The 72089-nt window shown below is 42.7% G+C and overlaps 3 protein-coding genes across 4 annotated transcripts in view; 2 read left to right on the forward strand and 1 right to left on the reverse strand.

The window, feature by feature from the left end:
- The first annotated feature begins 35839 nt into the window (after positions 1-35839).
- Positions 35840-42301, forward strand: LOC129863561 (uncharacterized). Its single transcript, XM_055935624.1, has 3 exons — positions 35840-35927; positions 36100-36204; positions 38415-42301. Exons 2-3 carry the CDS (start codon positions 36111-36113, stop codon positions 42188-42190), a joined length of 3870 nt encoding a protein of 1289 aa, XP_055791599.1. The 5' UTR covers positions 35840-35927; positions 36100-36110; the 3' UTR covers positions 42191-42301.
- A 5454-nt stretch (positions 42302-47755) lies between these two features.
- Positions 47756-51637, reverse strand: LOC129863562 (nuclear speckle splicing regulatory protein 1-like). 2 transcript variants are annotated; one of them, XM_055935626.1, is made up of 8 exons: positions 51562-51637; positions 51053-51140; positions 50537-50624; positions 50156-50212; positions 49913-50041; positions 49444-49651; positions 49223-49325; positions 47756-49126 (listed from the first exon to the last, which is right to left on the reverse strand). In XM_055935626.1, exons 2-8 carry the CDS (start codon positions 51070-51072, stop codon positions 48136-48138), a joined length of 1596 nt encoding a protein of 531 aa, XP_055791601.1. In that variant the 5' UTR covers positions 51073-51140; positions 51562-51637; the 3' UTR covers positions 47756-48135. The 2 variants fall into 2 exon arrangements, with proteins under 2 accessions (XP_055791601.1, XP_055791600.1); XM_055935625.1 differs by lacking the exon at positions 51562-51637 and having other exon boundaries at positions 51053-51425.
- A 10619-nt stretch (positions 51638-62256) lies between these two features.
- ssh2b (slingshot protein phosphatase 2b) overlaps positions 62257-72089 on the forward strand; it is a 37961-nt gene continuing 28128 nt past the window's right edge. Inside the window, exon 1 of the mRNA XM_055935628.1 lies at positions 62257-62467. Within this exon, the coding sequence (XP_055791603.1) occupies positions 62405-62467 (63 nt within the window). The 5' untranslated portion in view covers positions 62257-62404. The remainder of the gene's footprint in view (positions 62468-72089) is intronic.

Raw genomic sequence — 72089 nt, forward strand, 5'->3', positions numbered from 1 at the left:
CTTTGCAGCTGTATGACTCATGCTTTGTCTTTCAAGTTAACCTTGGGATATATGCCTAAAAATATGTTTTGTTCATGTCAGTATTGCCTTGATATTAAGCTTCATGCCTTATTTGCGAATCCATTCATTTGACAAAGTTATTAAATAACACTTGCTTTGATATTCGCTTCTCATGACCCTTTCTTGATCTTAGTCAGCTAAACACATAATATTTGATTGCACATCGTTTTACTATAATGTTAAATAGAGTCAGATATACTTTGTAAAATACTTAGTTAACATATTCATTACATTGTCTTATTATAGGTAGCATGAGGTGTATATATAATATACACAGATACAATCCCACTACACAGTTCTACAGCCCTGTCAAATCCCTGGAGGAATTGTGGGAGGTAATACAGGGAGACAGCAAGGTTTACTTTACCAAAGTATAATGCAATCAATGGCTTTCTTTCAGCAGAGATGCTGATTTCATTTCCTCCTCATTTCTGTCTTTTGAGTCATGGCTATGGGTGAGAATAGGAGAAGTAAACTCTAGAGTCTCTGAGGGTGGAAGTATAGTATATATACGGTCAGTTAATACATACAGAACATGCTTAAAACTTCTTATGGCTGCAATCCCGTTAACGGGATGATATGACAACAGCCAGTGAAAGTGCAGGGTGCCAAATTCAAACAACAGAAATCTCATAATTAATATTCCTCAAACATACATGTAACTTACCATTTGAATGGTAATCTTGTTGTTAACCCCACCAAAGTGTCCGATTTCAAATAAGCTTTACAGCGAAAGCACCACAAACGATTATGTTAGGTCACCGCAAAATCACAGAAATACACAGTCATATTTCCAGCCAAAGATAGGAGTCACAAAAAGCAGAAATACAGATAAGATGAATCACTAACCTTTGATGATTTTCATCAGATGACACTCATAGGACTTCATGTTACACAATACATATATGTTTTGTTTGATAAAGCTCATATTTATATCCAAAAACCTCAGTTTACATTGGCGCCATGTTCAGAAATTCCTCCAAAATATCCAGAGAAATTGCAGAGCCACGTCAAATAACAGAAATACTCATCATAAACTTTGATGAAAGATACATGTTTTACATAGAATTAAAGATACACTTGTTCTTAATGCAACCGCTGTGTCAGATTTCAAAAAGCTTTACGGCAAAAGCAAAATATTAAATAATCTGAGAACAGCGTTCAGCCACAAAAGGAAGCCATACAGTTACCCGCCAAATTGTGCAGTCAACAAAACTCATAAAAAGCATTATAAATCTTCACTTACCTTTGCTGATCTTCGTCGGAATGCACTCCCAGGACTCACACTTCCACAAGAAATGTTTGTTTTGTTCGGTAATGCCCATCATTTTTGTCCAAATGCTACTTTTGTTAGCGCGTTTGGTAAACAAATCCAAAGTCAGAAAGCGTGTTCACTAAAAGCTGACGAAATGTCAAAAAGTTCCGTAACAGTCAGTAGAAACATGTCAAACGATGTATTGAATCAATCTTCAGAATGTTTTTAACATAAATCTTCAGTAACGTTCCAACCGGAGAATTACATTGACTTCAGATATGCGATGGAACAGAGCTCCCTCTCATGTGAACTCGCATGGTCAGAGCATGGTCAGATCATGGTAGACCTGACTATTTCCTGTCTCCTTCGGCCCCACTTCACAGTAGAGGCATCAGACAAGGTTCCACAGACTGTTGACATCTAGTGGAAGCCGTAGGAAGTGCAAACTCATCCATATCCCACTGTTTGTTCAATAGGGGCTGTGTTGAAAATCTACCAACCTCAGAATTCCCACTTCCTGTTTGGATTTTTTCTCAGGTTTTTGCCTGCCATATGAGTTTTGTTATACTCACAGACATCATTCAAACAGTTTTAGAAACTTTAGAGTGTTTTCTATCCAATACGAATAATACTATGCATATATTAGAAACTGGGACTGAGGAGCAGGCAGTTTACTATGGGCACCTCTGTGCACCTTTCATCCAAGCTACTCAATACTGCCCCTGCAGCCATAAGAAGTTAACTGAAAATAAACTTTAAAATACTTTATATACACAACTTGTTGCTGCTTATGACTCAGTCAGGGACATGGACTGCAGATCTCATCCATTTGGACTGCTCTCTCATCCATTTACTCCTGAACCTGAATTAACTTTCGCTCTGTCAAAGTACAACTTTGCAGGGTTAAAGAAGTGCCACCTGTACATTTTCTGCAGTTATCTTGCCTCCTGCTTAGACAGCGGATGATGAAACACAGGGTAGTGGCAAGTGTCAGAGAGTTTTAGTGAGTTCTGAAAGAGGCTGGGTGTAAGTGAGTGAGTCTGTTCTTCCCCTTCTCTTTCCCTGTTGTACTTCAGACTCATTGTTGTAAAACATGTCAAACATTCTTTATAACAGGTTCACATTGTCAGTATATTTCTCATCAGGAGAACTTACAAGTGTTGAACCGAAATTCAGACAATTGACACTTCAGTATTTTTCTTTTTGTGCCCTTTAAGGTCATTCTTTCTAACCGTGAAAAACCTACTAAACCCAAATAAAATAACAATTATAAATCAGGCATGGTATTAACACCACTAACAAATATTCCTAAGTATTGATGGGTGGGGTGTGTGTGTATGCAGGTGTCTGTGTTGTAAAACGTAGAACAAAAACAACAAATGGCCAGGCCTTTACATCATTTGGATGCTCCCTTAACAGCCGGATCCGGGTACCTTATTACTTTATAGTACTGCAGAGTCTCACTAACTGCTCTCCCAAGGCACCTGCCTCAGGAAGCTTTTCAAAGGGAGAGATACAGAATCATTGTTAAACTCATCAGAACTTGGTAGTGGACATTCCATCAGTCCTGGAAGAGAAAATAAACATGTTGTCACGCCCTGACCTTAGAGAGCCTTTTTATGTCTCTATTTAGTTTGGTCAGGGTGTGATTTGGGGTGGGCGTTCTATGTTTTGTTTTCTATGTTTCTTTATTTCTATGTTTTGGCCGGGTATGGTTCTCAATCAGGGACAGCTGTCTATCATTGTCTCTAATTGGGAACCATACTAAGGTAGCCCTTTTTCCCTCCTTTCAGTGTGGGTAGTGAACTCTGTTTGTGGCACTAATGCCCTGTAAGCTTCACGGTTGTTTCTTTCGTTTGTTGTTTTGTTGGCGACATTTTAAATAAAAAGGAAAATGTACGCTCACCATGCTGCACTTTGGTCTTCATCCAGCAACGGCTGTGACACGGGTACATAGTTTTCACTATGCTAAATCTTTAATCAGTCCTCGCCAGTCTCAATCTTAATCGGTCCTAAAAATGCAACATTCAGTATTACTATGCCTATATGTACCATCCTCCCCTATTGAAACAAGCTTACAAATTTGACATCAACTGATAAAACATGAGTACCATGAATCTCTCCATTTTACTTTCGTTATCGCTGTCTTTATTACTTTCACTAGTCTCCATATCTGTTTCCTTCCACTAGGACCCTTTACTTTCTTCCCAATAAGAAAACCCTCTCAACCACTACTGCTAATACACACGTATCCCTCAAGAAAAGGCTGTTTTTACCCTTATTGTAAGGTTTAAAAACAAACAAAACATACATAATAACATCTGTTCACCAGGATACCATTGTCCACTTTAACTTTCTCCTTATTGGAAGGTTTAAAAACAAACAAAACATACATGATAACATCTGTTCACCAGGATACCATTGTCCACTTTAACTTTCTACTTATTGTAAGGTTTAAAAACAAACAAAACATACATGATAACATCTGTTCACCAGGATACCATTGTCCACTTTAACTTTCTCCTTATTGGAAGGCATTGTTAGCATTTTAGTCTACCTTAACAATGTTACTCCATATTTATGACCAATTCCCATTGGATATTCACTTTCTGCTTCACACTTATTAATTGGATGTTATTTTGAGCTTATAAAGTATATAAAAGAGAGTCGCACACTCCATATATAAACTCCCAGTAATTTATTGGGTATTTACCAACGTCTCAGCATCACTGTGCCTTCTTCAGGGTAATGTCATAAATACTTGAACCAGGTTATGTAGAGAAACAGTGCAATTAGTGCAACCAATGACAATAATGAGGGGTGTGTTAAGTTAATTAGGATGAATTAGTGAAACTGTTAAAAAACAATAGTTTATGGCATATTAAATATATTAGGTTATTGTTATCATATAGAAACATAATTGAATATTGTACATAATATTAGCATCAACATACATTATTGTTTAATTCAATTTCACATATTTAATTGTTTCGTATTGGTTCAACCTTAATGCATAATAAGCATCATCAAGAAGATGGAAAAAGGAAACCGCACACTGCTCTTGATAGTATCACTGTCAGGTTCGACGTATGAATCGGACCAAGGCGCAGCGTGGTATGCGTACATTCTTATTTATTAAAAGAATGAACACTGAACAAACTAACCAAAATGAAACGTGAAGCTATACAAATGAGTGCTGACAGGCAACTACACATAGACAAGAACCCACAAACACCAAAGGGGAAATGGCTACCTAAATATGATCCCCAATCAGAGACAACGATAAACAGCTGCCTCTGATTGGGAACCATATCAGGCCACCATAAACATACAAAAACCTAGCCGTACAAAAAACATTATATACAAAACCCCTAGACAATACAAAAAACTAGAAAAACTAGCGTAATTACCCTAGTCACACCCTGACCTAACCAAAATATAAAGAAAACAGAGATATCTCAGGTCAGGGCGTGACAATCACTGATATTTAATAAGCTTACGTATCGGCCTCACGGCCACAAAAGCTCTGACGAAGGTTGTGAGGCCGATACGTAAAGCTTATTAAATATCAGTGATACTATCAAGAGCAGTGTGCGGTTTCCTTTTTCCTTCATCTTGTTCAATTGTTGCCATGCACCTGCAAAAAAGGTTGCTCAGATGTGCGAGTGTCTTTTGAATAGTAAGCATCATCAACAGGGGGAACATATTAGGTGTACGCTAATAAGCTGTAGAAAGAATATACTTTTATAAGACTTGTTCATAAAAGAAAGAAGAGCTTGAGATCAAAGTCAATATTCAGACCACTGGGGGTCAATGTTTTTAGACAGGATATCCAGTAAAGCCTCCCTTTGTAGTAGTAGGATCTCCATGTTACCTCCTCTCCTTGGTAGAGCAACATGCTCAATGCCTGTGTATTTGAGGGAGGAGATTGGATGGTTAGCCTCAACAAAGTGAGCTGCTACTGGATAGTCAATGTTCTTAAATCTGATTGAGCTGCTACTGGATAGTCAATGTTCTGACACCTGATTGAGCTGCGGTGTTCAGCTGTGTGTTGTTTTAATTGTATTTTTGTTTGTCCTACATAGTCTTTTCCACATGAACAGGTGATGAGATGGATTACTCCCTTGGTCTTGCATGAGATGATACCCCTCACAGGGATTTTTCGACATGTATGTAGGTGTCTGAAGAAGGATGTTTTTATAGATCTATTGCACTGTGCGCATAAGCCACATTTGTAGTTCCCATTTGGAATGGGTGTCAAGAGTATTTGAGTGAGCTCAGGGGGCATGTCAGATCTCACCAAACTATCTCCAATATTGTGACCACGCTTATAGACAACCATTGGGGGTTTCTTGAAGAGGTTTGCGATTTGTTTTGTCTGATTGCAGAATATGCCAGTGCTTTTTCAGGATTGCTTTCATTTTCTCCGAACCCTTGGTGTACTTAGTGCAAAAGACGGTTGCGTTGTTTTTCTTCTTTGAGTTTTTAGTAATTCCTCTCTTGGTTTTTGAGATATTTTCATCATTGCAGCATCAAGAGTTTTGTCCTTGTAGCCTCTTATTTTGAATGTATCTGTCATTTTTTAGCATTGCTGTCAAAATCTGTCTGGTGGCCACAGATTAATTTAACCCTGCATAACGAAGGCCTTTCCCCTCCGATTGCTCAGTTTGGCCGGGTGGCCAGCTCTAGGAAGACTCTTGGTGGTTCCAAACTTCTTTCATTTAAGAATGATAGAGACACTGTGTTCTTGGCGACCTTCAATGCTGCAGAAATGTTTTGGTACCCTTCCCCAGATCTGTGCCTCGACACAATCTTGTCTCGGAGCTCTACGGACAATTCCTTCAACCTCGCGGCTTGGTTTTTGCTCTGACATGCACTGTCAACTGTGGGACCTTATATAGACAGGTGTGTGCCTTTCCAAATCATGCCCAATCAATTGAATTTACCACAGGTGAACTCCAATCAAGTTGTAGAAATATCTCAAGGATGATCAATGGAAACAGGATGCACCTCAGCTCAATATTGAGTCTCATAGAAAAGGGTCTGAATACTTATGTAAATAAGGTATTTTCTGTTTTGAAGGTGTTATACATTTGCAAACATTTCTAAAAACTTGTTTTCACATTGTCATTAGGGGGTATTTTGTGTAGATTGCTGAGGATTTTTTTTATATATAATTATTCGAATAAGACTGTACTTAACACAATTTCCAAAGGCACTGTATCTGCAATATTGAAGCATTGTTAAAAAAAATAATGTTGTTAGTCAATCTTAGTCAATCTTTTTAGCTTTTAGTTCCATAGCTGTCAAGTCTGCTTTAAACTTGTCCAGAGATGAATCACAATGGTTACTTTCTGTCTATAAAAAAGCATAAACGCTGCTTAAGTGTACTAACAAGGCTTTCTTATTTGTGTCTTTAGTAGAGCCCGACCAATATGGGATTTTTGGATCCGATACTGATTCCAATTTTAGAGTGGAAATATTCACTGATAACCGAGACATCGGCCATATTTGTATTATTATAGCTGCAATAAAAAAATTGCCTAGGATCTGAAGACTGAGCTTCCTCATGCAAGCCAGCTGGACAATAACAACATAGGACACATTTTCAATGTATCAGTATTTAGCTATGTTTTCATCGATTGTAGGGCTGTAGCCATTCAATTCTGGTAGTTGTCACTTGCAAGAAAAAGCATCAATCACAAAAGTTTCCGCTGGCACAGCACTGCCTCTTGCCCCAAGCTTGCCTTAGTGAATGTCCTTGCTATCCGGTATCCTTGGGACGGCCCTACCCCATTGAAGTTAACATTTTAAATGGTTACAGTAACGTGCTGACCACACTGCCCGCGTCACGTGCGCGAACTGCAAAATAAATTATGCTGACCACACCACTCGTGTTACGAGATGAACTGAGGTCCACACTCCAGTCCAGTTGGTGGTGGTAATGTACCTTAAAGTGGTTTGCCAACTGCCATATAAAGTCCAAAGAAGAAGAAGAAGAAGAAGAAGAAGAAAAAGAGGCCTGAAGGAGGAGAGATTACTAAATTGCCGCTTTTATCTGTGGATTCATTTTCGGAGTAGAGGACCTTGTGCATTTCAGGTAAAATAACAACCCAATGTTTATATCCCAGGACAAATTAGCTACCAACAGCAAGCTAGCTAGCTAAATTGCCATGAATGTTTAATGCTTTGAGACCTGTCCCCAAATGAATGTACTTGATTCAGAGTTCGTTTTGATATTTCAACCTGCTTGTCCTGATGGCGTCTAGGGTGGATGGACAAAATCAACATGCGGGCGGGCCCGGTCTAGTCAGCATGTAAGGGTTAAGGTTTGAGTTATGGTTAGGGTAAAAGTTAAGGTAAGGGTTGGGTAGGACTTCCCAAGGATCCCAGATAGCAATACACCGTTTAGTCACAATGTGAGCATTTTGTATTATTCTGCATGTAAATCCAAGACACTCCATTTAGTTGGATATGTTACGTTTGTATGGTATATATACATTTGTGGATGTCCATCAGACATTTCATTTGATATGTTAGGAATTACAATTCAAATTATATGTTACGAATTTGCCCATCACCAAAGTTCCCCCCAATTTTTTGGAGTACTGACAAAATTTTAGGTCTTGTGAGTGGAAACTTAACAATGTGAGAATTTTGTGCAACTTCCGGCGCACGTTTACAATGAGCACTGAGGCTGTACCCTTTCAGTTTTAGACAGTAGCCAATAGGTTATTGTGGATATTGGAGCATAATGTAGGCCTACCAACAAAACCAATGGAGCAAATCACATTTCATTTACACATGGAAATAGCTTTTGATTTCTATGATATAGCCTACAGTAGTCCATATGTGGTGTTCAATGCAGGCCTACATTGCGTCAGATAAAATAAAATAAACATTTTATTGGTCACATACACATGTTTAACAGATGTTATTGCGGGTGTAGCAAAATGCAAAGTAATATCTAACAATTTATACAATAATACATACAATACACACAAACCTAAAAGTAAAAGAATGGAATTAAGGAATGTATAAATATTAGGGTGAGCAATGTCAGAGTGGCATAGACTAAAACAGTAGAATAGAATAAAGTATATACGATGAGATGAGTGAAGCAACATTTTTTAAACATTATTAAAGTGACTAGTGTTCCATTATTAGTGGCCAGTGATTTCAAGTCTATGTACTGTATACAGGGCAGCAGCCTCTAAGGTACAGGGTTACGTAACCGGGTGGAAGGCGCCTATTGAGACTTTTAAAAAGTTTTTACAGCCTACAGCAACACCAGAGTTGTGGGTTCAAATCCCACGCGGGACCAGTACGGAAAGAGTTTTTAAAAACATATCCGCTCAATAAGTAACTCTGCGTCTGCTAAATTACTGAAAAGTATAAAAGGTTGGAAAGAATTAACTCCCCGTTGCTGACCTATACTTATCTATAACTATGCTAAAACTAGCAAAGAATATCTGTATAGCGCATTCACTCTTGGGTGATTGAAGGACTGCTCGTGGGCTACCCTGGCCAATAGAATTATACTTTGTTGGCTCTGGCTCTGCCTACAGCAAAATCACAATCAATCTTGCAAAGTTAGATTTGTTTTGGTTTGTTGCATTCAACAAATAATGTTGATTCGATCACAGAAAATACTTTGATCTGTATCGTGCAAACTAATGGCGCAAACTCATTGAAGTCCAATCTCTTGTGTCTCTGCACGTCCTGGCATTTCTTCTGAGAGGCAGTCCTGAAGGAGGTGTGCAGTCACGCCCACAGCTTAGAGGGAACATTTCCCATCACCCATTTCATATGATATGTTAAGAATTACTATTTGTATTGTATGTTACGAATTTGCGAAAACGTACTATATGTTACGAATTCTAGCTAGGTGGCTAATGTTAGCTATGCTAGGGGTTAGGGTTAAGGTTAAGTTCAGGAGTTAAGGTTAGGATTAGGGAAAAGGTTCCCACAGTTGTGCCATCGCCATCTCCAGTCACAGAATTTCTGCCGACCCCTGTTCTGGACCCAAGATGAATCATTACCTCCCTGCCTGTTTGCGAGCAGGAAGACCTACAGCCTTCTCCGGGGACGGAGAAGATACCAGAGTTCACACAGAGGGAGAACCCTACTCCTACTCCAGCTGACACCTCTGAATGTCAGTTGGTCCATAATGTGGGAGCCCTGTCTGTAGCTGCTGAAGGCGCCAAGTCCAGCCCTGCCACTCAGACCTCTCCGGTCCCTGTCTGGTGGTATCTGCTTAGTCCTACCTTTGACCTCCAGCCTGCTGCTGTCCAAAGACATCTCCCTGCTCCTCCCTGGGAGCTCCCGCAAGTCTCTGCTGTAGTGGCTCGATCCGTGTCTGCTGTCCAGGCACTGTCATTCCTTTCCTTTCCTGGTGGAACCAGCTGGTCTCAGCCCTGGGGTTCTTGCTAGCCCCTCCGAACTGTTTCCCGCTAGCGCCAGCCTTGGGAGACCCTCCTAACGTCCCCATGGGGAACCCTCCTGACGTCTCTGTGGGGTACCTTCATGACTGAGAAGTGCAGTGTCCTGTCGTAGGAGACACCTCACCTTCTGCCCTATTAGGTCCTCAGTCTATAGCCCCAGTAGCTCCAGAGTATCTTGCCCTCAGTTCCCTGTCACCTAGTGGCTTCACAGTTTCTTGCTAAGCTGGGTCCCCAGTTTCCAATCCCAGTAGGCCCAGAGCTTTCTGTCCTCATAAATCTAACATCCCCTAGCTCACAGTCTGCAGCCCAGTCAGGCCCCAAGTCAACAGCTCTGGGCACTCAGTTTTTCCTGGACCCAGCTCTCTCCCGCCTTTGGGTCTTTTTCTCCCTCTCTTTCAGATGTGCAGCTGTCTCCTGTCCTGAGATATTCGCCTGTTGCTTTTGTGGGGATCCAGCTGATCTCAGCTCCGGTCCCAGTTCCCTGAAGTCTGAAGTCCAGAAAGCTTCATTGAGCTCTGCTGCTGCAGACCTGTGGTCTATAGTCCTGAGTGCTTTGTCGAGACCTGCGGCCGATCCTCGGTCATCTGCCGTGCTGAGATCATCAACGAACTCTGCTGTGTGTGTGAATGTGGACATCTTCCATTAAACTCCCCTTAACCTGGACATTCGCCTAATTCTTGTTCTGACCAGAGATTCTGTAGTGGTTGCTACCGGCCTTAAGCCAGCTCCTAAGGTGTCTTATTATATTCATGGTCCTATGATTCTCTATGACCCTACCCCTATTTTTCAATTAGCTAAAAGGGGAAAGGTTAGGGGAAGGGGAAAGGTTAGGGGAAGGGGAAAGGTTAGGGGAAGGGGAAAGGTTAGGGGAAGGGGAAAGGTTAGGGGAAGAGGAAAGGTTAGGGGAAGGGGAAAGGTTAGGGGAAGGGGAAAGGTTAGGGGAAGGGGAAAGGTTATTTAACATGCTAAGTAGTTGCAAAGTATATAAAAAGTAGTAAGTAGTTGAAAAGTTGCTAGTTTGCTAAAGTTGTCCTTGATGAGATTCAAACTTGTAACTTTTGGGTTGCTAGACATTCTCATTATACACTCACCCATCCACCCACCCTACTTTTGTTTTTTTGCCTTATTAAGTAACCATCTGTCTTATGTAACCATACCAAATGTAACAAAATCATACTAATTTGAGTCTAGTCTATGAGTCAACATGTTTTTTTCCCCACTTGCTACCATGGACAGCCACATCATATTTACTTTACGTTGATTGTACTAAATATATTTTGGTATCTTTTAGTTGTTACTGTATTAGACTAAGCATAGGTGATTAGATGATGTTGACATTTTTAAATTGAAATGTTGAAGTTGAATAGGTACTGGAATAGTGGAGGCAGCTCCTGTTTTCTAAATTGTGACTTGCGGTAACTCTCTGTGGTTCTAAATCATTAGTTGTTTAGTAGTCCGAAAGTGTCGGAAAAATGAACTTGCTTGACAATGCTGTAGGTCATATAACTAAATGTTTGTTACATGCAATATATATTTTTGTGATAAAACAAAGATGTGATTGAATTTATTCTGCCACTGTGTCTTCCTTATTATTGTCTTAGCCTTAGGCCTATATATCAAGTCGCAAGGCATATGATATAGATCAAACAACGCAATTATCACAACACATAGGTTGTAATATGTTTTCTCTTCCTGGCTTGGCTTCCTTTGTGATTTTACACACTCACCGCTACTGGAGAGCACTATTTATTTATTTAACCTTTATTTAACTAGGCAAGTCAGTTAAGAACAAATTCTTATTTATAATGACGGCCTAACCCGGCCAAACCCTCCCCTAACCCGGACGACGCTGGGCCATTTGTGTGCTTCCCTATGGGACTGTCGGGGTAGGTTCCTTGTTCCTTGTCAATCATTGGCTTATTGGTGAAATCAGCAGTAGGACAATATCTTCTTTAAGTAAATCAATTAAACCTTTATTAATGCAATTGCAGACAGAAGTTGACAATGGAAACACAGCTTGTGTGTTTCAGAGTAAGTTCTGCACCCCACCTAAGGGTGCAGCTGATTTTATACATGTGATCACTCCCTAGTGGTATGATCACCTACGTTAATGTATGTATACAGCAATATGCTGAGGTTACCTTATAAGGTAAATAAACCTAGTACAGTAGCTTCTCTGAATTTATTACCATTATCCACTGTTACACAAGATCAACATGTCAAAACTAGACAGTGGTTACTTCTCTTTATCTAGTTTCAGTCTGACTCAGACCCAGCCTGCAAGCACACTTTCGCAACAGCCAGGGCTTAACCACAAAGACTAATATAGATGACTTATGCAACATATAGTGGCAAAGTTTTTAGACACATGGCAACAATATCTATTATAAGGCCTGCAGCAAAACATATGAATCTTAAAGTCCCCTTAATCAATAATGGGGAGGGTCTTTGGGATCCCAATCCCTTCATTCCCCCCGTCGAGACTAATTAGTCTCACAGTTTCAATCATAATATTCTCCTCTGTAGTCAAACAGATCTGGAAATCCCCGGGATCCATTTGATCCCAGGGAGGGGCTGCTAAGGAGAGAAACAACTCCTGAGTTTCCTGCTGCTGGGGTGAGTCTGTCTATATTCCCATCCCTCCTGAGTCCTGGGAAGAACCTCACGAGTTGGATAGACAATGGGATTAAGAGAAACCAGAAATGCACCAGTCTCACCTTCAGCACAATTTGTATCAGCTTCCACCAACACCATCACTCCAGCAAGTTCAAGAGCAGTTTCAGTCATTTTCTTACAAATACAAACAGTAGCCAAAATCACCAATCCTCCTACGAGTACAGGAGTAAGCAATGAAAACAAAGTCAACATAACTTTCCCCATTACATTTCCAAATTTAGCATTAAACCAGTCACAATTTTGTCAAAGACAGATTTTTCAGATTTTGAGAGAGTTTTACTAAGTTTAGCAATCTTATTAATTATTGCAGTCATATTCTCAGAGGAGTCAGGGAGGAGTATAACACAATTGTCAGGATCAACACCTAGTATGTTACAGTGTCTTCCTTCCTTCGCCAAAAGATAATCTAACTCCAACTCAATGGCGGCCGACGACTGCTTTCAGATTTTGGACTTCTAATGAAAGTTGGATAAATCCTTGGATCGTTAAAATCATATGGGCCTGTAAAGAGTAGGTTAAATTGTTTACCCACTTTCCCAGGACAGCCACACCCCAGGAGGCTACGACTGACATACCAAAAATCTCACCCGGGTGTAGGATATAGCAACAGTATCTATTATAAGGCCTGCAGCAAAACATATGAATCTTAAAGTCCCCTTAATCAATAATGGGTAGGGTCTTACATTTACATTTAAGTCATTTAGCAGACGCTCTTATCCAGAGCGACTTACAAGTACATACATTCATACTTTTTTGTACTGGCCCCCCGTGGGAATCAAACCCACATCCCCTGGCGTTGCAAGCGCCATGCTCTACCAACTGAGCCACACGGGACCAACATCTTTGGGACCCTAACCCCTTCAGGACTCCCGATCAGCTTTTCCAGAGCGTTTTCTCCGGATCTTATATCGGTCCTTTTCGGTGGATTAAACGCCAATACAAATACATCCGTAAAAGCCTAATATTGTCCGATAATATCTGTCAACTGACACATTGTTCAGGCTCTAGTCTTCAGGGTCATGTGGGAGAAGGGTAGAGGTAAAGGCATTGTAACTGAGGTTTGGGTCTGATATTTGGTCAGTTTATAATACATGGAAGTGGAAAGGAAGCTTGTTGCTGCTTATGGCCGGACGTTGGTCGGTCAAGGAAATGGACTGACTGGAAATTGGTGGCTAATGTCACATGTCTCATCCATTAACTTCTGAACCTGAATGAACTTTAGCTCAGTGGTTACAGTTGCTGTCCTCCTCACTACAATTTACAACTAAACATCCAAGGCAGGGTTAGAGGAGTGCAGCGTCTACATTGCCTGCAGGTAACCGCAAGTGTAGAACTGCAGGTGAGTGAGTGGTGTATTACCGATGAAGATAAAGTCCACCGTCTAGTAAATAAAGACTGTTGCTGGTGGTCATGGAAGAAAGTTGAGCAACAACATCGGATCTGAAGTTGGGCCAATTACTACTTGTGTCTATTTTTCTAATGTGTCAAATTAGGTTTTGGGGTAAACTGTCTTTGTTTCTAATGAATAGAAAGGAACTGGATATTAAGTTGAAAGGCTCTCTGACAAATGACTCCATGTTCTCACATGATATGATTGATGTCATGTGAGTCCAATGACTCTTGGCTTTTACACTAATTGGTACTTTTTATTTTACATCTCCATTGACGATAGCCAATTTTGATTGGATGCCCCATGGACAGAAACATTGTGATTGGACCACTCAAGAGGGTGAAACAGTGGTCATGGTTTAGGACTCAAGCGCTGAAGATCCGCTTCACAGTGCGATTTACAAAGGCAATGTTCTCGAGGTCACAAAGCCTGCATTCACGGTAAATTCTGCATATGTCGGCTCAATCAGAAATTACCTTCAAATGTGAACCGTTCCACAATGCAGATATTGAGCAATATGGATTGAATCGAGCTCTTAGTCACTGTGAAAACAAACTCAAGAGGTGACAGATACAGCAGCTAAGAGTCTTACTGTGTTCAGGAAGTTACACTAGTTGTTAATTACAGCCTCAAATTGTTTGTAGCTTTATGAGTGGTCTGAGTCACAAGTGAAGATACAGAAGTATTTAAGAACAATGTTAATTGACTCCTCACTTGAAAGAGAGATGTAAGAGAGAGCACCAATGTTCTGGACGACTGTGTGATCACACTCTCCGTAGCCAATGTGAGTAAGACCTTTAAACAGGTCAACATTAACAAGGTTGCAAGGCCAGACAGATTACCAGGACGTGTACTCCGAGCATGTGCCGACCAACTGGCAAGTGTCTTCACTGACATTTTCAACCTCTCCCTGACCAAGTCTGTAATACCGACATGTTTCAAGCACACCACCATAGTCCATGTGCCCAAGGTAACCTGCCTAAATGACTACCAACGTCTGTAGCCATGAAGTGCTTTGAAACCCAAGACCCACTCCAATTTGCATACCGCCCCAACAGATCCACAGATGACGCAATCTCTATTGCACTCAACACTGCCCTTTCCCAACTGGACAAAAGGAACACCTACGTGAGAATGCTATTCATTGACTACAGCTCAGCGTTCAACACCATAGTGTCCTCAAAGCTCATCACTAAGCTAAGGACCCTGGGACCAAACACTTCCCTCTGCAAATGGATCAGGGACTTCGGATCCACGTGCCGCCCCAAGGTGGTAAGGGTAGGTAACAACACATCTGCCATGCTGATCCTCAACATAGGTACCCCTCAGAGGTGCATGCTCAGTCCCCTACTGTAGGGTCAGTTTGTTATATCTGGAGTATTTCTCCTGTCTTATCCGGTGTCCTGTGTGAATTTAAGTATGCTCCCTCTAATTCTCTCTCTCTTTCTCTTCTCTCGGAGGACCTGAGCCCTAGGACCATGCCTCAGGGCTACCTGGCCTGATGACTCCTTGCTGTCCCCAGTCTAGGTCCAAAAGGCTTCTTAACAGCTTCTACCACCAAGCCATAAGACTGCTGAACAGCTAATCAAATGGCTACCCATACCATTTGCATTGACCCCCCCCCCCCCTTTTAATATTCTGCTGCTACTCTGTTAATTATCTATGCATAGTCACTTTACCCCTACCTACATGTACATATTATCTCAATTACCTAACCTGCACTCCTGCACATTGACTCTGTACTGGTACACCTTGTATATAGCCTAGTTACCGTTATTTTATTGTTGCTCTTTAATTATTTGTTATTTTTCAATTTTCTTATTTTTTTTTACTTCAGTTTATGTTAGTAAATACTTTCTCAACACTTTTATTTCTTAAAACTGCTTTGTTGGTTAACGTTCTTGTAAGTAAGCATTTCAACTGTAAGGTGTTGTATTTGGCGCATGTGACAAATACAATTTCATTTTGTTTTATTTGAAATATCTACTAGAATTCCCTGGTTAAATAAAGGATGAAAATAACTTTGTTGCCTTTCCTTTTTGTTGCTTCTGTGAAACCTGAAGAATAAGCACGAGGCCAACTTTTCAGTGTATTCCATTCAGATAATGTTTGGGTGTGTCACGATCGTGTACTGGAGAGAATGAGGACCAAGGCGCAGCTGGATATGAATACATCTTCTCTTTTTTTATTTAAAAAGACGAAGATGAACACGGCACGAAACACTATAACAAAAACTATACAAAACAAGAAAACGACCGTGAAGCTACTAACGTCGTGCATACACACAGGCTACAAACGTTTAACATAGACAATTACCCACAACCAATGAGAGCCTATGGCTACCCTAAATAAGGCTCCCAATCAGAGACAACCGAAATCAGCTGTCTCTAATTGGGAACTCATTCAGGTAACCATAGACTCTCCTAGACAACTAAACATACATAGACAATACTAGAAACCTGTACTCCACACAAACCCATATACTATACACAACCCCTTTACCATAAACAACACCCAAAACCAACAAAACAAAAACATTCCCCATGTCACACCCTGACCTAACTAAAATAATAAAGAAAACCAATAATACTAAGGCCAGGGCGTGACAGGGTGATGTTATTGTATGTTACTGTTTGTGTGATGTTACTGTATGTAATACTACACTACATAACCAAAGGTATGTGGACACCTGCTTGTCGAACATCTCATTCCAAAATCAGGGCCATTAATATGGAGTTGGTCCCCCCTTTGCTGCTATAACAGCCTCCGCTCTTCTAGGAAGGCTTTCCACTAAAATGTCATAACATTGCTGCAGAGACTTGCTTCCATTCAGCCCCAACAGCATTAGTGAGGTCGGGCACTAATGTTGGACGATTAGGCCTGGCTTGCAGTCGGCATTCCAATTCATCCAAAAGGGTCTGTCTCTGATATGAAGGGCTGTCTCTGGTGTGCAGGGCTGTCTCTAGTGTGCAGGACTGTCTCTGGTGTGCAGGGCTGTCTCTAGTGTGCAGGACTGTCTCTGGTGTGCAGGGCTGTCTCTAGTGTGCAGGACTGTATCTGGTGTGCAGGGCTGTCTCTGGTGTGCAGGGCTGTCTCTAGTGTGCAGGACTGTCTCTGGTGTGCTGGACTGTCTCTGGTGTGCAGGGCTGTCTCTAGTGTGCAGGACTGTCTCTGGTGTGCAGGGCTGTCTCTAGTGTGCAGGACTGTCTCTGGTGTGCAGGGCTGTCTCTAGTGTGCAGGACTGTCTCTGGTGTGCAGGGCTGTCTCTAGTGTGCAGGACTGTCTCTGGTGTGCAGGGCTGTCTCTAGTGTGCAGGACTGTCTCTGGTGTGCAGGACTGTCTCTGGTGTGCAGGGCTGTCTCTAGTGTGCAGGACTGTCTCTGGTGTGCAGGGCTGTCTCTGGTGTGCAGAGCTGTCTCTGGTGTGCAGGACTGTCTCTGATGTGAAGGGCTGTCTCTAGTGTGCTGGACTGTCTCTGGTGTGCAGGGCTGTCTCTGGTGTGCAGGGCTGTCTCTAGTGTGCTGGACTGTCTCTGGTGTGCAGGGCTGTCTCTGGTGTGCAGGGCTGTCTCTGGTGTGCAGGGTTGTCTCTAGTGTGCAGGGTTGTCTCTAGTGTGCAGGGTTGTCTCTAGTGTGCAGGACTGTCTCTGGTGTGCAGGACTGTCTCTGGTGTGCAGGACTGTCTCTGGTGTGCAGGACTGTCTCTGGTGTGCAGGGCTGTCTCTGGTGTGCAGGGCTGTCTCTAGTGTGCAGGGCTGTCTCTGGTGTGAAAGGCTGTCTCTGGTGTGAAAGGCTGTCTCTGGTGTGCAGGACTGTCTCTAGTGTGAAGGGCTGTCTCAGGCCATGATAAATAAGAGAGGCAGAGAGAAAGAGGAACTAGCCTATTTTGTGTGGACAAACACATATAGTGCATTCGGAACGTGTTTAGACCCCTTGACTTTTTCCACATTTTGTTACGTTACAGCCTTATTCTAAAATTTATTTTTTTAATCCTCAGCAGTATACACACAATACCCCATATTGACAAAGTGAAAACAGGTTTTTAGATTTTTAGATTTTAGTATTCTGACCCTTTTCGATGATACTCGAAATTGAGCTCAGTTGCATCCTGTGTCAATTGATCATTCTTGAGATGTTCCTACAACGTGATTGGAGTCCAGCTATGGTACATTCAATTGGTTAAACATGGTTTGGAAAGGCACACATCTGTTTATATATGGTCCCACAGCTGACAGTGCATGTCAGAGCAAAAACCAAAGCCTTGAGGTTGAAGAAATTGAGGCACAGATCTGGGGAAGGGTACTAAAAAATGTCTGCAGCGTTGAAGGTCCCCAAGAACACAGTGGCCTCCATCATTCTTAAACTGAGCAATCGGGGGAGAAGGGCCTTGGTCAGGGAGGTGACCAAGAACCCGATGGTCAGTCAAACAGAGCTCTAGAGCTCCTCTGGGGAGATGGGAGAACCTTCCAGAAAGACAACCATCTCTGCAGCACTCCCCCAATCAGGCCTTTATGGTAGCGTGGCCAGACAGAAGACACTCCTCAGTAAAAGCCACATGACAGCCCGCTTGGAGTTTTCCAAAAGCCACCTAAAGACTCTCAGACCATGAGAAACAAGATTATCTGGTCTGATGAAACCAAGATTGAACTCTTTGGTCTGAATGCCAAGCGTCAGGTCTGGAGGAAACCTGGCACCATCCCTACGGTGAAGCATGGTGGTGGCAGCATCATGCTGTGGGGATGTTTTTCAGTGGCAAGGACAGGCAGTCTAGTCAGGATTGATGGAAAAATGAACGTAGCAAAGTACAGAGAGTTCCTTGATGAAAACCTGCTACAGAGCGCTCAGGACCTCAGACTGGGGCAAAGGTTCACCTTCCAACAGGACAACGACCCTTACACACAGCCAAGACAATGCAGGAGTGGCTTCGGGACAGGTTTCTGAATGTCCTTGAGTGTCCCAGCCAGAGCCCGGACTTGAACCTGATCGAACATCTCTGGAGAGACCTGAAAATAGCTGTGCAGCAACGCTCCTCATCCAACCTAACAGAGCTTGAGAAGATCTGCAAAAAGAATGGGAGAAACTCCCCAAATACAGGTAGGACAATTTTGTAGCGTCATACCCAAGAAGACTCAAGGAGTAATCGCTGCCAAAGGTGCTTCCTCAAAGTACTGAGTAAAGGGTGTAAATACTTACTTTTTTAACCAGTTTTTGCTTTGTCATTCTGGGGTATTGTGTGTTGATTGTTGAGGGGAAAAAACGATTTAATCAATTTTAGAATGAGGCTGTAACGTAACATAATGTGGAAAAATCGAGGGGTCTGAATACTTTCCGAATGCACTGTATATACAGTACCAGTCAAAAGTTTGGGCACACTTACTCATTCAAGGATTTTTCTTTTTTTAAACGTATTTCTATGTTGACTGGTACTGTGTGTACATATATATATATATATATATATATATATATATATATATATATATATATATATATATATATATACAGAACAGAAATATAAAACGCTACATGTAAAGTGTTGGTCCCACGTTTCATGAGCTGCAATACAGATCCCAGAAATGTTCCATACGCACAAAAAGCTTCTTCCTCTCACATTTTGTGCACAAATTTGTTTACATCCCTGTTAGTGAGCATTTCTCCTTTGCAAAGATAATCCATACGTGGCATATTAAGAAGCTGATTAAACAGTATGATCAATACACAGGTGGAACTTGTGCTGGGGACAATAAAAGTCAGCTCTAAAATGTTGTTTTGTCACAAAACACAATGCCACAGATGTCTCACATTTTGAGGGAGCATGCAATTGGCATGCTGACTGCATGAATGTCCACCAGATTTGTTGCCCGAGAATTCAAAATGGATTTCTCTACCATAAGCCGCCTCCAGCGTCATTTTATAGAATTTGTCAGTGTGTCCAAACGGCCTTACAACAGCAGACCATCCCAGCCCAGGACCTCAAAATGCAGCTTCTTCATCTGCGGATCATCTGAGACCAGACACCCGGCCAGCTGATGAAACTGAGGAGTATTTCTGTCTGTAGTAAAGCCCATTAATGGGGAAAAACGTACTCAGATTGTCTCATATAAGGAAATCAATCGCCTGAAATAAATTCATTAGGCCCTGATCTATGGATTTCACATAACTGGGCAGAGGCACAGCCATGGGTGGGCCTGGGAGGGGATTTCCAACGGCACACTCCAACACCATTTATATAGCAGTATGTGTGAGTCTGCCAGGGAGTCTGCCAGAGCAGGAGCAGAAAGGATGACCGCTCGTTCTCTAGTTACTTTGTAACTGAAATTACAGTGTAGCAAGTATTATGTACTTAGAGCAGTAACTCTAACTCTAACAATAACTTTATATGCCTATACTATCACGTTTGTATAAAGGATCGGGAGACAGGCATAGGAATACGTAATAGTTTATTTTTATTTTACCCAAATGACAGCGTGCCGAGTAAAGGCACGGGGACGAAGACCAAACAAACACGTCTACAAAACACAGGGTTGAACCCAAACAAAAGAGCGAGGAGTACCTCGGATACATACACGGGGCGAGACCCGAAAACACAAGCTCACAACACGCAGCACGAGAGCCAAAACAAACACATCACAGGTACTCACATGACCAACAGACAATGGCACAATAATCAACATCCCAATGTGGAAACAAAGGGCACATTTATACAATTACAATCAGTGAGGAAATGGGCACCAGGTGTGCGTAATCAACAGTTCCGGAGGGATCCGTGACATATACAAAAAATTACATAGGTGTTATTGGCCGGGCTCAGTTAAGCAAGAAAATTATCATTGTCTCCTATCTTAACTTCCAGAACATATTCTGGGCGTTCTACCAGTAGACCTTTTGCACAATGTAGCAACACCCACTTCAGCTCAACTTCCTACCCGATACATAGCTTTGTAATGGGGTGCGTGTTGGTGGCAGGGAAGTCAGGTGCAGGAGAATCGAACTTGGTATAAACGGAGTTCTTTAATACGTGCATAACAAAACTCCAAAACCAAAATACAGAATAAAATAAAAGTGGGTATAATAAACCGTCGCGCACCAACACAAAACACACATACATACAATCAAACAATCACCGACAAGGACATGAGAGGAAACAGAGGGTTAAATATACAACATGTAATTGATGGAATTGAAACCAGGTGTGATGTGAGACAAGACAAAACCAATGGAAAATGAAAAATGGATCAGCGATGGCTAGAAGGTCGGTGACGTCAACCGCCGAACACCGCCCGAACAAGGAGAGGGACCAACTTCGGCGGAAGTCGTGACAAGCTTCCTGTCCCGATCGAGTCCTGTCAGCCTGATTGTAGCCATACTAGCCTCGAAGTCGCTCGATTTATCATTAATATACTGAGGTAATCAGTATATTAATATAATCATATTTCTATCACGTTTTTTTATCATTCTTGTTTAAAATTGTGTTTATCCTTTCAGTTAGTGATTTTTGTAATTCAATTATTGTGTTCTGTCTTTTTTTGTCTCTTAGCTAGCTAGCTTTTAACATGCTAAGTAGTAAGGTGGCTAGCAATTAGATAAAGCTCCCTTCCCTTACCAACCAATATTGTCTGTGTCACACGCGCAAGGAGAGACAAGCTGAGGAATGAAGGGGGGACACTTCCATGTACCTACTCAGTAAGTTCTCCGTTTCTTATTAACTGTATATCTTACCAACATTATATCGCCTACTGTAAATGTATGTTAGGGATTTGTGCATTAGTCCTACAGAGACATGCCCTATCCATGCTGGATGACCTGTTCCTCTTCCTCATGTACTTGTCCTTGGGGTCAACTGAGATGGACCTTGCTGACCGATTTGGCATCCATCACTCGACAGTAAGCAGGATCGTTGTCACATGGGCCAACTACCTTTACATTCTGCCGGGGTGTGTCTCTATATGGATGTCTTCGGAAGTGTCAAGGCTGTGTTGCCGAAGGAGTTCAGTAGGTATCCAGACACCCAAGTCGTCATTGACTGTACCGAGATGAGATGCAGCTAGCCAGCCTCCCTCTGCAAAGTGAGATGTACTCTGATTACAAGCCCCACTGCACCTTGAAAGGCCTGCTTGGAGCAATGAGGAGCAATCAGATACTACTGGAACGCATCTCTCCTTTTTTTGCTGTGACCATCCACATTGTCTAACACCCTGTAGTCCATGTATTGATAATAAACACCACTGCTTCTACTCCAGACACAACATGTTGTAAATCCCCATGCTGCAGATCAAGGGCTTGGATACAGGGTCAAAGCTCTTGTATGCCTCTTCCATCTGGAGTCCTGAGACGTCAGGAAGCGGTCCAAGAAGGGCGCTGTAGAGAGTACTTCTGCAAAGCAAAGCAGCCGCTGTGGTTAGCCAATCTAAACAATATGCTTGAAACTACCTGAAATTAAATCATTTTATATAGTCAAAGTGTAATAGGACATGACCAGCTACTAACTACTATACTGGCTATTAGGGATACTCACCTAATCCCTCCATCTGCCATGCGCTTTTTGGTGGGCTTGGTGATGGTCATTTTGCCTAAGGTCCCAGTTTTCAGACCCTGTAAAAAGACAGTACAAGGTCACTATTCTAAATCTAATCATGAGACGATTTAAGTTTTCATTAAATCATTTCTTAGCATTATGACGTGATTATTACCATATGATGTTGATATGTGGTATAGCTATTAAAACATACATAGTCCTTGGCTTATGCCACTGCTGCTTGGCCTCTGTGCAGCTGTGCACAGGTGGGACGACTGGTGTTCCCATCTTTGAATAGTGTGCAGACTAGAATATAATGCAGGGCCAGCAACACATGGACAGTGATGTTGTGTCATTGTTACTGGCTCAGAGGGCTTCAGTACAACCTATGTGGGGATATAAAAATAAAATGATTAGACTATAAAATCACTCAACATGTGTCACGACCAGCAAACAGAAGTGACTGGCGCAACATGCAACAGCCACTAAATGAATTACAGCAATACGGGTTGAAACGTTTCTATTAAGGGTATATGTCCTTGTTTAAATGTAATCTAATACGTCCAACATAACAGAGCTTACAGAAACTGCAAGGAAGACGCCTGAACAATTACTACTCTAAGAACGGTTTCATAGTCATGGGTTAAGCCAAGTCCTAGACTAAGCAATGCCTCTTAATGCAGATCTCCATTGACATACATTTCTTAGTCTTAGACTAGGCTTCATCCCTGACTGTAGTGTGTCAAAAACAGCTGACTTTTCCCCCTACACTCAAACTGTGTGGTTTCTCATTTTTCCTCATGGACCTAGCAACAAGCCCTACAGAATCTGTCGTTCTGTCCCTGAACCATAGTCAGACCACAGTTCTCTGGTAGGCTTTCATTGTAAATAAGAATTTGTTCTTAACTGACTTGCCTAGTTAAATAAAGGTTAAATTTAAAAACTGAAATAGCCCTGATGCGGTCACTGGTGTGGAGAGGAGTAGGCAGGAGGCAGTCACAGGTTTAGAACTACTGAATTTATTTAAGCACCATAGAACAAAGCGTGACAAGATCCAAACGCTGTCGTGCTCAAAATATATCTTCATAAAGAAACACAGGGCAGGCCTCCCGGGTGGCGCAGTGGTCTAAGGCACTGCATCGCAGTGTTAGCTGTGCCACCAGAGACTCTGGGTTCGAGCCCAGGCCCATGGGGCGGCGCTCAATTGGCCTAGCGTGGTTAGGGATGGTTTGGCCGGCAGGGAAATCCTTGTCTCATCACGCACTAGCGATTCCTGTGGCGGGCCTGGCGCAGTGCACGCTGACCAGGTTGCTAGGTGTACAGTGTTTCCTCCGACACATTGGTGCGGCTGGCTTCCGGGTTGGATGCGCGCTGTGTTAAGAAGCAGTGCGGCTTGGTTGGGTTGTGTTTCGGAGGACGCATGGCTCTCATGAGTCCGTGCGGGAGTTGTAGCGATGAGACAAGACAGTAACGACTAACAATTGGATACCATGAAATTGGCGGGAAAAACGGGGTAATCATTTTTATTTTTTTTATAAATAAAAAAATCAAAATATAGATATACAGTGTATATACATATATACACTGATAGAGTAGCGATTGGAACCAGGTGTGTGTAATGATGACAAGACAAGTCCGGGGTTGATGAGTGAAGGGCGTTTGCCAGCAGTAGGTTCGGCAGCAGCTAGAAGGCCGGCTACGCCGAACGCCTGAGCTGGACAGTAGAGGGAGCCAAAGCGAAGCGAAGGCTGGTGTGACAGATGTTGACTTCTCCTGTCCCTTTGTCCCTGATCAAAACTGTTTTGAATAAAAAGAATGAACAATCATTATGTTAGCTTGCTACTGTAAAAGGCTTGTCTTAAACTACGTTACAGCTTTGAGTAAATGTCCTTGTCTGGTCTGATAGGCAACTTGGCTACACTTACCTTCACAGTTGAAAAGATAACTGGAGACAAAGTTTGAATTATTTTTCCAAGTTGGAGGTCGATGCTTTGCTACTTATCTTGGCCAGACAATGTACACCTGTCCCTGTTATCTTGGCAGCTCTTGCAAGCACCTTGTGTAAAACAGTGCCATGGTCGGTAAGGGAGGGAGGCTTTGGCTAATTGCTAGCCACCTTACTAGTTAGTGTGTTTATAGTTAGCTAGCTAAGAGACGAAAAAAGACACAGAACCCAATAATCAAATTTCAAAAATCACTAACTGAACAAATAAACACAATTTTCAACAAGAATGATAAAAAACGTGATAGAAATATGATTATATTAATATACTGATTACCTCAGTATATTAATGATAAAACGAGTGACTTCGAGGCTAGTATGGCTACAATAAGGCTGACAGGACACAATCGGGACAGGAAGCTATGTATCGGGTAGGAAGTTGAGCGGAACTGGGCGTTGCTACATTGTGCAAAAGGACTATTGGTCTGAGGAGGAGTAGGTCATGATACCCGTGTTACCTGCACGAACCATGTGTCACGACTTCCACCGAATGTGGCTCCTCTTCCTGTCCGGGCGGCGCTCGGCAGTCGTCGTCACCGGTCTACTAGCTGCCACCGATTCCCTTTTCTTTTTCTGTTGGTTATGTCTGTATTGGTTTCACCTGCTTCTTGTTTGGGGGTTGTTTAAGGGCTATTTAAGCCATCTATGCCCGCCTGCTTTTGTGCGGGCTTGTTCTCTGTTCTGTTTGTGGATGGTTGTGTTTTTGTTATTTTTCGGACTGTTTGGTGTCCTGTTTGGGTCGGTCATTATTTTGCCTGTTGTTTTTTGGCGTGACCATTACTTACCGGAATAAATACGGGTTTTCCCTAAACCTCTGCTCTCTGCGCCTGACTCCGCACCCACCACTCCTAGCTACGTGACAGAAGCCCGCACCATAGCATGGAGTCAGCAGGAGCAGCTGCACCCCCTCTCCCATCTATGGAGGAGCGTGTCCTCCATCACACGGCCATCCTCCACCGAATCGGGTCAGCGATGGACCAGATGATGGGGAGAATGGACCGATGGGAGAGGAGTGGTCTCCCTACATCGCCTCCAGCTCCTCCTCTGCCTGCTCAACCTGTTCCTCCGGTGGCGTCCGGATCCAGCTCTCTTCGTCTCGCGCCCCCAAGGGAGTATGATGGAACGGCGGCTGGGTGCAAGGGATTTTTGCTCCAGCTAGAGCTGTACCTGGCTACCGTTCGCCCGACTCCCTCTGGTGAGGACAGCGTGAGTGTCCTCGTCTCCTGTCTGACGGGCAGAGCCCTGGAGTGGGCCAACGTGGTGTGGAATAGTCCAGACTCCGCAAGGGACCACTACCCAGAGTTCACCCGCCGGTTCCAGGCCGTGTTCGACCACCCACCAGAGGGCCGAGCGGCGGGTGAAAGGCTGTTCCACCTTCGGCAGGAGAAGAGGAGTGCGCAGGACTTTGCGCTGGAGTTTTGGACCTTGGTCGCTGGAGCGGGGTGGAACAACAGGGCCCTGATGGACCACTACCGGTGTAGCCTCCGGGAGGAGGTCCGCAGGGAGCTAGCTTGTCGGGACGCCACCCTCTCCCTTGATGAGCTCATAGACATGTCGATCCGACTGGACAACCTGCTAGCTGCCCGCGGGCGTCCAGAATGGGTCCTGTTAGTTCCACCTCCTGGCCCTCCCGCTCCAATACCTATTGAGTTAGCGGGGGCCGCATCGAGTGGAACCGAAGGAGGAGGCTACTCCTGCACCAATTGTAGTTGGAGAGGACACACTGCCGATCGGTGCTGGAGGAGCTCGTCTGGGATTCGAGAGGGCAGGCAGAGCACTTCTCGCTCACCCCAGGTGAGTCAGCACCAGACTCACCCAGAGCTCCCTGTTGGTCACATGTTTTTACTAATCTCTTTCCCTGAGTTTTCTCCCTCTCTCCAGCATAAGGCGCTAGTCGATTCAGGCGCAGCTGGGAACTTTATGAATCGCGGACTCGCTCTTAGGTTAGGGATTCCGCTGATGCCGATAGATCAACCCTTCACTGTGCACTCCCTAGATAGCCGACCGTTAGGGTCAGGGCTGGTCAGGGAGGCCACGGTTCCACTGGACATGGTAACGCAGGGAGATCATGGGGAGCGGATTAGGCTCTTCCTTATTGATTCTTTCGAAGAAGCTCAGTCCGGCGGAGCGAAACTATGACGTGGGGGACCGGGAGTTGTTAGCTGTGGTAAAAGCTCTGAAGGTGTGGAGACATTTGCTTGAGGGGGCCAAGCACCCTTCCTCATCTGGACTGACCACCGTAATCTGGAGTATATCCGGGCAGCGAGGAGACTAAATCCTCGTCAGGCAAGGTGGGCCATGTTTTTCACCAGATTTAGGTTCACCATCTCCTATAGACCAGGTTCCCTTAACACTAAGGCCAACGCGCTGTCCCGTTTCTATGACACAGAGGAGCGGTCCATCGATCCTACTCCCATCCTTCCAGCTGCATGTCTGGTGGCACCGGTGGTATAGGAGTTGGACGCGGACATCGAGCGGGCGTTACGGTTGGAACCCCAGATTTGGTTCGATGTTTGGAATTCAATCAGCTCAGTTTGAATTGCGGCCTCATCCAGCGAGAGTATAGTTTCTTAGCAAGGGAGGATAATTCTCCACCTGGGCTGACTGTGTAAGGATCACATACAAATGCAATGATATCCTTGGGCTGTAGTCTTCAAATCTAATGGAGAAGTTGTCTCTCAGCTGCTTGATGAAATCTTCCATCACCTCTGGGACAATGCTACGGCCTTGTACCGCTGCCTGTCCTTTCTTCATTGTGCCGAAGTGCAATAGTCCAAATCGAACAACTCAAGCTTGGCGGGCATGTACAGGGTCAGGACAGGCAACGGACAAAAACCAGGAGGACGAGAAAAGAGAGGCTGGGAAAAGATAGGAGCTGACAGGAAAAACGCTGGTAACGCTGGTAAGCGTAGGACACACCTACTCATTCCAGAGTTTTTCTTTATTTTTTACTATTTTCCACATTGTAGAATAATAGTGAAGGCATCAAAACTATGAAATAACACATACGGAAACATGTAGTAAACAAAAGAAGTGTTAAACAAATCAAAATATATTTTATGTTTGAGATTCTTCAAAGTAGCCACCCTTTGCCTTGATGACAGCTTTGCACACTCTTGGTATTCTCTCAACCATCTTCATGAGGTAGTCACCTGGAATGCATTTCAATTAACAGGTGTGCTGTGTTAGAAGTTAATTTGTGGAATTTCTTTCCTTCTTAATGTGCTTGAGCCAATCAGTTGTGTTGTGACAGGGTAGGCTTGGTATACAGAAGATAGCCCTATTTGGTAAATGACCAAGTCCATATTATGGCAAGAACAGCTCAAATAAGCAAAGAGAAACAACTGTCCATCATTACTTTAAGACATGAAGGTCAGTCAATCCGTAAAATGTCAAGAACTTTGAAGGTTTCTTCAAGTGCAGTGTTGTAGAAATTCTAACCAAGTGAGGGAAACTTTGTTACTTGGTAAGTTGGTGGTTGAAGATATCCCTCTAGTGGTGTGGGGGCTGTGCTTTGGCAAAGTGGGTGGGGTTATATCCTTCCTATTTGGCCCTTTCCGGGGGTATCATCGGATGATCCTGACCCCTCCTGTCTCAGCCTCCAGTATTTATGCTGCAGTAGTTTATGTGTCGGGGGGCTAGGGTCAGTTTGTTATATCTGGAGTACTTCTCCTGTCTTATCCGGTGTCCTGTGTGCATTTAAGTATGCACTCTCTAATTATCTCTTTCTCTCTTTCTTTCTCTCTCTCGGAGGACCTGAGCCCTAGGACCATGCCTCGGGACTACCTGGCATGATGACTCCTTGCTGTCCCCAGTCCACCTGGCCGTGCTGCTGCTCCAGTTTCAACTGTTCTGCCTGCGGCTATGGAACCCTGACCTGTTCACCGGACGTGCTACCTGTCCCAGACCTGCTGTTTTCAACTCTCTAGAGACAGCAGGAGCGGTAGAGATACTCTTAATGATCGGCTATGAAAAGCCAACTGACATTTACTCCTGAGGTGCTGACTTGCTGCACCCTCGACAACTACTGTGATTATTATTATTTGACCATGCTGGTCATTTATGAACATTTGAACATCTTGGCCATGTTCTGTTATAATCTCCACCTGGCACAGCCAGAAGAGGACTGGCCACCCCTCATAGCCTGGTACCTCTCTAGGTTTCTTCCTAGGTTTTGGCCTTTCTAGGGAGTTTTTCCTAGCCACCGTGCTTCTACACCTGCATTGCTTGCTGTTTGGGGTTTTAGGCTGGGTTTCTGTACAGCACTTTGAGATATCAGCCGATGTAAGAAGGGCTATATAAATAAATTTGATTTGATTTGATTTATTTCTTAAAACAATCAATCTTTATTAATAAAAATTACAATAATGAAGCTGGTCAGTTATGCACTCTGAGGTGTAAGGCTGAGAGCTCGATGACACAAAGATTACAAAAGCCTTATGCTGTCACGTTCTGACCTTAGTTCTTTTGTATTTTCTTTGTTTTAGTTTGGTCAGGGCGTGAGTTGGGTGGGTAATCTATGTTTTGTGTTTCTATGTGGGGTTTTCGTTTGGCCTAATACGGTTCTCAATCAGAGGCAGGTGTTTGTCATTGTCTCTGATTGGGAGTCATATTTAGGTAGCCTGTTTTGTATTGTGTTTTGTGGTTGATTGTTCGTGTGTTCCTGTGTTTAGTGTTCACATTTTTGGGACTGTTTGCGTCTTCGTTCGTTTATTTGTTATTTTGTTTGTTTCACGTATTCCTATTAAAATGGATACTCACCACGCTGCATCTTGGTCCGACATTTCTTACTCCTCAGATGAGGAGGACGAAGAATTCCGTTACATATGCCCTCCCAGGCCCAGCCATGTGAAAGCCATAGACCAGGGCCTGATTAATTTATTTCAGTTGACTGATTTCCTTATTTAAACTGTAACTCAGTAAAATCGTTGAAATTGTTGCCTGCTGCGTTCATATTTTTGTTCAGTATTTATATATACACTGCTCAAAAAAATAAAGGGAACACTAAAATAACACATCCTAGATCTTAATGAATGAAATATTCTTATTAAATAGTTTTTTCTTTACATAGTTGAATGTGCTGACAACAAAATCACACAAAAATTATCAATGGAAATCAAATTTATCAACCCATGGAGGTCTGGATTTGGAGTCACACTCAAAATTAAAGTGGAAAACCACACTACAGGCTGATCCAACTTTGATGTAATGTCCTTAAAACAAGTCAAAATGAGGCTCAGTAGAGTGTGTGGCCACGTGCCTGTATGACCTCCCTACAACGCCTGGGCATGCTCCAGATGAGGTGGCGGATGGTCTCCTGAGGGATCTCCTCCCAGACCTGGACTAAAGCATCCGCCAACTCCTGGACAGTCTGTGGTGCAACGTGGCGTTGGTGGATGGCGCGAGACATGATGTCCCAGATGTGCTCAATTGGATTTAGGTCTGGGGAACGGGCGGGCCAGTCCATAGCATCAATGCCTTCCTCTTGCAGGAACTGCTGACACATTCCAGCCACATGAGGTCTAGCATTGTCTTGCATTAGGAGGAACCCAGGGCCAACCACACCAGCATAAGGTCTCACAAGGGGTCTGAGGATCTCATCTCGGTACCTAATGGCAGTCAGGCTACCTCTGGCGAGCACATGGAGGGCTGTGCGCCCCCCCAAAGAAATGCCACCCCATACCATGACTGACCCACCGCCAAACCGGTCATGCTGGAGGATGTTGCAGGCAGCAGAACGTTCTCCACGGCGTCTCCAGACTCTGTCACGTCTGTCACATGTGCTCATGTGCTCAGTGTGAACCTGCTTTCATCTGTGAAGAGCACAGGGCGCCAGTGGCAAATTTGCCAATCTTGGTGTTCTCTGGCAAATGCCAAACGTCCTGCACGGTGTTGGGCTGTAAGCACAACCCCCACCTGTGGACGTCGGGCCCTCATACCACCCTCATGGAGTCTGTTTCTGACCGTTTGAGCAGACACATGCACATTTGTGGCCTGCTGGAGGTCCTTTTGCAGGACTCTGGCAGTGCTCCTCCTGCTCCTCCTTGCACAAAGGCGGAGGTAGCGGTCCTGCTGCTGGGTTGTTGCCCTCCTACGGCCTCCTCCACGTCTCCTGATGTACTGGCCTGTCTCCTGGTAGCGCCTCCATGCTCTGGACACTACGCTGACAGACACAGCAAACCTTCTTGCCACAGCTCGCATTGATGTGCCATCCTGGATGAGCTGCACTACCTGAGCCACTTGTGTGGGTTGTAGACTCCGTCTCATGCTACCACTAGAGTGAAAGCACCGCCAGCATTCAAAAGTGACCAAAACATCAGCCAGGAAGCATAGGAACCTCACCACCTGCAGAACCACTCCTTTATTGGGGGTGTCTTGCTAATTGCCTATAATGTCCACCTGTTGTCTATTCCATTTGCACAACAGCATGTGAAATTTATTGTCAATCAGTGTTGCCTCCTAAGTGGACAGTTTGATTTCACAGAAGTGTGATTGACTTGGAGTTACATTGTGTTGTTTAAGTGTTCCCTTTATTTTTTTGAGCAGTGTATATATATACTATATACAGTATATATACAGGACCTGTGTGTATATATATATATGTATATATATATATACTATATACAGTATATATACAGGACCTGTGTGTATATATATATATATATATACTATATACAGTATATATACAGGACCTGTGTGTATATATATATATATATACTATATACAGTATACATACAGGACCTGTGTGTATATATATATACTATATACAGTATATATACAGGACTATGCATATGATTCCCACGTTACAAAGACTTTCTGAATGTAAAATAACTGTAGAGGTGGAAAAAGTACACAATGTCATACTTGAGTAAAAGTAAAGATACCTTAATAGAAAATAGAAAAAGTGAAGTCCCACATTAAAATAATAATTGAGCAAAAGTATAAAAGTATCTGTTTTTAAATTTACTTAAATGAAAAGTGAACCTGATGACCAAATTTTCAAATTCTTTTCATTCACGGATAGCCAACGGCACGCTCCAACACTCAGAACAAGTTCAGCTTAATAATGAGTAATGATGACAACACTTACACTGTAAATACATTAGAAGTTACACAGTAATAAGAGCATAAATAGCGTTTACGTCCTGAATGTCACACTAATCCCTGTATAGTGCATTATAGGGCCCTGGTCGAACTTTTAGCATCATATAGGGAATAGGGTGCCATTTGGAACGCACAGAGTGTTAGAGCAATAAACTATTTTAGGCCTACTGTATCAAGCACTCTGAAACAGAAGGAATGTGTCATGTGATTTACAAGAAGACCACATATGGGGATGTGAGATTTGTTTGACAATAAAATAAGAAATTAGAAACAGGTGTTAAGGAAATGTTGTTGTCTGAAGTGATAGTCTTGAATTGTACATCTTGTGCCATTCTCTCTCACTCTCATGGTGTTTGCAGGTAACTGGGTATCATGACCTCCTCCTCCTCCTCAGACCAATTGACAGAACGCCCATAACATGTTCTGGAAGTTAAGAGTTAAGATTGGTGTAACGATTGTTGTCGGGAGAAGGAGAAGAGGACCAAGGTGCAGCGTGTCCATATTAACTTTTAATAAATACTAACACTTGAACAAAAACAACAAAACGACAAACAAACAGTTCTGCAAGGTGACATACACTAAACAGAAAACAACTACCCACAAACACAGGTGGGAAACAGGTTACCTAGGTATGGTTCTCAATCAGAGACAACGATTGACAGCTGCCTCTGATTGGGAACCATACCAGGCCAAACACATAGAAATACAAAACATAGAACAAAACATAGAATGTCCACCCCAACTCACGCCCTGACCAAACCAAAATAGAGACATAAACAAGGAACTAAGGTCAGGGCGTGACAATAGGAGACAGTGCTCATTTTCTTGGGATCCTGAGCCTGCCCGATAAACGCTAGTCTCCTGCATTAACCAATCCCATGAATCATGCCTATGTCGTTTTTTGTGTAGCCGTATAAAGGAGAACTGCAGGGACTGCCCCGGGCAGAGCTCCTGACAGACCTGTACAGACCTGTACTTTGTGGATTAAGTTTGTTGGAACCCCTCCAGCTTTCTGATAATAAAGAATGATTCATTTAAGTTTCACTGGTGGTAATTTCCACGACCCAGGTTAGGACTATAAAATGGTCTGTCAAGCCTCAGTCTACATCCATCAATAAACCTTATGGCACAGACGCATCTTTTCATCTGAAGACCTTGACGTATGTTTTATACTTACTCTTTAATATGTATTTTGAAGTTTAAACGTAGTTATATTTCGTGATTTCCATCCTTCGACAAGCTTCATATCCTTAAGGTACAGATGTAGGGTCTTAATTTGATCATTTTTGTTGCTGAGAATTTTCCTGCACGGCAGGAAATGCTAACTTGTAATGTATTTTAGTTTTAAAAAGGCTTCTAAATATTTTAATTTGCACTTAAAAATTTCAGGCTTGATTTGCCCTAACGAAAAATGTGTCAACCCTACAAAAATGTCCATTAATTGTAATCCACATAATAATTCACATTTCCTGTTGCTGAAGGATTATTTTCCTGCTGTAGCAAACTGGCTCAAATTAAGAAAACATTATTTTACAGGTCTAGGGAAATTATAATTGATTGTTAAAACTTTTGGATGACTTTTTATGTATACACAGATTGTTTTAAAACATATTGTACTATATTTGGTTAGATTCTATTGACATTTTATTGTACCCATGTATTTTTTTAAAGCAGTAAAAACCTACCTTGAATGCTGAGGAACGTACAATGTCAGACAATTTCAGAATAGGTCTTAAAAAAAATTGATGGAAATTCTGAAAACATTGGCAGTTAGATCCTTAAGTAAAGTGACTGAGATTTCTAGTCATAGTTCGGGGCTCTTGCATTTAATAATTTAGATAAGTAAACCTAACATTTCCCTGTTTTGTCCACTTGCCACTGATATTTTAAAATGAAAAGTGACAATTGACAATTGACCAGAATATCACTAAATTGAAAAGTAACAGTTTTGTCATTTTTGTCTTACTACCTACCTAAAGATAATGGGTATGCGTGGAGCCCACGGTCTTAAACCTCTGTATAAGCTACATGTACAGCTCCCATAGCTCCCTTGTGTGTTTCTGACCACATATCCACAACACTAACACAATTAAAAATCTAACTATGAGAAAAAGCCAATTGATGCTCAGAAAAGTATTGAATAGAGTGTCAAATGCTCTCCTTTTTAAGTAAAACATTCCTTGTCTGTTTTTGTTTGCTTTGACATGTCTTCTCAAAGAATCAGTGCAGTTAAGTCTAACCTACAAAACCTGCAAGAAAAGACTTAGAAAATGGGTCAAAGTCATACAGTTCAAGTGGACCATAAATCACGACAACGGGCAGACGTGGCAGAAGCAGAAAAGAGAAGATTTGAGCAGGAATGCCTTCGGCTCAAGAGGGAGAAAGCACGAATGGAAACCGAACAACGGATGGACAAAGAACAACGAGAGGAGCTGGAGAGGCAGAGAAAAATACAACTTGAATCCCAAAGAAAGCAAGAAGAAGATGAAAGGACCAGGATACATGCAGAACTGAAAGCATCAAAATAAAGAGATGAAACTGAGGCAGAAAAGTAGATGATTAAACTGTAGAAAATACATTGATGAGTAGACTACTAGAGAATATTGTTAATCGATGAAAACATTACTCTGAACATGGCAGCAGCTAAAAGTCACGTTAAATTACTGTAGCTATAAGGAGTAGTCTTTCTATATTCTAACATATTTTAAACTAAAAGCAATCAATTTTTTTGTTTGTTTTGTGATATCTCCCTTCAAAGTATACATGGAAGAAAAAAACGAGGAAATGTGACAACCGAATTACCAGAGCCAGTGGATGAGGCAAAGGCTGAAAAAGAAATTTTAATTGCATAGAACAATTCCAGGAGAACAAATCAGAGCCAGAAAGAAAGCTCATTCAGGACGAATTGGAATGAGTCCAGATGGAGAAAGTAAGATGGCAGAACAACAGAAGCAGGACCAAGGCAAGAGAAGAAGAAATCTATTGAATCCCAAAGGAAGCAGGATGAAATGCATATGTGGCAAACAAAAGTCTATTAACCAAAAATTATTTGATCTCTTGGGCAATAATAGCAAGTTTCTGTGTGCTTTTGTGTTGGACTTACCTTTCTTGTAATGTTATTCTCTTGTCTGGCAATAGCAGTAAGGCCTGTGGTATGATTATCCAAGCAAATGTGTAAATGTAGTCAGATGTAGCTTCAAGTCATCTAATACAGTCTAGATCTTTTGGCATAATGACCTACATCTTGTGGGAATTAATGCAGACATCATTTTTTACAGATACAATTTAAGACAAACTTAGGTAAGATTGGTCGTAACATTTTTTTACAAGCGTATAACTTACATTTGATTGACTTTGTTTTTTTCACCATTTGTTTCAAACTGTATTGTCCAATAAGAGGAGCCTGGTCTCACCATACACGGTCATATATTTTTGTTACATCTGAATAAACTATCGTTCATATTTCTGCATCTGTTATTATTTCTTGAATTCTTAATATTTGTTCATGTCATATGTTAACCTCATTTAGAAATTTTTATATTTTTGATTTATATAAAGTGCAAAAATGTTTCATTTCATTATATTGATACATTTAAAACATGTTTTTTCCCCCTCTGGCTCTGGCTACAGTATAGATTATGATTAAATCAATTATTCAGGTGTACTTTATGGGGTCTTATAAAGATAATGTAGGTCTCCTGACCGTTCCAAAGATTATGTTATCCATGTTTGACTATCTGTCACTCCTCCCTTACTCAATTATAATTACACCAGCAGAAAAACTGTGTTGTCACGTATACTCCCTCTCTGGCTTCTATGTCACCGGGCTGCTGATTATTACGCACACCTGTCACCATCGTCACACGCACCAGCGCTTCATGACACTCACCTGGACTCCATCACCTCCTTGATTACCTTCCCTATATCTGTCACTCCCCTTGGTTCTTCCTCAGGAGTTATTGACTCTGTCCCATGTCAGTGCATTAATTGTGTTCCGTTTATTTATTAAAGGCTCACTCCCTGTACTTGCTTCCCGAACCAGTGTATTCCTTACAAGTGTGCAGTTCTTGAAATGCACTTAGAACAAGGTTCCCAAGCCATTGTGGACTCTGAGACCACATAGTGTAACAGTATAACTTTAAACCGTCCCCTCGCCCCGACACGGGCGCGAACCAGGGACCTTCTGCACACATCAACAACGGTCGCCCACGAAGCATCGTTACCTATCGCTCCACAAAGGCCGCGGCCCTTGCAGAGCAAGCGGCATCACTAGCTCATGCTCACTTGGGATAATGTTTATGACAAAATAACAGAATTTATACTTCATTACCTTTATCCAAAAGTAGATGGTATTAATTTTAAGTGTTTTTCTGATATTTCCCGTTACAGAGGCGCAACCTGGAAAATCGAACGCTGAGCATCAAGGCTCTAGGGCTCGCCTCCCATCCCAGGAGAACAACACAAGACTGAGGGGGAGACAGAAATGTGAGTGATTCAGATGTCTGCATCTTATGTCTGTCTTTTGTACCTTTGTTATTTCAACCTAAATTTGACTCCCCTATTTGTAAAGCACTGCATTCATCTAAATGTTTCTACTATACAATAGTTCTGAAGCATATATAGCTGTGCATAAACCCCTGCTCTGATGTGTTTTCAGAACACGGAGTCATGTCTGACTCTGAGACCATTGAGACAGCCGCTCTGGGCCGACCATTCCAGCTGGGGATGCTGTATGACTGTCGCAGGGATGTCCTCATTCCAGGTACAGTAAACTATTAATTTCATTGACTGTGTTTGCACCATAGAGTTGGATAGACTTGTCCCAAAGCCTGTTCTAGCATGGGCAGCATCATTTGAAGGCCTTCACCCTTTTTTTAAGTAGTCAAGTTGGTGGGACTTGCATGGGTTACAGGAGCAAGTAAAACAATGCCCCCTTGTGGAGACTAGGTGAATTGCAACAACACAGCCTGAATTCAAACTCCCCGGTTTTGTACAACAGCTTTAAACAGCTGAAAAAACAATATGTCCTTATTTAACACATATTTCACAGCGATTTAGATGGTACAATGATTTTCTACACTAAAGATGGCTTGTTTTGTCAAAATCTGAAATGTAGAATTTTAGCAACCAGGTAAAGGCAGAGCGATTTCTATATGCTTGCCCCAGTTTGCCGTTGTTGGCTGTGCTTGTGAGATGACCACACCTCTAAAGATGCTAACGAAAGAGAGGTAGGGTGCAACCTTCCTATTTGACAACAAAAGACGGACAGGCAGAAAATGCAATTTTGTGAGCCGAAACAATTCGTTCGAATTTTTTGGGGTGAAACACTAATTTCATGTTGTTATTCATGGAAACTTTTCTTAAATTAAAAATGTACATTTTTTTCAAAGGAAGGATAACATATTTCCTTTCAGGTTAGCAGGAGGGGGCAGCCAATGAATTATACTTCTGACCAAACATTTCATAACTGCATGTGGCAGTTAATCACCAACCTTGGCTTTATACATGTTCAGACTATACAAGCTGTAGCACATTAGGTAGCACAGTAGGCACCTTTTTTGTTTTTACGAACTGCCAATACACTTACAAAGGTATACTAAGAAGTAATTGACAACTTTCAAATAGATAAGCCTCAATGGTGCTACAGAAACTGTCACAAAAGCATCAATTGCAAAGATGAGCTGTCTTGTACATCTCTATGGTCTTCAGAGTTAGAAAAGCTAGAGGACCCACAACATGTTGAAGTAGTCATACATACACTGCTCAAAAAAATAAAGGGAACACTTAAACAACACAATGTAACTCCAAGTCAATCACACTTCTGTGAAATCAAACTGTTCGCTTAGGAAACAACACTGATTGACAATAAATTTCACATGCTGTTGTGCAAATGGAATAGACAACAGGTGGAAATTATAGGCAATTAGCAAGACACCCCCAATAAAGGAGTGGTTCTGGAGGTGATGACCACAGACCTGCCTGCAACATCCTCCTGCCTGCAACATCCTCCAGCATGACCGGTTTGGCGGTGGGTCAGTCATGATGTGGGGTGGCATTTCTTTGGGGGGCCGCACAGCCCTCCATGTGCTCGCTAGAGGTAGCCTGACTGCCATTAGGTACCGAGATGAGATCTTCAGACCTCTTGTGAGACCATATGCTGGTGCGGTTGGCCCTGGGTTCCTCCTAATGCAAGACAATGCTAGACCTCATGTGGCTGGAGTGTGTCAGCAGTTCCTGCAAGAGGAAGGCATTGATGCTATGGACTGGCCCGCCCGTTCCCCAGCCCTAAATCCAATTGAGCACATCTGGGACATCATGTCTCGCTCCATCCACCAACGCCACGTTGCACCACAGACTGTCCAGGAGTTGGCGGATGCTTTAGTCCAGGTCTGGGAGGAGATCCCTCAGGAGACCATCCGCCACCTCATCAGGAGCATGCCCAGGCGTTGTAGGGAGGTCATACAGGCACGTGGAGGCCACACACACTACTGAGCCTCATTTTGACTTGTTTTAAGGACATTACATCAAAGTTTGATCAGCCTGTAGTGTGGTTTTCCACTTTAATTTTGAGTGTGACTCCAAATCCAGACCTCCATGGGTTTATAAATTTGATTTCCATTGATCATTTTTGTGTGATTTTGTTGTCAGCACATTCAACTATGTAAAGAAAAAACTATTTAATAAGAATATTTCATTCATTAAGATCTAGGATGTGTTATTTTAGTGTTCCCTTTATTTTTTTGAGCAGTGTATATATAGTCATGCTGTTACAGTGATTAATGGCAAAGATAGGTGAAGCTTCTCTAACTACGGTTGTCATGTCACCTAGAATATATACTTTGAGTAATACTTCAATGAGTTCTTTGAATGAAACCATGTTTACATGCATGAACAATTCTGCAATTACACATGTTGGAGATGATATCATTTTTTCACAAAAGTTATTTGTCATTCTCTCGTTCTAAACTGCAGGTATCACACTCTGGGATTCTGAAATGCTACAGAAAGACATAAATGTCTCTCCACAACCTAACACTGATTTCAAAATCATTGCCTCTGACTCAAGTGAAGACAAGTCAGAAGCTTTGAATGTGTCTGCATCTCTGGAGGCCAGTTTTCTTGGTGGCTTAGTCAGTGTGAAGGGTTCTGCTGAATTCCTACATGATAAAAAGACCTCAAAGCATCAGTCTAGGGTTTCTCTGCAGTACCGTACCACCACTCGCTTTGAGCAGCTGACCATGGACCACCTGGGGGCAGGAAATGTGAAACACCATAATGTCTTCCGAGAGGGTTCTGCCACACATGTGGTGACTGCCATTCTCTACGGTGCACAAGCCTTCTTTGTTTTTGACCGTGAGGTTTCCTCAGGAGAAAACCACCAGGATATTCAAGGAAACCTGCAGGCCACAATAAAGAACATCCCCCTCATATCAACAGAAGGGCAGGCATCACTGAAGATGAGCGAGGAAGAGAAGCAACAGGCCAATACATTCAGCTGCACTTTCCATGGTGATTTTGCACTAGAAAACAACCCTGTCACATTTGAAGATGCCACCAGGCTGTATGCCGGCCTGCCACGTCTGCTAGGGGAGAAGGGAGAACATGCTGTGCCCATGACTGTCTGGCTCTATCCTCTCAAGAACCTGGACTCTGCAGCTGCCCAGCTAGTCAGGCAGATCAGTGTTAGCCTGGTGCGTCGTGCACAGCGACTCTTGGACAGGCTGGACAACACTGATGTAACATTCCAGGATATGATGAAGGAAGACATGGCTATCAAGTTCTCTGAAATCAATGCCAAGCTCAGCAAGTTCAGGGACTTGTGCTCAGAGTACAAGCTGGTTTTCCAGAAAGGTCTTTGCAAGGTTCTTCCCAACATAAGAGGAGGAGGAATGGAGGAAGAAGAACTGATGAAAATGCTCAACAGTAAGGAGCGCTCTCCATTCCAGAATGACCTTATGATCACGTACCTGGACGACAGAGAGAGAGAGATGAATGTTGTCAGCTCTTACCTTGACATAATGAAAGAGGTACAAGTTGTTTACTCAAGCAGTGAATTGGATGGAATAGTGCTTGATCAAGCTAAAGATCACGTAGTGTGCTTTGCATTCTCCTCTTTGAATGACAAAGACGAGTACGTGGTAGACTTGGAGAACTACTTGCTGGAAGAATCAAAGAGTGATTCTTCACTGATTCCTTATGATCCCAATGCAGCTGGGAAATCAGCAGCAGAAAAGTGGTTTCGCTCGGGGGAGGTAACCACCCTAACCAGGCAAACAATACAACTGTTCCTAGACTTCAAAGAGTCAAACAAAGGCCGAGAAAATATTGCATTCTGCATTGCATCAATTCCAGACAAACTCATCACTGCGTCCTCCATCCATGTCTATGAGAGAGGGACACTGTTGAGTCCCCAGTTTGAACTGCCATCAAAGCCAGGTGTCCCCACCATCAAGAGTATGGAGCATGACTGTGTCCACGTGCAAATCAACCCTCCCAACCTTGGCGTCAAGTCTGTGGAGTCGTACCAGGTTTTGTACCAGGCTGTGCAGGCTGAATCTGAGTGGACAGAGATCAAAGCTGATACTACCACTAACCAGGTCACCATCAGATGTTTGAACCCCTATAAAGACTATCGCTTCAGCTGTAGGGCGGTGTGTAGACCTGGTGTGAGCCTCTCCAGTGACTGGACAGAATACTCCAGGACCCGCCCATGTAGCCCCCCTGGACCACCCACAGAGAAAGACCTGGAATATGAAAGTATCAGAGTGAACTGGGACATTCCTACCATGGTGGGAGACGATGTAGAAGTCATAGGCTATGAGGTTGACTACAGAGAGTGTGCGAAGGCTGTTGACAATAAGATGTGGCACACCATCAAAACCACCACCAGAGAGTGCACACTGGAAGGTCTAAAGCCTGAAACTGCATACAGTGTCAGAGTCTCTGCTAACTGTGGCGAAGCAGGGAAGAGTCTACCCAGTCCGGAGGCAGTGCTGACTACCATCAGGGCTTCTGACACCCAACCGAAGAGGAGCCAATCGACAGCAACAAGAAGTGAGGAATTTCTGAAGAAATCAGAGAAGGTTAAGAAAGGCAACCCGTCAATCTATAGGCTGAATCTGGAACAGAAGTTGGGTGTAAAGGAAAGTTTTGAACAGTACACATTTGGAAGGAAAGTTGAGAAAGGGAATAACAAGGTAATACTGCTTCTGGGGTGCACAGGTTCAGGAAAAACCACTCTGGTAAATGTCATGATCAACTACATTCTCGGGGTAAAGTGGGAAGATCGCTACCGCTTTAAGCTCATCCATGAGGTGACCAATAGGTCACAGGCTGAGAGCCAGACTTCAATCGTAACATCATATGAGGTCTACAACCAGCCAGGCTTTCAGATTTCTTATTCGCTGACCATTATTGACACACCAGGGTTCGGAGACACTAGAGGAATGGCACATGATAAACTAATCACAGAGCAAGTGAAGGACTTATTGTGTAACCCTTTGGGGATTGATCACATTGATGCAGTCTGCTTTGTAGTGCAGGCATCCCTCGCTCGTCTCAGTGCCAATCAGAAATACATATTTGACTCCATCCTGTCCATTTTTGGAAAAGACGTTGCTGATAACATCCTGATGCTCGTGACATTTGCTGATGGGAAGGACATACCTGTGCTGGAGGCCATCCAAGCTGCAGACCTTCCCTGTAGGAAAAACAATAAGGGACTCCCAACCCATTTCAAATTCAACAATTCAGCTCTGCTCCATCAGAAAGTAGAAGAAGACAAAAGCTCTGAAGGAGATGGTTCAGAGGATGATAATGATGAAGAGCTAAAGAGAATTGTCTGGAGGTCAACTTTTAAACAGATGAAAGCTTTCTTTAAAGACTTGGAAAGCATTGAGAGCAAAGATCTAACGATGACCAAGAAAGTGCTGGAAGAACGTGAGCGTTTGGAGCAGGTCATGACACGACTGGCCCCTCAGATCACAGCAGGTCTGTCAAAGCTGAATGAGATCCAAACAGTCAAAAAGTGCCTGAAGAACGATGACATGAACTTGAAACAGAACCAAGACTTTGAGACTGAGGTAGAGGTTCTAGTTGCTACGAGAACCAAATCAAGTTGTTTTGCTACAAACTGCATCATATGCCAGTTCACATGCCACACCAACTGCTTTCTGCCTAACGAGGATGACACCAAAGAATGTGCCGTGATGGATGATAATGGTAACTGTGTCATGTGTCCAGGAAACTGCTCTTACCTTAACCACGACAAGGAAAAAGCCTTATGGACATATGAAACTAAGAAAGAGAAAAAGACCATTAAAGAGTTGAAGGACAACTTCATGAAGGCACAGGGCAAGTTTATGAACAACAAGCAGATGCTGGAGAAGATTGAAGATGAGTATGTTGTCATCGAGGACAAGCTGAAGTACTTGATCAAGCTGTCCTCCAATTGTCTTAAGAGAATAAATGAGATTGCACTGAAGCCAAACTCTCTCTCTACTGTGGAGTACATCGAGATACTCATTCGCACTGAAGAGGACGAATGCAAGCCAGGCTTCGAAGATCGCATCGTAGGATTGAAGAAAATGAAATACGAGTCTGAGCTTCTGGAGAAGATGGCAAGAGGAGAGGAACTACTCCCCGATGAGCGACGCAAGCTTAAGGAGAAACAAGACAGACTGCAGAAGATCACTAAAAGAGTCAACCAAATACAGAAAGTAGTCAGAGATTGGCCAGGGAAGAAGTAGGCCTAACTCAAAGTCAAAGTCCATGATCTCACCCTGCTTCCGACCAAGTGGCACGGTCGGTGGCTTGCACTAATCAAGTGAATGGGTCATAACTCAGTTAAATTTGTAGTATTAGATATATCAGATATATCTCTAGACCCAGTCAATTGTCCGTTTACTGGAGTTGATTGCAATGCTTTGTATTAAAACGAGAATCACGTAAACTCTCAGTTGACACATTTTCAACATTAAGTGAGTGGACTTGTGCGAGCCAGAAGGGCCCACAGAACAGGAGCCTACGTCCTGTTTCTGTAGCGTGAGGCAGCTTGATGTACAAACACACCCCCTGGACAGCTAGTCTATCACATGTTCTGCATTAGTGAATCTAGATGAAGCAGCTGATCTTGCCTCTGATAATGACTGATTATCGTAAGAGAAATTCATGTAGAAATAAAGCAGACATTGATTCATATAAATATAGAGACATACTTTCCGCTCGATACAATGAAGTATCTATCCATCTATCAAGAACTGTTTGTTTGCCTACTTTCATGTTGATTGTTTATCCTATTTTTTTTATTTTTTATTAAAGTCCTTTGTAATTCAAGAAGTTCACTATTCATTTTCTATTGGGCACAAATTGCAAGTAATATGTTAGTCATGACATTGGAAATAGCGTGTTTGGTAGAGGGGAATTACAAAGGTGTGTGTCTAGGGCACTGTTTCTTTATTCCAGGGACCGGCAAACTATGGTCACTTTGTGTCAAGGATCGGCAAGCTTTAGTTTTTCCTCCTTGGGGGAACAGCTTACATTAAAGCTAGCACTTAGAACTGACTAAATTGGAGTCAGTTAAATAGCTCAGGGACCAGCCAGCAACATCCAAGGGACCAGCACAGGTTCAGAGACCAGAGGTTGAGAAACACTGGTTTGTGTAAGTGGCACCATTCTTGACATTTAAGGTATGAAATTCATGAGACACTATTCATTCTCTTTATTCTCAGCATGACAGTGTTGTTTTTGGGCATGCGACGTCCTCAATAATTGCATAAAATAAAGCAATTATGTTGGATTCTAGCTTCAAATGTACGTATTTATGTTACCATACTTGAAATGATTGATCACTTTACATGTAGAAGGAATATACACTACCGGTCTAAAGTTTTAGAAACACCTACTCATTCAAGTTTTAATTTTAATTTTTACTATTTTCTACATTGTAGAATAATAGTGAAGATATAACTATGAAATAACACATATGGAATCATGTAGTAACCAAAAATGTGTTAAACAAATCAAAACATATGTTATATTTGAGATTCTTCAAATAGCCACCCTTTGCCTTGATCACAGCTTTGCACACTTTTGGAATTCTCTTATAATAAACAGCTTGCATTTCAATAGGCAGATGTGCCTTCTTAAAAGTTAGTTTGTGGAATTTCTTTCCTTCCTAATGCGTTTGAGCCAATCAGTTGTGTTGTGACAAGGTAGGAGGGTAAACAGAAGATAGCCCTATTTGGTAAAATACCAAGTCCATACTATGGCAAGAACAGCTCAAATAAGCAAAGAGAAACAACAGTCCATCATTACTTTAAGACATGATGGTCAGTCTATACTGAAAATGTCAAGATCAAAGTTTTTTCAAGTGCAGTCGCAAAAACCATCAAGCGCTATGATGAAACTGGTTCTCATGAGGACCACAAGAATGGAAGACCCAGAGTTACCTCAGCTGCAGAGGAGATGTTCATTAGAGTTAACAGCCTCAGAAATTGCAGCTCAAACAAATGCTTCACAGAGTTCAAGCAACAGACACATCTGAACATCAACTGTTCAGAGGAGACTGTGTGAATCAGGCCTTGATGGTCAAAATGCTGCAAAGAAACCACTACTAAAAGACACCAGTAAGATGAAGAAACTTGCTTGGGCCAAGAAAGCAATGGACAAGCAATGGACATTAGACTGGTGGAAATTTGTTCTTTGGTCTGGAGTCCAAATTTTATATTTTTGGTTCCAACTGCCGTGTCTTTGTGAGACGCGATGTGGGTGAACGGATGATCTCCGCATGTGTATTTCCCACCGTAAAGCATGGAGGAGGAGGTGTTATGGTGTGGGGTTGCTTTGCTACCTCATGAAGCTGGTTAAAAGAGAATGCCAAGAGTGTGCAAAGCTGTCATCATGGCAAAAGGTGGCTACTTTGAAGAATCTCAAATAGAAAATATATTTTGATTTGTTTAACACTTCTTTTGGTTACTACATGATTCCAAATGTGTTATTTCATAGTTTTGATGTCTTTACTATTATTCTACAATGTAGAAAATAGTAAAAATAAAGAAAAACCCTTGAATGAGTAGGTGTTCTACAACTTTTGACCGGTAGTGTACATGTTAGGGGTCAAGGAAGGTTAAAGAGGAACTAGATGTGAGTGAAAGTTACTGTGAGAGAAAAGGGGAATACAGTAGATGACCCAGGTCTGTTGAGTAAAGTGAACACGAGGTCACTGATAAACATCATGGAGAAGTGACCAGATAAAGAGGAACTGCTAGCAGACGGTTCGACTGCGAAGACAACAGAGCAACATCTAGGCAGTGTCAGGCAGATGATAGCAGTTGTGAAAAAGTTACACCACTAATCTCATCTTGACATATAAATGCCTGTTTGATCATGTGCAAAATGTCTTGCAGCTGTATGACTTAGTAGGGTAATAAACTGGGTGTGAGGTTTTTCTAGTCGTCCGTTTGAGTTTATACTACATTTGTACAGAACCTAGCACTACAATCTGTCATTGTCATTTTGTCCGATTCCATGTAAAGAAATTACCAGAGCATGCACAAGTAAAATTAGTAATTTCCAAATTAAACCACGTTCATAATTATCCTAAAAGTCTATATTTTAAAAAAATTACTTTTATTTACTAGGCAAGAGACAGACATACAGAGAGAGAGAGAGAGAGAGAGAGAGAGAGAGAGAGAGAGAGAGAGAGAGAGAGAGAGAGAGAGAAACAGAGAGAGAGAGAGAGAGAGAGAAACAGAGAGAGAGAGAGAGGCAGAGAGAGAGAGAGAGAGAAACAGAGAGAGATGGGAATAAGAACAGAGAGGGCGTGGGAGAAACAGACAGAGAGAGAGATCAGAAGACAGAGAAGATCAGGTACCTGCAACACGGACTACACTGCACAGCTCATTGAAGGACAGGGTCCCGGTACCGGAGACATCAGTACCATAGAAGATGTTCTGGAAGACACACACACACATACAATTTACTATGAGCTTCCATAAATAAATGTAAATGATTGAATATGTTGGAGTTCAGGCTTTATTTGAAAAGTTTAAGTAGGAAATCACATGAATTTTGACCCTTACAGAGTAAGTGGCCAAGTCTCAATTAGAAAGGGGTCACAGAGCTTGTTAAGGAGACGTCCTTAAAATGATTATCCCCAGTCCAACATCAACTGGTCAACGGCTCCATCAGTTACCCAGAGCTTCTTAGTCTATGATTGTGAAACCAGATTCAAGGTAGGTGAACAAGATTATATAGTTATATTTTTGGGGGGGGAAAAACATATTTCAAGTGAATTTTAAAGAAATAAACAAACATTAACATTACACTCACAGAAGTTCCAAAAGAACAAAGACATTTCAAATGTCATATTATGTATATATAGTGTTGTAACGATGTGCAAATAGTGAATAGTCTCTTTCTCTCTGTCTCTCTTATACTATCCCACTCTCAGACACATTATTATGAATGACACTGCACCCATAAGAACATCGCTCTGGAAAGCTTCAAAACTCTCGCCCTCCGCCTCAAATGGCACCCTATTCCCTATATAGTGCATTACTTTGACCAAAGCCTTATGGGCACTGGTCAAAACTAGTGCACTACATAGGGAATAGGGTGCTGTTTGGAATACATCCTTCATACTACTCTCTCTTTCTAGCATTGATTTTGCAGAAACATTTGACTGATTTTCACTCTGAATAATAATGTCTGCTAGATGTCTAAAATGCTAAATGTATACATTATCAAAATGTTGTAGGAAAAAAAAAGACACGTTTATAGCACTGTTAAGGATAATGAACAGGGATTAAATTGGAGTCGGGGGGTTCAACTGTAGTTCCAAAGTCTTAGTGTAACAGTTTAACTTTAGTCCGTCCCCTCACCCCGACACAGGCGCGAACCAGGAACCCTCTGCACACATCAACAACAGTCACCCACGAAGCATCGTTACCCATAGCTCCACAAAAGCCGCGGCCCTTGCAGAGCAAGGGGAACCACTACTTCAAGGTCTCGAAGCGAGTGACTTAACCGATTGAAACGCTATTAGCGCGGACCACCACTAACTAGCTAGCCATTTCACATCCGTTACACTAGGATGGGACTCAACACATTTGGAACGAGCTGGTCAGGGAAAAGCTGTTGAAAAAACCTTTCATTCCAGTGCAGAAGTTCGCTTGTGGGAAAAATAAAGTTAGCCTGTCTATTTTGTCCCTTGATCTAGAATAAAGTTCAACAGGTTGAAATTGAGTGGAAAACATGGTCATTGTGGATGTTGTTTCAACAATGAAATGGACAGCGCTTTCTAAGGTGGTGATTCAAAACACCCAGATGCCTAGTAGAGCTTATGCATACACATAGGCCTATATATGAGCCCAAAAAAGTAATAATTAAAATTAGGCCGTTATACAATACATACCCTACCGCATATTAAACACATCTTTGGTACATAATTGGTCTAGCCCATACTCTAAAATTAAACAAATTGCACATTTGTGGCCTGCTGGAGGTCATTTTGCAGGGCTCTGGCAGTGCACCTCCTTGCACAAAGGCGGAGGTAGCTGTCCTGCTGCTGGGCTGTTGCCCTCCTACGGCCTCCTCCACGTCTCCTGATGTACTGGCCTGTCCCCTGGTAGCGCCTCCATGCTCTGGACACTACGCTGACAGACACAGCAAACCTTTTTGCCACAGCTCGCATTGATGTGCCATCCTGGATGAACTGCACTACCTGAGCCACTTGTGTGGGTTGTAGACTCCGTCTCATGCTACCACTAGAGTGAGAGCACCGCCAGCATTCAAAAGTGACCAAAACATCAGCCAGGAAGCATAGGAACTGAGAAGTGGTCTGTGGTCACCACCTGCAGAATCACTCCTTTTTTGGGGGTTTCTTGCTAATTGCCTATAATTTCCACCTTTTGTCTATTCCATTTGCACAACAGCATGTGAAATTTGTCAATCAGTGTTGCTTCCTAAGTGGACAGTTTGATTTCATAGAAGTGTGATTGACTTGGAGTTACATTGTGTTGTTTAAGTGTTCCCTTTATTTTTTTGAGCAGTGTATATACTTGTTCTGCTCTGTTGGACTGAGACTACATCAGTCCCATTCAATCGCAGAAACATTTCTATCTATAGATAATGGTATATAAAGATAGTGACTGGGAGTATATTAAATTATGAATGAGTATGTAAAGCAATTGGGTACAGTAAACTATGTTAAACTGTCATTACAGCTGCCCCAGGAATAGCCCATATTAACTTAAGGTATGACAGATAACTAGTGAATATATGAGCGCCAATGACTGTCAATACACCAGCCATATGTTCAGACATTTATTAACACAACATAAACAGGAAGTACGGTACTGTCCATCAGGAGAAAAAAAACTGGAATAGAACAGAAATATTCAACAAAAACACATAGTTCCCTGGTGTGGGGCACCTCACACACACTACATTTTTCATCACTTATTCACCCTCTCACTTAACTCAAGTCCTGCATTCACTCATTTAAATCACTCTCTACCATTCCATCTTTCTCCCCAGACAGAACCATGAGACCACACTCTTATTAGGTGGGTCCGTCAAGTGCAGCGTATTAGAGAAAGAAGTTCACACACACACATCTGTTGACGTATCTCAGTTCATCGGTCACCCTCTATGTCATCACACAGTCACAGCTGTCACCGTTTATGTGTGTTCAGTCCTCCTCCTTCTCTATGTACGTCTTGGTGGCTGAGCGTGCCATCTGTCTGGCCAGGTATCTGTCTCTGGCTGAGGTCACGGTCTGCTCACTGCTGCGTTTGACAAACTTACTCACTTTACTCTCCTCTTCTCCCTCCTTCCCTTCTCCCTCCTTCCCCTTCTCTTCTTCCTCCTCTGGCCCCTCCTTCCCCTTCTCTGGCCCCTCCTTCCCCTTCTCTGGCCCCTCCTTCCCCTTCTCTGGCCCCTCCTTCCCCTTCTCTGGCCCCTCCTTCCCCTTCTCTGGCCCCTCCTTCCCCTTCTCTGGCCCCTCCTTCCCCTTCTCTGGCCCCTCCTTCCCCTTCTCTGGCCCCTCCTTCCCCTTCTCTGGCCCCTCCTTCCCCTTCTCTGACCCCTCCTTCCCCTTCTCTGACCCCTCTCCCTCCTTTCCGTCGGTTTTCATAGTCTTTTCCTTTTCTCCATCCCTACTCCTCTCTTTCTCCCTGCCCTTGTCCCTTTCTCTCCCCTTGTCTTTGTCTAGATCCCTCTGTTTCTCTTTCTCCCCGTTCTCCTTCTCTCTGTCTTTCGGGCTCCTTTCTCTCTTCCCGTGTCTCTCCTCTCTCTCTTTATCCCGCCTCCCCCTGCTCCTGTCCTCCTCCCTGTCTCTATCCCTCTCCTTTCTTCCATCCTTCTCATCTCTCCGTCCACCATGCCTGTCCTCCCGGTCTCTCTCTCTGACCCTCTCTCTATCCCTTCCTTGGTCTCTGTCTCTCTCTTTGTGTCTCTTCTTTTCTCTCTCTCTATCCTTCTCTCGCTCCTCTTCTCCACTCCCAGAGGAAGGGGACCTCTGTCTGTAGTGGCGTTTGGCACCAGGGGCCGGCTTACTGAACCCTGCCTTCTGATCCTGCCCCTCCTCGCTGTCGCTATGGGAACTGGGGACGTGGTCTTGTGAGGGAGGTGAAGGCGGTGGGGATGGCGCTTCTGTCTTGACTTCCTTTGAACTCTGATCCCTGCATTGAGAAAGAGAGAGAGGAGAGTTAAATCTAATATTCATGTACACATACTGGTAGTAAAGGGAGATATTTTAGCTGTGTTTGAACTCTGACCTCGGTACAGAGCGGTCTGGTATGGCCTCCTCTCCTACGGTCTGGTTCAGCAGGTGTCTGTAGAAACCACTCAGGTCTTTCTGCTTCTTCACATCCAGAGCAGCTAGACACAAACACACAGCATGGCTTTGTTTATTCTATAAACTACTGGATTCATAAGACAGTTTCTCCCACACACATCTATGTTCATAAACACACATACACACAGCAGTGTCTCTCACCCTCCATCGCTGCCTCTCGCTTTTCTTTTTCCAGCTCCTCCTGTCTCTCCTTGAGTTTCTGTCTGTAGGCTGAGGTGACGTAAGCCTCCTTGTCTGCAAACTGCTCTCCCTCCGCCTCTCTCTCCTTCTGGATCTTCCTCTCATCTCTCCGTTCCTGCTCCTTCTTCCTCTCCTCCACTGCTTGCAGCAGCTGGTTGATGTATTTTGGCTATGGAGAGAGAGAGAGATAAAGGAGAAAGAGCAGTATGAGCAAAGAGGAGAGGAAGGATGAGTAGAGTGGGTGGACATAAGTGACAAGAGAAAGGCAAAATGGAGAAAAACAGTGAAATTGTGAGGAGAGGAAAAGAGGGGGGCGGGGGTAGCAAGTGAAAAGGTGAAGGAAAGGGGGGATTGAAATGGAAAGAATAGCAAATTAAAGAAGATTTGAAAAGGTGGGAGGAGGCTGGGGGTTGTTCTGGATCTGCTGTACCTTCCTGTCGGTTCCTCCCAGCATTTTCTTGCTGCTCTCCAGCCTCTGTTTCTGCATGTCATCATAGACACCATCGTAGTCATACACACTGCTGTCCTGCTCTAGAGCCTTCTGCATCTCCAGACGTGTCTGCCACACACACACACACGAGAGAAAGATGGGTCTCGGTCACAAAATACAAAAAGCAACTTCTGGAGAATTTGTTGTTACCACCGGAGGTTTCTCATTCATCCATTCACTCACCTGTTTCATCATCCTCTTCTTCAGAGCCTCCTTCTGCAAACTCTCCCCAACCGAGGTCTGGAAGACAGGATCACACAACATCACTTCTGATAGAGCTTCAATCATTTGGCAAAGCTTGCAACCCACTCACCTCACTGGCTGCAACAAAGGGCATGAGCAAAGGAGTGGAGAAACTTTAGACTTCTCTAAATGATCTGTGACCCACACACAATGTAATCTTCTTAGGCTTCCTTGCAAAAGAGTTTACTACCAATTTGCCTTGGAAAACCCAGGCTTCTCACAAGTAAACAAAACTAGATTTGGAAGGATGAGACTAACTATCAGCATATCTCAATAGGATACAATAAGAGATATAGATGGACATTCAGACCCTTTTCCTACCTCTTCATCAGAGTCATCCCCAAATACTGAGGGTCTGGGCAAGGTGGCTGTCTTAGACGCTCTCTTCTGGGGTATGATCAGGCCGTACCTGGGAACAGGTGACATGAATGACAGCAAGCACCAACATTTGAAAGAAATAAAGTGGGAAACTAACAAACGTTGGCTAGTTACAGGCTCTTCGTTGCGAAAATGAACAGAATTTCCGTGATCTAAAATCTAGGCCAAATCAGGTTTGTGTTCTCTTCTCTAAACTACAAACTTCATTGATTGCATGAAGGTGGCAATGCGGGACCGACTGGCTGCTCCCGTTTGTTAACTTGATAGCTAACGTTAGCAAGTAGCTAACAATGTTGTTGGTAGTGGATTGCATGGTCGTGCACACATTGCTGCTTGTAGTGTGTCCAGTCATTGCACACGGCGACCATAAGAAACAGCGACGAAATAAACATGTTAATATTATAAATACCTAGCTAGTTGCGATAGAATAACATTTTTGTAGTGTCAATTTCTACTTACTGTTTACTAGGTGCCGCCATCTTACTCCTTGAAATATCTCTGAACCGCTGCGGCAGATTCGTTGGCAAGCGAATATAAAGTATTAAGCCTTCAAAAATAATTTGATGGTTACAAAAAAAACATGTGCAATATAGCCAGGTTTATATACATAAATATAATAGTGTTATATTTTCTCAATTCATCTGGAGCCTTGTCCTCGTATATATCGAAAGTGCCAAATACCAATAATCAGATTAAGATCAGACGCTCAACATTGCAGCGAATTGGATAATTGTATTTTTTATTTAACTAGTCAAGTAAGTTAAGAACAAATTCTTATTTACAATGACGGCCAAACCCGGACAACGCTGGGGCGCCCTATGTATGGGACTCCCAGTCATGGCCGGATGTGGAGAAGAGTCGTTCAGATGGACATTTCAGGGTCTACGTTTTAGTAGGCTCCGTTTATTGGACCGAGTAAAACAATCTCTATTAATAGTTTATCAGCAAAGGCCTGTCTGTAAATGTACCTAGTAAACTCCAGCAGGTCTAGAGTGAATCAACAAAGATGGTTGCTTGGACACAGTACACCGCCACTTCGGTCGTCACTAGTTACCACAAGCAAAGTCATAACCCCCGCCTATTTCTCTTATTAAAATCTGATTTTTAACCTAACCTTAACCACACTGATAACCGTATGCCTAACCTTAAAGCAATGTTTTTTTCATGAATTTTGACGATAAAGCTTTTTGGACTTTGTGGCTGTGGAAAATCGTCACTTCCACTGCCAAATCAGAGAAGAGACGAAGCGAGACGTTCAACTCGGCCTAAAATCTGTCTTCCCCAGCAGGTGGCGTTGTTTCGTTTCCTTCGCTCACAAGCGATTCGTTTTTGTATGGAGGTCACTAGCTGTTTCCATTAACTTGTCCAGTGATTGTTTTTTGTCGACATTTAGAAAGTTCGCATAGAACATAGATGCGACAATGTCGGCCAGGGTGGGTTTCCATTGAACCATCTTGTGTCGATGAAAACAGCTGGACGTAATGACGTCACACATACACTTTTTTTCTTTCTTCGCAAAATCCAACAGTGTCAAATAAAAATGTGATTGAAGTGTTTCCATTGCCCATTTGGCAAATTGCACATTAATATGTTGGAGACAGCCTGTAGCCCATACCCTCCCACCTATTTGTTTCATGTCTCCAGTGCTTGACTTGGGATGAAAAAAAGCAGCAGGAGATGTGTTTTTTCAAGTCGGTCCATTAGAATACTAGAAATACTAGAATATAGAAATTCCCAAATGACATGCTATATTTCCTCTGAAATTCACTAAATAAAGGGTTAAGGGTTCATACAGATTTTGACAGATTGAATTTCAGGACTTTTCCTTGACTTCTCCACCATAAATTTTAACCACATTTCCATTACCAATAATTGGTGATGTCTTTATGTAGCCGACATAAAAAAAGTCAGCATAAATGTGGTATTGACACTAGAAGGCAGCTGCTCTCTGATTCCACGTTGGCCTACAATCTCGTGTCGTTGTGCCCTTGATCAAGGCACTTAACCCTCCAAAAAGTAGAATAACTGCACTGTTAGGCTACTGTATAAAACATGTGTTCAACCCTCCATCTGGAGAGCTACTGGGTGTCCATGCTTTTGATCCAGCACTGAAACACACCCCGGAGTCTGCTGAGCAAGATCCTGTTGAGCAGCTGATGTTTAGCCTACAGTGTGGTGTGTTAGAGCAGGGCTTGAACAAAAGCATGCACACCCAATAGCTCTCCTCTCTCATGATGTCTCAGATAGCCCATGAAAGCCAGCATGGATAGAATTTAATAATTGAATATTATTTGCCATAATCTAATAATTATCATGTGCCAACATATCGCCACAGCCTGTGCCATGGCACACCTGCACTCCTAGACCTGAAATAATTGGATGGTGAAACTTGCCAGCCAACCAGAATAATGAGGTTTAGCAATTCAGGCATTCTTGAAAATCAGGACAATCCTTGAAAAGATTTTTAAAAATTGTTTTAAAAAATAATAATAATTGCAAGCAGTAGGAATTCAGAATTAAATGTGGAGTGGAGTTTATAGGTACGTGATGACATCACGTGCCACGCATCCTTCAAAAATATTCGGCAATCATAATTTATTCGAAAAACCGTGTCTAACAGAATTTGTCATAACAATGAAAGTTTGACAAAAGAAAAATCCACCCCTGTCGAACGGATAAAAATGTTGTAGCCTATATCTGCCGTTTCAAGGGACATTGCTTTTCCCTCTGCTACCGCACGCAAGCGGTACCCGGAGCGCCAGGTCTAGGTCCAAAAGGCTACTTAACACCTTCTACCAAGCCATAAGACTGCTAAACAATTAATCAAATGGCCACCCGGACTATTTGCATTGACCCTGCTGCTACTCGCTGTTAATTATCTATGCATAGTCACTTACCCCTACCTACATGTAAAAATTACCTCGACTAATCTGTACTCCCGCACGTTGACTCAGCTGTATATAGCCTTATTGTTATTTTTGTATTACTTTTTTTATTTAGTAAATATTTTCTTAAAACTACATAGTTGGTTAATTAAGGGCTTGTAAGTAAGCATTTTACCGTAAGGTCGACACCTGTTGTATTCCGCGCATGTTAGAAATACACTTTGATTTTATTTAAACCTGGGTCAATGGAAACCTGCCCATTGAGAGAATGTCGAATTTGGTGAACAAAAAATGTAACGGCCTACGTGAGGTTTATTTGACCGAATAGAAGTTTCGTAATACTTAGGTTGTTATGAGTGTACTGATACAAGGACACGTGACATATATCGGCGTTGTCTCAAAATGGCTAAGCATTATCATGACATGAGGCTATTAGCATAGCATCTCTCTCCATTGAATACAGGCGGTTGACGTCAAAAACCCTCATAGAATATTCAAAATTATATTAAAATAATGAGATGTATCCACCTATCCAAAGAGAGGAATAGAAGGCAGCTTGATAGCCCACCGTGCCGCTTTGAGGACAACCACACCCATTATTTGGCAGAGAGACAAGTATCTTGTCTGTATATTTATAATCTTTGGCCAAATGAAGCACAACCACAGATGATCCATCATATTGATCAGATACGCAAGTGGGCGCTCTAACAATGAAAATAAATGTCTTAAAAAATGGAAGGCAGTCGGGAGGAGGCAAGACCAGGTGGGACCGTTCAAGCTAACAAGAGGGGCGATATGAGTGTGAACAACAGGCACAACTCTAATATATTGTTTTTTCAACAACAACAAAAAGTAAAGTCTCCTACTTATATCAGTACACTCGTAACAACCTAAGCATTACGACACTTATATCAGATTAAATAAACCACACGTAGCAAATAAACCATGCCATTTTTTCGTTAACCAAATTTAACACTCATTGACCTCCATACAAAAACTCCTTGATTGGTGGGCGAAGAAAATGAAATGACGCCACCTGCTGGAAAAGACAGATTTTGGGCCCAGTTATCCCTCTCGCTTTGCCTTTCCCTCTCTGGCACAACTGTAAGAAATTGTAATAGAGACTGGAAACTAGTAATAACTACATTTCAACATAAGCCATATTTTATACAAAAATACACATACTCCTCATTTCTCTTGGACATATGCTGGACTTATTAAGACACCAACTACAGACACACATAATTCCCCTCCCCCATAATAACCACAGAATACACCCAACACATGGTTGGAGCTCAAGACAAAGAACTATCTCAGGAACCAATGGAACGTGGACACCAGGCCTGTTCAGGACTACCCAAGACCCAGATCGACCAATCGGAAGGCCAGACTCGCAGATCTACCTACTTTGCTTGTTGTCTATATAATACTGTACAATTCTTGAAACTACCTCTTTCCGGACGATTTCATACAAATCAGACAGAAAGAGCCGTGCCGCACGCTTTGCCTAATATCTTTACACTTGAATAAATCTGCCTTATTATAAAATTATACACCTTGTCACATGCCTCCTCTTGTTCTCCTGTCTCCAGTAAAACGAATTATCAACACAACCTAGCCCAGAGTCCCCCAACTGGCGGCCCGAGACAAATTTGGCCCGTGGGGTGGTTTTATTTGCTTCCCCAAAATTTGAGGTCTTTTTTTATTCGATGAAAACACCAGGAAATCAGCTTCAAGTGATTTTTATTTTGGAAATCTGTACCAAATGATTCCCCTGCATAATAGAGAGACGTGAATGTACACAAATAATAATGAATGATAGTTGATTGGATTTATATAGCACTATTCTACTAACTGAGGTACTCAAAGCTCTTTACATAGTAGGGGGAAACTCACCTCATCCACCATCAATGTGTAGCATACACCTCAGTGATGCACAGCGACCATTTTTGTGCCAGAACGCTCACCACACATCAGCTATCAGGTGGAGAGGTGAGGAGTGATATATGCCAATTAGGAATGAGATGGATGATTGGGTGGCCAGGTTGGGAATTTAGCCATGACACTGGGGTGAACACCCCTACTCTTACAATAAGTGCCACGGGAATTTAAATGACCACAGTCAGGACACCCGTTTTAACGTCCCATCCGAAAGACAGCACCCTACGCAGGGCAATGTCTCCAAATGTAATCAAGATTTGAAATTATTATGTTTTAGTCCAATATTATATCTGCTTGGGCTTCTTGCGGTAAATTTGCAGTCTAAAAATTGTTTTTATTATGTTCACGACCAAAGACCATCCGCTCAAGAAATGATTGGCCCGCGGCTGAATCTAGTTGATGATCCCTGACCTAACCCAAAGGCTGGCAGATGGCGATATTAGTTCTTTCATCGTACTGTCCAAAAGGGAATGCATGCAGTCAACTATACGTTCGTATCCCCCGTGGACCGGTTCGTACATAAAACATTCTCCATTCAGGCTGCAAAGGCATCGATTTCGTCCTTAAATTTCTTTATGAAACACAATTTTCCACCACCATGCTAGATTAGCTAATGTCTGTCCTGGACGTTGCGTATCGCGTTCACCTAATCAAGTTGAGCAGTCTTTTATCTTGAAACACCAGAGCAGAGGTGAAAAAAACAGAGTCCTGCAACCTGATTGTCTGAACGCGATACGCAACATTCGGGACTAGCATTAGCTAATCTAGCATGGTTGTGGAGAATGAAATGGTGTTTCATAAATAAAGTATGCAAATTTCCCCCCCCCCCCCAAAAAAAATCCGTCTTCTCGCCATTAAATCGAGGATACGAGTGTAAAGCCGGGTGCATGCATTCCTTTTGGACCGTAAGAGGAAAACGACTCAATATCGCTATCTGCCAGCCTTTGGGCTACAGCACAACCGACAATTCCTATTTGGAGATGAGGAAGGCTTGAAAAAAAAAAAAAAACGTTTTTATTGCATTTAATTACCGTAAAACCATAACAATTTCATGGGTTGTTGGCTCTCCACCACCATGCCAGTTATCCTTAGTAATACCATACCACTAATACCCACGCTTTCTCACTTTCTCTGATTGTCATTATCTCTGCTGAGATCAGTGTGCTCAGAGAGCTACACTGTGATTAAAGCTGGGGCGTTGATTCCCTCCGGACTCTTCCGTTGTCTCTCCTGAGTGACTGTAAACCTCAACAGCATTATCCCTGTCGTAATCCAAATCTCATCTCCCGTACTCTCTGCTGCCACTGTTGTTTATCCCCTCACAAAGACAGAGAGACTCTGCTGCTCAGGCAGAAGGACTACCAGGGATGGATGGATAAATAGAGCACGAGTGTATTCATTAGCACACACTCTAGCAAAAAAAGAAAACAAGCAAATGTTGGTTTTGTTTAGGTTTGTTTCCATTTGGTACACCTCAGAGCTCTCTCTCTTTTTTCTGTGTGTTATAGCTCTTGCAGGTTGCTAAGTACTGAAGTGGGTGGGGCCAGCGCTACTGAAACATGAACTATGTGTGTTACAATTTATTTTCACGTAGTCATGTTCTTTCACACATGCATAATTGTGTGGTGAAGCAATTAACAACAACTAAACAACCTAACAAAACAAACTGATTTCTGGCCATTGTGTCAAACAGCCTTCTTAATGGGAAGTTTTGTCAGGGTGTTTGAATTCAACTGGTTAGTTTATATGACTATGCCTCCTCTTCACCACTCATAAAGATCTGTCTCCTTTTCACCACTCATAAAGATCTGTCTCCTTTTCACCACTCATAAAGATCTGTCTCATTTTCACCACTCATAAAGATCTGTCTCCTTTTCACCACTCATAAGATCTGTCTCCTTTTCACCACTCATAAAGATCTGTCTCCTTTTCACCACTCATAAAGATCTGTCTCATTTTCACCACTCATAAAGATCTGTCTCCTTTTCACCACTCATAAAGATATGTCTCCTTTTCACCACTCATAAAGATCTGTCTCCTTTTCACCACTCATAAAGATCTGTCTCCTTTTCACCACTCATAAAGATATGTCTCCTCTTCTCCACTCATAAAGATCTGTCTCCTTTTCACCACTCAAAGATATGTCTCCTCTTCTCTTCTCCACTCAAAGATGTCTCCTCTTCTCTTCACCACTCATAAAGATATGTCTCCTCTTATCTTCTCCACTCATAAAGATATGTCTCCTCTTCACCACTCATAAAGAAATGTCTCCTCTTCTCAACTCTTAAATATATATCTCCTCTTCTCTTCACCACTCATAAAGATATGTCTCCTCTTCTCCACTCATAAAGATATGTCTTCTCTTCACCACTCATAAAGATATGTCTCCTCTTCTCTTCTCCACTCATAAAGATATGTCTCCTCTTCTCTTCTCCACTCATAAAGATATGTCTTCTCTTCACCACTCATAAGGATATGTCTCCTCTTCACCACTCATAAAGATATGTCTCCTCTTCTCAACTCTTAAAGATATGTCTCCTCTTCTCTTCTCCACTCATAAAGATATGTCTCCTCTTCTCTTCACCACTCATAAAGATATCAATCAATCAAGTTTATTTTATATAGCCCTTCGTACATCAGCTAATATCTCGAAGTGCTGTACAGAAACCTAGCCTAAAACCCCAAACAGCTAGTAATGCAGGTGTAGAAGCACGGTGGCTAGGAAAAACTCCCTAGAAAGGCCAAAACCTAGGAAGAAACCTAGAGAGGAACCAGGCTATGAGGGGTGGCCAGTCCTCTTCTGGCTGTGCCGGGTGGAGATTATAACAGAACTATGCCAAGATGTTCAAAAATGTTCATAAGTGACAAGCATGGTCAAATAATAATCATGAATAATTTTCAGTTGGCTTTTCATAGCCGATCATTAAGAGTTGAAAAACAACTGGTCTGGGACAGGTGGCGGTTCCATAACCGCAGGCAGAACAGTTGAAACTGGAATAGCAGCAAGGCCAGGCGGACTGGGGACAGCAAGGAGTCACCACGCCCGGTAGCCCCGACGTATGGTCCTAGGGCTCAGGTCCTCCGAGAGAAAGAAAGAGAGAAGGAGAAAATTAGAGAGAGCCAAGATTTTCAAAATGTTCATAAATGACAAGCATGGTCAAATAATAATCAGGAATACATCTCAGTTGGCTTTTCATAGCCGGTCATTAAGAGTTGAAAACAGCAGGTCTGGGACAGGTATTGGTTCCGTAACCGCAGGCAGAACAGTTGAAACTGGAATAGCAGCAAGGCCAGGCGGACTGGGGACAGCAAGGAGTCATCATGCCCGGTAGTCCTGACGTATGGTCCTAGGGCTCAGGTTCTCAGAGAGAGAGAAAGAAAGAGAGAACGAGAGAATTAGAGAGAGCATACTCAAATTCACACAGGACACTGGATAAGACAGGAGAAGTACTCCAGGTATAACCAACTGACCCTAGCCCCCCGACACAAACTACTGCAGCATAAATACTGGAGGCTGAGACAGGAGCGGTCAGGAGACACTGACATATGTCTCCACTCCTCTTCACCACTCATAAAGATATGTCTCCTTTTCTATTCTCCACTCATGAAACTATCTCTCCTTTTCACCACCCATGAAGGGTTTGCTTCTCTGTTGGAGAAGACTCGACAGAGCAGCAAATCCCTCTCATGGAGATAAAGCACAGTATAGTGGTTTAGGATAAAAACTATTTACATTGGATGTTTGCTCATGTGTGTCTGTTTGAGTAAACAGGTGTTGTCCATGTGCGTATTGGTTGTCTAAACAAAACTTTGTTTTGCATCAGAACCATCCTTTAAAACAAAACAGACATTTGAACATAGCCAGAATTATAGGAGTTTGCACACGATATTGTTTATGTAGACCTATATTGCTGTTGTTGAGCACATTGTATTATGGGGGATAGGGGCTACAGGAAGAGGAAGTGGTGGAGGTGGCGATACACTTCCTGCTGACATAACAGCTGTATGTGTGGATGGTGTGAATACAGGGAGTGTCCCTAATGGCACCCTATTCTCTATTTAGTGCACTAGTTTTGAACAGAGAACCTGGTCAAAACTAGTGCACTATAGATAGTATAGTTTGCCATTAGGACCACATCGGGATTTCGAAATTCAACGGAGGGCCGAACAGATTTTGTTTTCAGGCCAAAAACCAATCCAAAATCATGGGCATTAATTTTCTCAATCCAAAATCATGGGCATTAATATGGAGTTGGTCCCCCCTTTTGCTGCTGTAACAGCCTCTTCTGGGAAGGCTTTCTACGAGATGCTGGAACATTGCTGTGTGGACTTGCTTCCATTCAGCCACAACAACATTAGTGAGGTCGGGCACCGATGTTGGACGATTAGGCCTGACTCGCAGTCGGCATTCCAATTCATCCCAAAGGTGTTTGATGGGGTTGAGGTCAGGGCTCTGTGCAGGCCAGTCAGGTTCTTCCACACCGATCTTGATAAACCATTTCTGTATGGATCTCGCTTTGTGCACAGGGGCATTGTCATGCTGAAACAGGAAAGGGCCTTCCCCAAACTGTTCCCACAAAGTTGGAAGCACAGAATTGTCTAGAATGTCATTGTATGCTGTAGCGTTAAGATTTCCCTTCACTGGAACTAAGGGGTCTAGCCCGAGCCATGAAAAAATATTACAGTTGGCACTATGCATTGGGGCAGGTAGCGTTCCCCTGGCATCAGCCTGTCCCAGATTCGTCTGTCGGAATGCCAGATGGTGAAGCGTGATTCATCACTCCAGAGAACATGTTTCAACTGCTCCAGAGTCCAATGGCGGCAAGCTTTACACCACTCCAACCGACGCTTGGAATTGCGCATGGTGATCTTAGGCTTGTGTGTGGCCGCTCGGCCATGGAAAGTCATTTCATGAAGCTCCCGATGAACAGTTCTTGTGCTGACATTGCTTCCAGAGGAAGTTTGGAACTCTATATTGAGTGTTGCAACCGCAGACAGCTGATGCAATGGCTATTCCCTTCAGCACTCGGCGGTCCTGTTCTGTGAGCTTGTGTGGCCTACCACTTCGCAGCTGAGCCATTGAATGTAACTGAGCTCTTCAGTACGGGCCATTCTACTGACAATGTTTGTCTATGGAGATCGCATGGTTGTGTGCTCGATTTTATACACCTGTCAGCAATGGGTGTGGCTGAAATAGCTGAATCCACTCATTTGAATGGCTGTCCACATACTTTTGACCAAATAAAATGGTCATATTTCCCATGGGCCCGGATCTGGATTGAATGGGCCCGCGGGCCGTAGTTTTCCCACCCCTGTCCTGATCTCATTTATTAAACTGGGAAAACAAAAACTGATTTGTGTTTAGTGACATCTTCTACCTACTTGCGGTTAAAGAGAGTAGCAGCATAGTGCAAGCTCAGACAGGCAGCGAGTCTTGTGCCACAGGAGCTAAGAAACACAGTCTTGACTTTCTCCCTCAGATTCACCGTGCTCACTAGTTCAAAACTGAGCTGATAGTGGATAATGTAGGGTTTCAATCCAAACCTTTGTCCTGACGACCCACTGCATATAATAATAATAATTTATTCAACTTATATAGTTTTCAAAGACTCTTAAAGCACACAAAAAAAGGCAAGTAAGTTCTCCCATGGCAACCTGCTCCTCCACACAATCCACTGGCTTCCAGTCGAAACTCGTATCTATTACAATACCATGGTACTTGTCTACAGAGCAGCAAGAGGAACTTCCCCACTCTACCTTCAGGCTATGCTCAAACCCTACACCCCAACCTGAGCACGCCTTTCTGCCAGCTCTGGTCTCTTGGCCCTGCCACTCCTACGGGAGGACAGCTCCCGCTCAGCCCAGTCCAAGCTCTTCTCTGTCCTGGCACCCCAATGATGGAACTAGCTTTCCCCTGACGTTAGGACAGCAGAGTTCCTGCCCATCTTCCAAAAACATCTGAAACACTACCTCTTCAAAGTATCATAAATACCCCCCCCCCCCCCCCAAAAAAAATACATCCTTTCAGAAACAAACACTTGCACTTGACTTTTTTCCACCCTTACTAGCTCTGACTTTGCTGGTAGCTACTTTATTGAGGAAACATGAATATACTATGACTGAGATATGTGGTTATCTTACCTAGCCCTGTAAGTCGCTCTGGTTAAGAGCATCTGCTAAATGACTAGAATGGCAATGTAAATCCAGCAGAAGACAAGTCAGACAGCCATGTTTATTATTATGGAGAGTGTGGGAAATCACTTCATAGTCTACACTCAGAGGTATACTACAAAGAAGGCTCAATGAGTTAGCCAGCTAACTAAGAAAATATGTGTTTTTGGTTGTTGAATCAATTAGACTATGCCCATTTCAAGCTTATCTTTCATCCAACCTGACAGAGCTTGAGAGGATCTGCAGAGAAGAATGGGAGAAACTCCCCAAATACAAGTGTGCCAAGCTTGTAGTGTCATACCCAAGAAGACTCGAGGCTGTAATCGCTGCCAAAGGTGCTTCAACAAAGTACTGAGTAAAGGGTCTGAATACTTATGTAAATGTCATATTTCATTCTTATTTTTTGTTTAATACATTTGAAAAACTAAAATAAAAACAGTTTTTGCTTTGTCATTATGTAGTATTGTGTGTAGATTGATGAGGAATAAAAACAATTTAATACATTTTAGAATAAGGCTATAATGTAACAAAATGTGGAAAAAGTGAGGGGGTCTGATTACTTTCCGAATGCACTGTATACCCCTCTGGTGTATTGTCTGCTGCTTTGTCTGTTTCCAGCACGGGTTAATCGGAATTAACAGCTGGCGGTTGCTGCGCATGCGCTGATCCTCCATACAGAGGAAATAGCCGGGGAGTAGGTAACTGCCTGAGAACGAACGAGCGAATACCACGGGTACAGCGGGTTTCTCTTGAAACAATTATGACCGTCTTTCCGTTGTCGCTTTCTCTCAGGTATCTGTTTCCCGGTCGCTGAATGGCGCTGGTTACCGTGCAGCGCTCGCCGACCCCCAGCACCAGTTCCAGCCCCTGTGTTTCGGTAAGCCACGGTCGTTTCGACCCCCCAACCATCGAATCTCTCGCTCGTAGCTTTGGGTTGATTTCCGCTGTTTTTGCGGACTGTACATAACTGCCTTTGTACTTGTACGCATGCGTAAAATGTATTCATTTTGGAATACAGTAGCAAATGTATCAGTCTAAATGTGATGTATTATAGCTATCTATCACTGTTGCAACAAATTTACCAAGCACAGACAATAAAACGTATGTTAAATCGTATCACATCTTTAGTATGGTTTCATGAGGAGAAATATAGGCTACATTTTGTCTGGTAGGTTTCGTCAGCTGCTACTGACATCGCGACGTAACTTACACGCCGGTAAGCCCAGGCTACTAGACACATCAGCGAGTGACCGTAGTCTACTGTAAAATGGGCAGGTTCGCTCACTAGAATAACTGGCCTCCCCAAGTCATCAAAAAACACTTTATCAGACCAGGAACATGGTTTGGTTACTTTCTTTGTTTCCTGGAATAAACCGTGACCCGTTTCTCGTTGGAGAAGTAACTAACTAAAGCCACATTTCCTGCTCTTCAGTATGATATAAAGCCTTGTGGTACTCGTGACGCGTATGAATGCGGGTAATTTACAAGTCTCTAGACTGTTGTGTCGTTGGCATGTAAACTAGTAGTTTATTGCCTTGACCGGTGTAGACGTATTATCTATCTATGCAAAGCAGCTGAACCGGGTTCCGGTATTTACACACCGCCTGTGTGCCTTGTGCCCCATTACAGAAGCCTGTCAGGCAATGAGGAAGCAAGAGTTCATGCTGCACATTGCTAAATAGTGCTCTGGGTTCCTGCATGGTCCAAGGGTCACTTGCATAATAGTGAGTGCTAGTAGTTGTAGGCTGCCTGAAGAACCAGATAACTATTCACTCAACATACAATGTGTCTGTCTTGGGTACAGTGTAGTATTATCTGTCAATCTTGCCAGAATATTCCAACTGTTATGCTTGTTTTTACTGAACTGCACTGGGGTCCGAACGCAATCATGGAGCTGGCACGAGATATGGGTCGAAAAAACAAACCTCTCAGGCGTGCCATTCCATAATTGCTGCTGTGGCTAATGCTAGCTAGCGTGAGGATGAAAATTGCAGTTTTCTGGTAAAACCAGCAGCATTTTGACTCCCGTGCAGCTCAGTATAAACAAGTGTAAAGTAGGCTCAGTATCTTCTAGCAGCTATCAATCACATTTATTTATAAAGCCCTTTTTTTACATCAGCCGATGTCACAAAATGTTATACAGAAGCCCAGCCTAAAACCCCAAACAGCAAGCAATGTAGATGTAGAAGCACGGTATAATGCCACTACTCCAACGATCAATCCCTCTCATTCTTTCTCTTCAGCTCTTGAATGCCACAAGTCAAGCAATAGTAGTGGTTCACTTCTCAGGACTACGTCCCTCATTGGGTGCTCTGCCTTTAGAAAGTACTCTTACTCTACATTTCTCACACTGTAGATAATAAGAAACTGCAGCAACCCTACTTTTTTTTTAAACAAAGGGGGAAAAAATCAGCCAATTTTCTGCCTTTTTGCATACACAAAAAGTTATGTGTATCTCCCCTATTCTGTGTTTTCATCTAAACCAGAAGTCTGTTGGGCCGAAGTGAAATGGTAGGACTTCATTGCGATGTTATCAGATCACGATATATTGTGAGTAACACCTTGATCTCATGAAGATGCGAGATTAGTCATAACACCAGTCAATGCCACAAACTCACCAGAGTTTGAGTGTTTGTGCTCTGGTGAGTCAGTCAGTGTCAGCCTATCGGGGAAGCAGCTCTGTGTTATGGCGTAACAGTTTAGTTGCCGAAGATGCCTCAAACTAAGGTAAACCACTACCATGGTTGTTGTTGTCAGTCTGTCCTTGAACTGTCTGTTTCGACCAGTTGAGCCTGTTTGGAGTCAAAGACAGTACTGATTTGGCGGTCTGGGGGGACAGAAAGAAATACAACCTGTCATTTGCTTTTAGCTTTCTCAAAACAAGCAGTGTGAACTGAGGTTGTGTTGTTGAGTTATGTTGCAGAACGTTCCTCAACGGCATTGTGATCTTGGACATGACCCTGTCATTGACGTCTTTCTCTGCCTTCCCCCAGCTGAACAGGTTCTGTGAGTGAGGCCAGATGATAGCCTTGCTTACGCTCCCCCTGCCCTCCACACAGGACCCCAGAAACAATAGCTGCTACTTCTGCAAAAGCTAATGGGGATACAAATAAATGCACATCTATCTATCCTTTGTGTAGACCCAGGAGGAGTAGCTGCTGCATCAGCGAATGGGGATCCTAATGAACAAAACCCACAACGCATACATGCGCTGTGTCCCATGGCTGGGTGGTGGTGTGTGAGGTGTCTTGTGAGATGCCCACTGGGTCTTCTCGCTCTCTAGAACCCCATGGTGAACCTGGCCAGCTCCAATACAGTGTTGCTATGACAACGAGAGCCAGACACACACACTGCTGCTGTAATACTCCATGGAGTCAAGGGATTCCTACACTCAGTAGATCACCCTTCTCTGTCAAAGTGGACAACGTTGAATGGCGGTGGGGATTCACCTCATCATCCCCTACCGTCCTATCCTGCAGATGCCTCACAACACACTACTTTTTTATGAATTTATATATATTTTTTAAAACAATCCAAAACATATATACAGACGCACACATCTACAACATCACACCTGCCCAAACCCACCTGTTCTGACCCCTATCTCCTGCACTACTCTCCGGCCAACATGTCCTCAAATCCCACACTCTTAATATTTAGATAATGAAGCATAGGATTTTTCCGTTGTCTTAAAGATGGAGGATATTGATTGACAGTTAAGTATACTTATTTTTTTAAAGATAATTGAGGTGAAGTTCATCATCCAACCCATTGGGTATCTCACTGCCCCATCATATGACATGTCTTGAACTACATGCACACATTTCCATTCACCTTGAGGGTTTTGCATGTATGTAAATGTCCCGACCGGAGGAATCTGTGCTTCTCCTCTCACTTCCTGTCCAGACAAACACAAAAACCTGTCCCCATCCTGGTATCTGTCCACACTGACCAACACACACGCTCCATTTTCGGTAACCAAACCCTGAACCACACTGTCTCCCCACTCTTCATGAATTTCCATTTTGAGGCTCTGGTCATAATATCTTCGCTCAGCCATATACATTAATGGTTCTCTTTTTTTTGTTGTTGCAAAAATAGAAGCATAAAATATATACTAGTGGAGTATAACGTGTTATAGCTGTGTTAAGATGGAGATCAGTGTTTTCCCTGTATGCATTTAGCAGAGGTGCATTGCAGTTGATAAATAATGGCCCCCACTGCAATTTAAAAAAATAAATGTATATATTTTTGGGAAATTATTTAAGATGGTAAAATGTTTTCAGTGTAAATTTAAGCGACTAAAACCAGATAAAGTATGTAGGAAAGATAATGGAGCTATATATTTTTTTAAATAAGATCATCTTTGAGAACTAACAATCACCAAAATAAAAACTAGACAGTCAGGGAGAATGTAAACATGTTTGTGTGTGAATCTTTTTCTCTCGGACCGCGCCTTATAAACAGACTGAGGTCATTTTCCTGGAGAGGGTGAGAAAATTGAATCCAGGCTGAACGGCTCGTCTCTGCTCTAATAGGGGTAGTTAAACTGCATAGCCTGTTGCACGCAGTCATTCTCTGTGTGTGTGTGTGTGTGAGAGAGTTGGTCATTCTCTGGTGTGTGTGTGTGACAGGGAGAGAGTTGGTCATTCTCTGGTGTGTGTGACACGGAGAGAGTTGGTCATTTTCTGGTGTGTGTCAGTGCCAGGGTTGGATTGGTTACTTTCTAAATGTAATCAGTGAAGTAACTTTTGGATTATCCAAACTCAGTAAAGTAATCAAAAATGAATATTACCAATTGAACAACATATATTGCAGGATAAATCAATGTTAGATACATAGTTACTGGGTGTTGCATTTCACTTGATGGGTTGGACATCTAGTCTTCTAAACCCATTGCTTTCTCCTACAGATAATAATTTGATTAGGCTATATCTCCACATTAAAAACCAAAGTCTGTATAATTTCCAGTCATTCCAATTCATTAAATACCCCTTGATCTTCAAGCCTTGGAAATATAGATTAGCCAAATTGTTTAACCTGAGCATAATCTAAAAACTAAGGACTTATTAGCCTACTCAATTGTAGAGATAAATCTTTTTTGTAAATACTGTAGAACTATTTGGTGAAATGTGCATTGTGGCTGCATGAACGGTCAAGTTAAATATTTTTTTTCCTGAAGAGGTTGGGGGGGCCCCCAGATAGCATAAGAACACGTCATAAACTATGGCCACATATGTAGAATTGCAGGAAATTAGCTTTAACGGTTGACTTTGGGCATGAAAAACGGCCCATCTCCTATTCCTTCCTCAATTTTCAAACAGAAATGGGGTATGCCTTTGGTGGTTCATCGACGTGTTATTCTAGTCATGCGCGCCATGACCGACGTACAGAAGCTAGTGTGTTAGCTAAGCTGGCCACTTGTAGCTAGCCAGTAACTCCTCCAGTATGTGTTGACGTCATTTCACAGGATTTGGGGGAGGGAGGGTTCTACTAAGCTATATGGGATTGTTTTGAGAGGTTCATACAAAGGATAATTTTGCTCTTTGATGTATCAAAAAATATACACTGCTCAAAAAAATAAAGGGAACAGTAAAATAACACATCCTAGATCTGAATGAATTAAATATTCTTATTAAATACTTTTTTCTTTACATACTTGAATGTGCCGACCACAAAATCACACACAAATTATCAATGGAAATCAAATTTATCAACCCATGGAGGTCTGGATTTGGAGTCACACTCAAAATTAAAGTGGAAAACCACACTACAGGCTGATCCAACTTTGATGTAATGTCCTTAAAACAAGTCAAAATGAGGCTCAGTAGTGTGTGTGGTCTCCACGTGCCTGTATGACCTCCCTACAACGCCTGGGCATGCTCCTGCTGAGGTGGCGGATGGTCTCCCGAGGGGTCTCCTCCCAGACCTGGACTAAAGCATCCGCCGTTGGTGTTGGTGGATGGAGCGAGACATGATGTCCCAGATGTGCTCAATTGGATTCAGGTCTGGGGAACGGGCGGGCCAGTCCATAGCATCAATGCCTTCCTCTTGCAGGAACTGCTGACACACTCCAGCCACATGAGGTCTAGCATTGTCTTGCATTAGGAGGAACCCAGGGCCAACCGCACCAGCATATGGTCTCACAAGGGATCTGAGGATCTCATCTCGGTACCTAATGGCAGTCAGGCTACCTCTGGCGAGCACATGGAGGGCTGTGCGGCCCCCCAAAGAAATGCCACCCCACACCATGACTGACCCACCGCCAAACCGGTCATGCTGGAGGATGTTGCAGGCAGCAGAACGTTCTCCACGGCGTCTCCAGACTCTGTCACGTCTGTCACGTGCTCAGTGTGAACCTGCTTTCATCTGTGTAGAGCACAGGGCGCCAGTGGCGAATTTGCCAATCTTGGTGTTCTCTGGCAAATGCCGAACGTCCTGCACGGTGTTGGGCTGTAAGCACAACCCCCACCTGTGGACGTCGGGCCCTCATACCACCCTCATGGAGTCTGTTTCTGACCGTTTGAGCAGACACATGCACATTTGTGGCCTGCTGGAGGTCATTTTGCAGGGCTCTGGCAATGCTCCTCCTGCTCCTCCTTGCACAAAGGTGGAGGTAGCGGTCCTGCTGCTGGGTTGTTGCCCTCCTATGGGCCTCCCCCACGTCTCCTGATGTACTGGCCTGTCTCCTGGTAGCGCCTCCATGCTCTGGACACTACGCTGACAGACACAGCAAACCTTCTTGCCACAGCTCACATTGATGTGCCATCCTGGATGAGCTGCACTACCTGAGCCACTTGTGTGGGTTGTAGACTCCGTCTCATGCTACCACTAGAGTGAAAGCACCGCCAGCATTCAAAAGTGACCAAAACATCAGGCAGGAAGCATAGGAACTGAGAAGTGGTCTGTGGTCACCACCTGCTGAACCACTCCTTTATTGGGGGTGTCTTGCTAATTGCCTATAATTTCCACCTGTTGTCTATTCCATTTGCACAACAGCATGTGAAATTTATTGTCAATCAGTGTTGTTTCCTAAGTGGACAGTTTGATTTCACAGAAGTGTGATTGACTTGGAGTTACATTGTGTTGTTTAAGTGTTCCCTTTATTTTTTTGAGCAGTGTATACAATAATTTGATGTAAACATTTTATTTAGCTGTACTGCTATTAGCCCATAAAAACGCATTGAATAACAGATTCACTACATGGAACTGATAGATACCCCCAAACAATCGAAAGGAAGTTTGTTCCGATGTGTCTGTCCTATATCCTGAGAAATAAGAAAGATCAGGGAACATTAGTAATAAAAAATAAATAAAAAATGAACCCCTTATTTTTGTCACTAAAACATTTCCATATATAATTCCATACATTTTTTTGACTGGTACCAGGGGGCCTTCAGACAAGTCTTGTGAGGCCTGTGGGTGTCCCAGAGAAAACAACTAACATGTTCGTGTTCCTGAGAGTCTCTCCTTTACACAGATTAGTGTGTAGCCCAAACTGTTCACCCCCTAAAGACAGAAGTTGGCAGATCGGCTGTACCGACTTCAGATGAGTCTCAAGACAGAGAACGCCATCGTGAGAGTCTAATCTTTCCATACAGGGTTCATAATAGTTTGTTGTCCGACCCGTTCAAACAGTACAGAATACCAATTTCCGGGATGTCTCATGGGCTGACAAACACCGCTCTGTCACCTTTCACCGCGTCAAATGCAAAAAAACAGATTCATCTAACTTAAACTGACAGACTTTCATGGGATTTAAAAAAAATTATGCTTATTAGATTTCTGTGGAGGCATGGATATTGACTCTAGGGGTTTAACAGAATCTGAACTTTTTAAAAGTGTGATTTTCACTGGACTGTTACTTTAAAACTGCAACATTTTCTCTCAGCCTCATGGCAAACTGTGTAGAGTAGCAGGAAATTAACACTTATCCGTCCACTTATACTGTGGTTTCAAAATCCTCATCAAAATCACCCAGAAAATGGGCCTGATAAGTCAAGTCAAACTTTGTAGAATTGCAGGAAATGCATTTTTAAATGTAAAATAAAAATTTAGGGGGAGGACCCCACTGGACCCTGTAAAAGTTCCTATAAAAACATATCTAATTGATGGGATACACAAGCTACATTCCTTGCCAAATGATGACAGTTTTATCACAAATTATAAATGGACTGGTTGATTGAAGTAGGAAAATGTGTTCCGACAACGAGATGCAGTTTTGGAATAATTGCGACTTGTCTATTTTCCACTTTAGGAACTGCTAGAGCCATTCAGAATTGGTTAGCTTAGGCTACAATCCCCTTAACATAAACAGGTTCCACACTGAAAATATGCCAAAACATTTCATTTTGATAAAGGCCGAGCGTATTTTCACCAGAATCTTTTAAGCATACGCCCACAACTGCAGACCATGCCAGCCTAGGACCTCCACGTCTGGCTTCTTAACCTGCAGGATTGTTTGAGACCAGGCACCAGACAGCTGATGTAACTGTAGGTTTGCACAACCAAAGATTTCTGTACAAACTGTCAGAATGCGTCTCAGAGAAGCTCATCTGAATGCTCGTCGTCCTCACCAGGGTCTTGACCTGACTGCAGTTCGGCGTCGTAACCAACTCAGTATGTAAGTGCTTACCTTCGATGGCCACTGGCACACTGGAGAAGAGTGTTCTTCAAGGATTAATCTGGGTTTCAACTGTTCCGGGCAGATGGCAGACAGCGTGTATGGTGTCCTGTGGTCGAGCAGTTTGCTGATGTCAGCATTGTGAACAGAGTGCCCCACGTGGCGGTGGGGTTATGGTATGGGCAGGCATAAGCTACGGACAACAAACACAATTGCATTTTATTGATGGCAATTTGAATGCACAGAGATACTGTGACGAGATCCTAAGACCCGTTGTCATGCCATTTATCCGCTGCCATCACCTCATGTTTCAGCATAATGTACAGCCCCATCTCGCAAGGATCTGTACACAATTCCTGGAAGCTGAAAATGTCCCAGTTCTTCCATGGCCTGCATATTCACCACACGTCACCCATTGAGCATGTTTGGGATGCTCTGGATCGACGTGTACGACGTTCCAGTTCCTGCCAATATCCAGCAACTTCGCACAGCAATTGAAGAGTGTGGCCTCTGGAATGTTGTACCAATCACAGCATAAGATGCACCTGTGTAATGTTCATGCTGTTTAATCATCTTCTTGATATACCACACCTGTAAGGTGGATGGAAAATTAGAAATTCTCACTAACAGGCATGTAAACAAATTTGTGCCCAAAAAATTGAGAAATAAGCTTTTTGTATATGTGAAACATTTCTGGGATCTTTTATCTCAGCTCATGGGACCAACACTTTACATGTTGAATTTATATTTTTGTTCAGTATACTTACCAAGTTAGCTAACCCTTTCCTTCCTAAACTTAACCCTAACCCCTAGCCTAGCTAACGTATTTGGTGGGTCATCATAGTGGTCTCTGACTTGTGGTCAGACTCACTCAGGCGAAACTAACTTAAACTTGCACCTTTTTTCAATGCTTATTTCAATGTCCTTAGCTAGGTTTCCATCCAATTTGCAACCAATTTTCATGCGAATTTTCTAAAAATGTACATGTGGCGTGTTTTTTCACACAAGATGTTTCCATCAAACGGACTTATTGCGGATACAAATCTGTGCGTGAAGATGTATAGACATAATAATAAAGGTTCAATTTCCAGGTACCAAATGGAAAAATACAAGTTAAATGAGTTTCCATCGCATTTTCAACTCTACTGATGGTTTGGTCACATACTGTTGCGTTATAAAGCAAATGTGCCCACTCTGGTCTAGGCTGGTGTGCTCTAGCCAACTGCTCAACAGGTCACATATACAGTGCGGGTACGGCTACCGACAATGAAATTATGGATAAGAGAAATTTTATTTTTATTTGTCAAATGGTAGCCACATCGATTATGTCACCAGAATACGACCCTGAATATGTATTGGAAAGGAGCATCAAGCTCATCACGTGCACTTTCACCACCCTGTGAAGTTCATCATAATTTATTTAATATGTAGTTTAATAAACTGCATGCTTTCCTGAGTCGTAGTGGGAGGACCACACAACATATCGCGTGACTCCAAGTTTATTCCGAAATGATGAATATTATATCAATATTTTTGCATAAAGGCGTTTTCCACCGCAATTTCTCACATAATTAATTGTATCGACAAAAATAAATCCCACGATGTCAACAAATAAATTGTCTGTTAGCAATTTATAAAATTGTACTGGCATATTGTGTTTCCATCAGCCCGGTCATGATTTTTTATTCATCCACATGAAATGGTTGGATGGAACCCTGATTATTGAAACAGAAAGGTGTCAGAAAAATGGTGCAAACATTCTTTCTGAATTGAAAAGTTACACTAGAAATAATCATGTAGTTCTTCAAACGTATCTGTCAATCTGATTACAATATTTTTGCTGGTAAGGTAGTGGATTACAGTTATAATACTTTTT

Source organism: Salvelinus fontinalis, chromosome 10 (assembly GCF_029448725.1).
Source record: "Salvelinus fontinalis isolate EN_2023a chromosome 10, ASM2944872v1, whole genome shotgun sequence".
NCBI lineage: Eukaryota > Metazoa > Chordata > Actinopteri > Salmoniformes > Salmonidae > Salvelinus > Salvelinus fontinalis.

Bases quoted from the DNA above. Each gene is read 5' to 3' on its own strand.
- LOC129863561 (XM_055935624.1), top strand. From the start codon at position 36,111: ATGTCTGACTCTGAGACCATTGAGACAGCCGCTCTGGGCCGACCATTC. The intron at 36,205-38,414 runs GTACAGTAAACT...TCTAAACTGCAG, and splicing joins CAGGGATGTCCTCATTCCAG to GTATCACACTCTGGGATTCT.
- LOC129863562 (XM_055935626.1), bottom strand. From the start codon at position 51,072: ATGGCGGCACCTAGTAAACA. The intron at 50,213-50,536 runs GTAGGAAAAGGG...CCTGTCTTCCAG, and splicing joins GGGATGACTCTGATGAAGAG to ACCTCGGTTGGGGAGAGTTT. The intron at 49,127-49,222 runs GTCAGAGTTCAA...TTCTCAATGCAG, and splicing joins CCAGACCGCTCTGTACCGAG to GGATCAGAGTTCAAAGGAAG.